Genomic DNA, 72,089 nt, shown 5'->3' with positions numbered 1-72,089 from the left:
AAAAATCTATACATGATTAATATATAGTTTAAATATCGTCGTTTTATATTTTTAAATATTTTTAAAAGATTTATTAGAGTAAATAATATAATTTATTTATTAATAAATAAAATTTTATATTATATCTATATAATAAAATATACTTTTATATATATTAAGTAATAAAATTTATAGGGTTCATTTAATATTATAAAGATAATATGATAGGTATTATTAAAGTAAGTTATTACACGTAGTAAAATATGTTTGTATCAAATATTTATTTGATAAAATAATATCTATAATGATAGTAAGTAAAAGTTGTAGTATTTTGTAATAATAATTATTATTATAAAAATATCAATATTTATAATTACTAAGATGACATTATGATAAAACGATAATTCTAATCATGATAACATTAATATTTACGATAATTTTTAATATTATCTTTAAAATAATAATTCTATTTAAAATAATAATAATAATGATATTTTATAGTAACAATGACATTTCTATTAAAATGATAATTTTTATTAAAATGATAGTTTTAATACTAACGTTAATTTTAATAATAATAGTAATGATAAAAATAATAAGAACGATAATTTTATCTAAATCAATATCTTATAATATTTTAATTTCATCATGATACTCTTACCCATTATTTCTTAATCATTTCGTTTAATAGCTTTTAATAGTCTTTTATATCGTGTTCGTAATAATGATAATAATAGTAATCAAAATAATTAGGTGTTACAAATATTTGTTTTAATTACACTAATATTAATAATGATAGTTACTATAACATTATTAATGATAATACTAATAATTATCTTAATGATAATATAGTAATAATAATAATAACAATAACAATAACCATTTTTAAATAATGATATATATATTAATAATGATAATAATAATAATAATACCAATAATAATAATAATTGGATAATAATAATAATACTAATTATGACTTTAATGATAATAACGATAGTAATAATAAAAAAAATAACAATTTTTAATGATAAATCCTTTTATTGATAAAGATAATAATAATAATAATAATAATAATAATAATAATAATAATAATAATAATAATAATAATAATAATAATAATAAGATAAAACTAGAACGACGATAATAACGACGATAATAATAATCATTTTTAATAATAATACAAAAATTCGATGGACTATAACTTCAAATCCGTGTATCGAAATCATTCGATATCTAAATGAAAAGTTCTTAATTTTTCACTAGCTTTCCAACGACATGCATATCTTATACCTTATCTCAGTCGCATATATAACTAATTCAGAATTCAACATAACCTAACTAAAGGCAATATCAAAAGTACAAACATGCATAATCCTATATACTCGAGCACTAGTCAGGGATACACTATTAGTATGTAAAAGTTAAATTATGAGTACTCACGTATCAATATTGAGATTTAATATTGCAGGAAAGGTACGTAGACGCAACGGAGATGATAAACACTATATTAACCTCACGAGCATACCCATGAACCATACCCAATCACCTCCATAGCTATAACCCATAATTTCCTTAATCCTATCCCACTCGAAAAACAATTTCGAAATTACTCGGACAGCACTCCGTCGTAATATTTTATGTATACTAATAATATCTTGAAATAATACGGAGTAAATATATATTTAAATCGATTGAGAGAGTTTAGAGAAAAATATTTTCAAGTTTCTATGAAATAATGAAACCTATTGAATTCTATTTATAATAGATTTTTGAATTATTAAAGTGAATTATTAAAGTATGAATTATTAAAGTGAATTATTAAAGTATGAATTATTAAAGTGAATTATTAAAGTATGAATTATAAAAGTGAATTATTAAAGTATGAATTATTAAAGTGAATTATTAAAGTATGAATTATTAAAGTTAAAGTAAAGTAAAAATAAAGTAAAGGTAAAGTTTAAGTATAGTAAAAGTATAAAACTATGTACGTATAATACGCGTATAAATATAGATAATATTAATTTGAATCGTTATATATATTTAATAAAATAAAATATAAATATCGTTATCTTTATCATACTAGTTAAGTAATGAGTTGTCAAAAGTGGTTCTAGATATTTTTAAAAGTTATATACGTTTTAATAATAAAGTTCTTTTTAAACTGAAAACGTTTTTGTACGTTTGAAACTAAATAGATCAATCGAGTCTTTATGAGATTCAATCTTCCACTATCCTTTGTCTAGTTCTCAATGATTGACAATTTGTTCTTATTTATAAATCACTTTACTATTTTTCAAATATTGTTAAAACGGAAAGATTTCTCAAATCAACGTGGGCCTTTCAACAGAGACTTGTAATCATAATTCAATATATCTGATAATTCAATCATTTGATCTTATCTTCTAATTCCATTGATAAATATTTTGAAACAGATACAATCATATAAAGTATTTAATCTAATATTTTGTTTACGTTCAAGTTATAATATATATATACATATACATATATAATCATATTCGTTTAATGGTTCGTGAATCGTTGGAACATGGTCGAGGTTGAATGAATGTATGAACATAGTTTAAAATTCTTGCAATTTAACTTAACAAATATTGCTTATCGTGTCGAAAACATATAAAGATTAAAGTTTAAATTTGGTTGGAAATTTCCGGGTTGTCACATGTAGAACAAAGATAATCGGTGTAGAACGATACATAGAACGAACATTATGCTCGAGGTACAGAATGAGATGTTGAGGCTTGTGTTGTTGATGGTACAACTGTTGATACTGGTGGTACTGTTGGTGCTGGTGATGCTGCTGAAGCTGGTAAGTTTTGCATCATATTCTCCAAAGCTACTACTTGGGCACGAAGTTCGTTGACTTCTTCTACTAACCCTGGTTGGTTATTAGTATGAGGTGGAGGTTGGATATCTCCTCTAGTTCCATTAATGGTAGTCTTAAGACGAAAAATTCTCGCAAAAAGGGTATAAACGGTGTTGCGGACAGGTTCGCCGGTTAGCGGGTCGAGTACTCCAAGATTAGGTGGTAGATTCGGTTCATGATATGGAGTACCTTCTTCCCTTCTCCATAGGGTGAGTATGTCGCGAACCCACCCACATTTTCTCCAGTAATAATGGTATTTGATTGGTTGGTGTGCTCCTGTCACGCTGTCTTCGGAGTCAGAGGAACTTGGTCGATTCGTAGAGGCCATCTTACGCGATCTCAGAAAAGATTTTTGGTATGAAGAGTTTAGTGACAGCAATTGATAGTTGAATGGTATTCTCAATGCATCATATGCATATATATATATATATATATATATATATATATATATATATATATATATATATATATATATATATATATATATTAGTACCAGATTCCCCTAAATTACGGAGAAATTTACGGAAGATATCAGGCAAAGTCTATCGTAATAGATACGCTAAGATATGATTTAGCAGATACGCTAAGATATGAGTTTTTTCTATACACTAATCATGCAGTCAATGCAATAAGATGTGTCTAGACTAAGAATAATGAGCAGGTAATTTCCTAAAGTTGATAAGCAGATGATTTCCGACAAAAATGATAAGCAAAACTTTTGACATACAGACACGGTCGAAGTCCAGATCCACTAATGCATCTAAACAACTATCAGTTAGACACACTAATGCAAGACTTGGTAGGCTAAGACCACCACTCTGATACCACCTGTGACAACCCGTCCTAATCCTCCTGGACGAAGTCATCAACATCTGGTCCCATTGCGATGATCGATTCTAAGTAATGTCCTTAAAATGAGCAAATGCACAGTGGAAGACTTAATTCGTACCTGAGAATAAACATGCTTAAAAGTGTCAACCAAAAGGTTGGTGAGTTCATAGGTTTATCATAACAATCATTTCAATATATTAATAGACCACAAGATTTCATAATCATAAACATAATACACTCGCAAGTGTATGTAAAACATTCTAAGTGGTTGAGCACTTGGTAACCATACTTAACTATTAATCAACGTCGCATATTCCTTTTATTATGAAATCTCACTACACTGCACCAAGTGTAGTCACGAAACGAAGTACTGTGCAACCGTTGAATACTGGTCGTCCAGTCAGGTTGGGGTTGTCAGGCCCGATAGATCTATCAACAGGATTCGCGTTTACAATACCGCATGTAAATGGTAGTTACCAAGCTATTAGGGAAAAATATGCAAAGTGGTACAACTCAACGTAGAATACATTTTTAAGTACTTGTGTCTATCTCGTAAACATTTATAAAAGCAGCGCATGTATTCTCAGCCCAAAAATATATATTGCAAAAGCAATTAAAAAGGGAGCAAATGAAACTCACCATACTGTATTTTGTAGTAAAAATACATATGACGACATTGAACAAGTGTAAGGTTGACCTTGGATTCACGAACCTATATCATTTATATATTTATTAACACATATAATTGTAATCAAATAAATTAATATATTATATCTTAAATTATATATCTTATATATTTAATTTGCATATATTTAAAATAATTAATATTTATATAGTTTAATATTATGTTTAAAATCAATAATATATTATATGTAATTATTTATATAAATAATCTTAATATATATAATTATATGTAATATTATGGTAGTTGTAATATATATACTCTTATATAGAAAATATTTATTTGTTATAATAATATTGTTAATATAAAAGTAGTAGTAGTAGTAATAATAATAATAATAATAATAATAATAATAATAATAATAATAATAATAATAATAATAATAATAATAATAATAATAATAATAATAATAATAATAATAATAATAAGTATACTACCTTAAAAAATAGCTTCCTAAAAAGATGTCGCAGCCCGGGCTCGAACCCGAGACCTCTCAGTTAAACACCAACATCCCTAACCATTCCACTATTTCGTATTTTCCGTAATAATAAGGATTTAAATCCTTTTAGCCCGTTTTAACCGTCTCATTTTCTAAATTACAACTTCATCATCATCTATAATCTATACTATCATCTTATATCTATTATCATCATTTATCTCATCAATATCATAATCATCATCTTCACAGAACATCATCATCATCATCACATAACTTCATCATCATAGTTTTTTTTTTAATTTATGTTAATCGCCTATATCACCTTACTCCTAATTTTTGGCTCATCTACACAACCACATGGCCCGTCATTTTAATTGAACCTCAGCCCAATAGAAGAATGAGGTCTCGGCCCAACCTAAAAAAAAAACTGAATTACACGATCCATTGCCTCACCAGCCCAGTTAGAACTACTGGCCCATTTTAGGTCCTGTAACAATTTTTTTTTTATTTTGTTCCTGTCTTCGGCTGTTTTCAAGGAGTTTAGTGACTCGATGTACATGTTTTCCTAACCCTACCATTAACTTAATATTCCACCAACTACATAATTTTCATATCATCATGCACAGCTCGATATCCTTTTTTTTAATACACATGTGGTGTTGAATGTTTACTTGTTGTCTGCCACAAGTTCCTATATCATCTTCATTTAAACAACTTCACTATTCCATCATCATCATCGTATTCACTGTAGCATCACAATCATTATCATCATTCGAACGAAAACAAAACAGTAACAGTGGCTTGATTATCTTCTGGGTCTTCGAAAAATAACAAGAACATAAGTAAAACCATGATGGTGGATCTGTGGTGGCGGTATTAGATGGTGTTGGGTTCGACTGGAAGTAAAGACAGAAAACAGAATGCTCATTAGCAGTAAGCTTACGATTATGATTTGGTTTTGGGGTGTTTGAATATAGAAAAAAAATGATGGTAGGGTGGTCTTGGTGATTGGATACGTTCGAAAGAAATTAAAGAGACAGAGAGATGGTTTCTGTGTGGGTTTCAAGGTGGTGATTCAAGGTTATGAGGGAGAGAGAGAGCTAGAGAGAAGGATCGAGATGATGTGGTTCGAATGAAATGGAAAACAGAAAAACGTAGCAGTAACAGTAGCTTACAATGGTGGTGTTAGCTTTCAGACGTACACCGAAAATAGAAACGAAAACATTAAATGGGTGTTGTTTGGCTCGAGTGGAACTAGAATCAATGAGCCTAGTAGCCATTTTTAATGATGGAAGTGGGTGTTGGTAACCGGTGGTTCAACGGAGATGGTGGATATGGTGGAGGTTGAAACGTATGGTGGTGGTGGTAGCACGATGTTTGAAGTGTCGTTGGTGATGGCCGTTTAATATGATGAAGGTGATGATGCTCACGGTTGTAGAATTAGGAGAGAAAGAGATATGGTGGTGCTCATAGTTGGCCGAAGGGTGTTTCAAGAATTGAGAGAAAAGATAGAAAAGATGTGATTGAAATACAATTCATCTAATACTATCACCTATATCTATATCTGTCTATATATGTAATATAATGCAGATGAAATAAATTTCAAAAGGTACACAGTAATATCAAATTAATAATAATATATTAATAATATAATATATCTCTTAAACGTGTATCTCCAACAGTTTGGCCGCCCGAGGTTTGTTCTTTTATGAATTCACGGAGTATTATATCGTGTCCATTGCTAAACAGTTAATATATAAAAGTTTTCCTAAAAATCCCAAACTTTTAGATTAAATATAACTAATTATTTCACTCATTAACTGTTTGAAACCTGATCAAAAAGGTTCGATAATTATTTATTTTCTGTTCCAATTTATATCTACGGAGTACTAATATTTAAACTTAAAAATGTAAAAATATTTTTAACAAATCTAAAATCTTCGTAATCAATTTACATTCCAACTTTTATCTTAATCTTTCATAAACTCGTATTAGATTTATATGAATATTAATGAAATGCCAACCGAGTATCCCAATTGTTTACTATTTAAGCTCGAAATCATTTACTTTTAATATAATCTCGTTCTATATATAAAAAGTTTTTAAATGGCAGTTTAACTACTAAAGTAAATATATTATATATTTTTAAACAATTAAATTTATTATAATTTTATATATTTACAAGAAATATTTATATACATATTTATATATATATATATATATATATATATATTAAATATATATGTAACCATTTACAAATAGTTGTTAGTGAATCGTCGGGAACAGTCGAAGGTCAAATGAATATATGAAACAGTTTAAAATTTTTGAGACTCAACCTAACAGATTTCTCTTTTCATGTCAAGAATATTAAATCGTATCGAGAGTTTGGTTTAAAATTAGTCGAAATTTTCCGGGTCGTGACAGTTACCCCTGTTTGATGTTGAGGCCTGGTAGATTTCCAGTCGATGTTAGCAATGACTTTTCAAGACTTTTCGTCACCCTATAACTGGTCTGGACTACAACTTCTGAAATAAATCAGCAAGTGTGTCGATTTGGAGACTTTACTCCTCGGGTTATATAAAGTGGTCGGGTGCAACATTGTCCTTGTTAGGAGAAACAATGAGGATCGCCCTATTCAAGTTTTTGATCTAGCGCATGGCCCGGTTTTGACCACACGATACAATCACCGTTCATACCGTTGACACCCGCCTTGGTGCAAGTGACCTACGATTGAATTCTTAAAGAATTCGTAGGATTTCACATTCAATGGTAATGAACGTGGTTGGAATTAATTCCAAGTTGCCTACTTCCCACATAACAAGCTTTTTTGCTTGTTTTAAGAAAGGTAGGTGTCACGACCCGAAAAATTTCGACAAATTTTAAATCAAATTCTCGATACGATTTAATATTTTGACACGATAAGCAAAATATGTTAAGTTAAGTCTCAAAATTTTTAACTGTTTTCTTATCTTCATTAAACTTCGACTACTCTCGACGATTCACGAACCACTATTTGTAAGTAGGTACATATACATTTAAATATATGTAAATATATAATGTTATATTACATTTATTTGTTTAGAAATATATAAGTAATATATTTAATTACTTAATAAAACTTGTTATTTAAAACCGGTTCTATATAGAAAGAAAATATATTAAAAATAAATATAAATAGTGAACGATTGTAATACTCGATTGGCATTTCACTAGTGTTCATATAGATCTAATACAAGTTTATGAAGATTTAAAATAAAAATTGAACTGTAAATCGATTACGAAGATTTTAGATTTGATAAAAATATTTTTACCTTTCTAGATTAAATTTTAGTACTCTATACATATCATTTGGTATAGAAAATAAATAATTACCGGACCTTTTTGATCAGGTTTTAAACAGTTAATGAGTGAAATAATTAAATATATTTAATCTAAAAATTTGGGAATTTTTAAGAACACCTTTATATGTTAACTGTTTAGCAATGGACACGATATAATATTCGGGGAAAACTGTCGGTAGAAAGAGGCTGATAATTATGCCTAGTTGATATTTTATTTTCAATACACACGTTTCCTTATTGATAAATGATTATTATATTATTAATTATTATAATTATTATTAATATTATATTTATATATAAGTTATATAAATATGTATGCAAAGAGATAGACTCACAACCACAAGAACATCACCCTTTCTCCTTCATTATCACCGGCGACTACACAACCTTCCACCGTGAGTACCATCGTGAACAACCATAGCAACCATCGCCACTTTCAACCGCTATCACCATTTCCCTTGTTCCTTTCTTTTTCTTTTACAACTACAACCACGACCACCCTACATCAATCACCAAGACCACTGTCAACGCCATCACCTTCACCTCCACTTTGTCACCATCATGAACTACTTCCAACCACGACCACTGCCATGTTTCTGTTAATTAATCCGCTGCTACTGCAGCTGCAAAATTCTGTTTTAATCGATATTCAAATCATCAAACTACCATTAAAATCATCCATGACTGCTCCTACTAATCACGGACTGTTACAGCTCAAACACTGCCTTAACATCACCATCGACACCCTATCACCACCCTAACACCTACGGCTAACCATCATTCGCCACCGGAGTACCACCACAACCCGGTCACCTTAAACCCGTCACCACCTTCAACCTTGAAACCTCCCTAATGTCCTATCTTCTGTTGATTATCAATCCCACCTTAAATAACAATCGATTCTGTTTTCTTTTTGCTCGACAACCCACTTCAAACCGTGAGCCACCTTTCAATCCATCATAATTTTTTTCCTGCTCACGTCGTGAAAACCACCACCGTTATATTTTTTTTCCTTCTACGGTTACAGCTCACCATCGCCACCTATAACAGCCTGATTTGCTGCCACTCTTTGTTATTGCTGATACAGGAAAACATAGTTTAAGAAGATGAAGATGCTACAGTATCTGTTTATTCCTGTTCGCGTTTAAAAATAATAAATAAATCCTGCGTTCTATTTTTTTTTCTGTCGCAAACACCCAACACCGAAACCCTTAAATTGCTGGATGGAACTTGGGCCAAATAACTTGATTATTGGGTTTTATATTTGATCTAGTTGTGTATGGACACCAAATAAATGGATTTTTCTAATTGGGCCGATAGATTTTATTGATTCGTTTGGGCCGAGATCTTATTTTGTAATTGGTCCGTGAAATATGATTAGCAAAATATGGGTAAGATTGATGATGATGATGATGACGACGGGTTAAAAGATTCTAAGTTGCTAGTTTAAACAGAAAGTAAAAACGGAGGAGTGGTTTGGAAGGAAATTGATTAATGAGAGGTCGTGGGTTTGAGCCCAAGCAGTGGCGTTATTTTTTTTAAAAGCCTATTCTTTTGAGGTAGCATTCTTATTATTATTATTATTATTATTATTATTATTATTATTATTATTATTATTATTATTATTATTATTATTATTATTATTATTATTATTATTATTATTATTATTATTATTATTATTATTATTATTATTGTTGTTGTTATTATTCTAGATTACATATATTTATTACAAGACTAATAACATGATTATTATTATTATTATTGTTATTATTATGAAGATAATAAAAATTTATTATTATTATTAATTTTAAAATTAGTATCATTTTATAAATATTAGTATAATTATTACTATTATTATTAATAACATAAGTATTATTATTAATATTATCATTACTATTATTAATATGATTGTTAGTATTGTATTATTAAACTTATTATCATTATTATCACTTTTACTAGAATTATCATTTATTATTAAAACTATCATTATTATTATTATTAGAATTATCATTATTTTTATCATTTTTATGTTATTATCACTACTATTATTATTTTTAACACTAATATTATTATTTTTACATTACTATTATTATTATTATTATTATTATTATTATTATTATTATTATTATTATTTTCAATATTACTAATAATATTATTATCATTAACACAATAAAAATTAGTCATATAAACATATATATGTAATTAAACTATATTAACATTTTTATTTATTTAAAGTATATAAAATAAATACATTTAATTAAGTTATTAATGAAACACATAATTTATTAAAATAACAAGTATATCACTAATGATATATATTTGTTCGATTACAATTATGTGTGTTAATATATACACAAATTATATAGGTTCGTGAATCCGAGGTCAACTCTATACTTGTTCAATGTCGTTCTATGTATTTTACTACAAAATACAGTATGGTGAGTTTCATTTGCTCCCTTTTTAATTGCTTTTGCGATATATATTTTTGGGCTGAGAATACATGCGCTGCTTTTATGAATGCTTTACGGAATAGACACAAGTACTTAAAATATATTCTACGTTGAGTTGTACCACTGGCATACTTCCCTGTAGCTTGGTAACTACCATTTACATGCGGTATTGTAAACGCGAATCCTGTTGATAGATCTATCGGGCCTGACAACCCCAACCGGGCTGGACGACCAGTATTCAACGGTTGCAGAGTACTTCATTTCGGTGACTACACTTGGTACAGTGTAGTGAGATTTCATAATAAAGGGAATATGCGACGTTGATTAAATGTTAAGTATGGTTACCAAGTGCTCAACCACTTAGAATATTTTTATTAAAACGTTTATGTAAACGGAAATCTTGTGGTCTATTAATAAAATGAAATGATTGTTATGATAAACCTATGAACTCACCAACCTTTTAGTTGACACTTTTAAGCATGTTTATTCTCAGGTATGAAAGAAATCTTCCGCTGTGCATTTGCTCATTTAAAAGATATTACTCAGAGTCATTCATGGCATATTTAGGACAGTACCTCGCAATGGGACCAAATGTTGATGACTTCGTCCAGGAGGATTAGGACGGGTCGTCACAGGTGGTATCAGAGCGTTGGTCCTAGCGAATCAGGTCTTGCATTAGTGTGTCTAACTGATAGTTGTTATGATGCATTAGCAAGTCTGGACTTCGACCTTAGCTGCATATTATAAGTATTGTTTATCATTCCTAGTGGAAAATTACCTGCTTATCATTCCTAAGTCTAGACACGACTTCCTGCACTTATTTGATAGATAGTGTACAGATAAATTCATATCTTAGCGTATCTGCTAATTCATATCTTAGCGTATCTGTTACTGTAGACTTTATCTGACACGTTTCCTTAAATCCCTTCGTAATCTACGGGATCTTCTATACTATGTATAGGTATTCTATATAATTAGAATATCATCTGATATCCGAAAATCATTTCATATCGAAAAATCCTTTATTCAATCGTACGCAATGGAACTCACAACTAGTTCAAGTCCCTCGGATTCCGATATGGAGTCCCACTCCAGCCCCAAAAGCAGCGTCACCAGAATGAATCAATCAATCATCCATCCCCAATTCATCTGATGGATTCGAAGTAAACTTAATCAATGGAGACGAGAAGAAGGTAATCCTTTCCATCAACCTTATTCACCCTCGGTGAAGAACCTGAAGCACATACCGACGAACCTATCCGAAACACCATTTTTCACCCTCATTTCTAGAATAGCTCGCAACGATTACATAATCTCTACAATTCTAAACCTTATTAATCCGCTCGTTCCAATTGACAATCATCCCAGAATAATAGAAGAAGTCAACGAACTTCGCGCTCGAGTAGTGGCTTTGGAAAATATGGTGCAAAACCTACCAGCTTCAGCAACATCACCGGCACCAACAACACCACCAACATCAACACCAGTACCACCAACAACCCAAGTTTCAACACCATGTGCCTCAACATCTCATTCTGTACCTCGAGCATAATCATCGATCTACGTATCATTATATCTACTTTATCTTCGTTATACATATCGTTCTACATCGATTATCTTCGCTCGACATGGTGATTATGTAATTTCAAAAGTTTTAGAGATTATATAATCTAGTACTAACGATAAATCAAATGAGTTTAATATCTTATTGACTCATTAAATCCATGATTACATCTGAAGAAAATATGTATGTATATATATTTTCATAAAGATTGTAATTAAAAGTTCTTTTGTACAAAATGTTAATGGTGAAAATATTTTAACGGGTAGGTAATACCCGAGGAATATTTAGATTTCACATTAATAAGTTACACTGTACATTCTTCGAATTTGATTCAACAGTCATTTACTATCCTATTTACATTCACTGATATAGGAATCTGTTCACCCCAAAATAACCATTTTTATTCAATTTCATATTTGGATTTTGACTCCTCAGAATCCAACAAGTGGCATAATGAAGAAAACATTGGACAAATAAAATTTGTTAGAAACAAACGAATTAACTAATTGAAATATTGTTAAGAATCCACGGTAACTGTTCCTAGCTAACTGGTTACATTTTATTTATCGCAATTTAATTATCGCAATTTATATTCTCGCAATTTTATTTATCGTCATTTAAATACTGTTATTTATTTTACGCACTTTACATATCGTCGGATAAATCGGGACACATGTACACAATACGTCGGATTAATTCTGAGATAATAAGTTGTACACGGGTCATGATACGTATTTATTAATTCGAATATTTGGTACATCCTAACACAATAAGTATACAATACGTTTTGATAAATCCTAAGACAATACGTACACAATACGTCTTAGTTAATTCTAAGACAATACGTCTACAACACGTCTCTGGGTTGATGCAAAGACGATACGTATACAATACATCGTGGGATAATTCTAAGATTATATATATATATAAATCGATTATTGGACTATCAACATTGGACAATTAAAAATAAATTTAAAATATTGATTATAACATATGAAACTAAACAATTCTTCAAGTTTGCCACTTGATTTCATCTTAAACCTCATTTGTATCTTGACGATTACAATCTGCGTTCAAACCTTTCATGATTTTTGAAAACACCTCAATCGAGAGGGTGAACCAACCGCACTTTATCTACGGAAGAAAAGATTGATACATATAGTTATACACCTGAAAACACTCGGAACCTGATTAAACGTTTAACACGTATCTGTGCTAGCTCCTTTGGTGTTGTTATTACCGGAAATAACTTTGCAACTCTTGTTCGAGATAGCCAATTTTGTCACAGCTCTAGCAAGTCAACCTCGACTTTTCGTTAGAAAAAAACCTTATTATAACCTTGATTTATAAGTTTGCCTTTCGTCATCGTTACTGGGGAACCGTTTACACCCCATCACATTATCAGAAAACTTAGCATCAACTTCATTACTCATTGACTTAAGTCTCTCCGAAAAATCATTATATTTGTTCATTAAAACCCTATCATATACACATCCGCATCTTCTAACGAGAATTGACATACCAGTTATCGAGAATCAGCAATCAGTATTTTGAATCTCGCAGCATTTCTACATCAATAGTTATATGTATACATATAACATTTATCTCTTAGAATTATGATCTCCTATTCTGAAATTCTGAACATTACTAGTCTACGAATCAGTTCTTCGAATTTTGAGAAAGCTGATAAAGCAGCGAAAACTATTGATGACATTAACAGTCAAAAGTATGAAGATAAAGAAGGGAGTGTTAGAAACGCTTAATAGAAAATTTAGTACCAAAAAGCGAATTATGTGAAACCATGAAGGAGACTCTGAACGAATTACAAGGACTAACCTTGTACATAAAGAATCCTGATGATTCTGTTCTGATGAAATTTTTAGCGAATACCTTGCTCCTTAATCGCTCTAAATCATCGTAAATGAATTTCTTCATCACAATTTAATTCTAAAATCCTAAGATACCATTGTATCTTTCATTATAAATATCCTCAATATTTCTGAAGATATCTTCATAAATATTCTTGTCAAATATTAATTATCTCTCCGCTCTATCTGTATTACATCATAAAAGAAACTATTTTAGTTTCTAAATTTTGAAACCTTCGAGTTTAAAGTATGAATGCTTTTGAAGTAGTCTTGGGAACTGAAGCATAAGTTAGTATAATATAATGGCACTTGATCAACGTGATTATATTACAGTAATTCATGCTGAGTTTCTAATGGAACGTGATGATTCACAGTACCATCATCATGTGCCATGTTACACGACTCTTGTATTCTATTTAACCTCTAAACATTTCAAGAAAATATTTTTTTCTTGATGATTCGGTCTTTTCCCGGATATTCTGGTAATTTGACAAGTCAAATTGTGCTATTACCATTTCTTTCTTAGAACATTAACAATGTTCATTCTGAAACTTATATCTACGAATTTTGGACCATTACAAGAGATGCCAATTGCAAGAAGAAGAAACGAAGGGACAAAGCTCCGAAATAGAAATTGGAGTATAAATCGCAGCAAATATGGGGGGAGTATTAACTGTGGATGACAATGATTATAGAAAACAGAAGCAAGGACTTTGAAGTATAAGAGAAGATATAAAGCCCGATAACGACACATAAATTACAAACCGTGTATATCAATGTTTATAGCAACATAAAGACACAGGAGGATTAAAAGCACTATAACCCCAAGGACAAAGTAGAAATAAGCAGACTCCTCTGGTGAAAGTTGGAAAAGGAGAATGATGGTTGTGATAGTAAGGATAAGGACAAGGATCAGAACTGGATTTAGCATTTTCATAAACTTTTGAAATTGGGAATTGGATATAGGAATGGTAAAAGTAACGGAATGGAAGAAGTTAATTTATAGTGAAATATCTGATAGAAAAATCGAGACAGATCACCGTATTTAATTATAAAGATCTTAATCACTTTATTCGCCGAAGAATCAAATCTCTTAGATTTCGAAGATTTTCTTTGAATCCCTGGAATTCCGGAAATACACCGTGACTACGTCAAAAAGTTAAAGTTCTATCTCAATCTTTTATGATAGCTTCACTCGTACTCTTCGAGTAATCGAATTGTTTTATCTATATTAATCAATAATGATAAAACTTTATTCATCAACTCATATTCTTCATGAAAACAGTTTTTATTGTTAGCCATGACGACCTTACTCAAATTTCGGGATGAAATTTCTTTAACGGGTAGGTACTGTCACGACCCGAAAAATTTTGACTAATTTTAAATCAAATTCTCGATACGATTTAATATTTTGACACGATAAGCAAAGTCTGTTAAGTTAAGTCTCAAAATTTTTAACTGTTTTTTTATCTTCATTAAACTTCGACTACTCTCGACGATTCACGAACCACTATTTGTAAGTAGGTACATAAACATTTAAATATATGTAAATATATAATGTTATATTACATTTATTTGTTTAGAAATATATAAGTAATATATTTAATTACTTAATAAAACTTGTTATTTAAAACCGGTTCTATATAGAAAGAAAATATATTAAAAATAAATATAAATAGTGAACGATTGTAATACTCGGTTGGCATTTCACTAGTGTTCATATAGATCTAATACAAGTTTATGAAGATTTAAAATAAAAATTGAACTGTAAATTGATTACGAAGATTTTAGATTTGATAAAAATATTTTTACCTTTCTAGATTAAATTTTAGTACTCCGTACATATCATTTGGTACAGAAAATAAATAATTACCGAACCTTTTTGATCAGGTTTCAAATAGTTAATGAGTGAAATAATTAAATATATTTAATCTAAAAATTTGGGAATTTTTAGGAACACCTTTATATGTTAACTGTTTAGCAATGAACACGATATAATATTCGGGGAAAACTGTCGGTAGAAAGAGGCTGATAATTATGCCTAGTTGATATTTTCTTTTCAATACACACGTTTCCTTATTGATAAATGATTATTATATTATTAATTATTATAATTATTATTAATATTATATTTATATATAAGTTATATAAATGTGTATGCAAAGAGATAGACTCATAACCACAAGAACATCACCCCTTCTCCTTCATTATCACCGGCGACTACACAACCTTCCACCGTGAGTACCATCGTGAACAACCATAGCAACCATCGACACTTTCAACCGCTATCACCATTTCCCTTGTTCCTTTCTTTTTCTTTTACAACTACAACCACGACCACCCTACATCAATCACCAAGACCACTGTCAACGCCATCACCTTCACCTCCACTTTGTCACCATCATGAACTACTTCCAACCACGACCACTGCCATGTTTCTGTTAATTAATCCGCTGCTACTGCAGCTGAAAAATTCTGTTTTAATCGATATTCAAATCATCAAACTACCATTAAAATCATCCATGACTGCTCCTACTAATCACGGACTGTTACAGCTCAAACACCGCCTTAACATCACCATCTGTAGTGACCCGAACTTTTCCATGTTTATATATATTAATTGAGATTGATATTTACATGATTAAATATTTCCAACATGTAAAGCAATCAAACTTGTTAAGACCTGATTAATTGAAATATGTTTCATATAGACAATTGACCACCCAAGTTGACCGGTGATTCACGAACGTTAAAACTTGTAAAAACTATATGATGACATATATATGGATATATATATATATATATATATATATATATATATATATATATATATATATATATATATATATATATATATATATATATATATATATAGTTAACATGATACTATGATAAGTAAACATATCATTAAGTATATTAACAATGAATTACATATGTAAAAACAAGACTACTAACTTAATGATTTTTAAACGAGACATATATGTAACGATTATCGTTGTAAAGACATTTAATGTATATATATCATATTAAGAAATATTCATACATGATAATATCATGATAATATAATAATTTAAAATCTCATTTGATATTATAAACATTGGGTTAACAACATTTAACAAGATCGTTAACCTAAAGGTTTCAAAACAACACTTACATGTAACGACTAACGATGACTTAACGACTCAGTTAAAATGTATATACATGTAGTGTTTTAATATGTATTTATACACTTTTGAAAGACTTCAATACACTTATCAAAATACTTCTACTTAACAAAAATGCTTACAATTACATCCTCGTTCAGTTTCATCAACAATTCTACTCGTATGCACCCGTATTCGTACTCGTACAATACACAGCTTTTAGATGTATGTACTATTGGTATATACACTCCAATGATCAGCTCTTAGCAGCCCATGTGAGTCACCTAACACATGTGGGAACCATCATTTGGCAACTAGCATGAAATATCTCATAAAATTACAAAAATATGAGTAATCATTCATGACTTATTTACATGAAAACAAAATTACATATCCTTTATATCTAATCCATACACCAACGACTAAAAACACCTACAAACACTTTCATTCTTCAATTTTCTTCATCTAATTGATCTCTCTCGAGTTCTATCTTCAAGTTCTAAGTGTTCTTCATATATTCTACAAGTTCTAGTTACATAAAATCAAGAATACTTTCAAGTTTGCTAGCTCACTTCCAATCTTGTAAGGTGATCATCCAACCTCAAGAAATCTTTGTTTCTTACAGTAGGTTATCATTCTAATACAAGGTAATAATCATATTCAAACTTTGGTTCAATTTCTATAACTATAACAATCTTATTTCAAGTGATGATCTTACTTGAACTTGTTTTCGTGTCATGATTCTGCTTCAAGAACTTCGAGCCATCCAAGGATCCGTTGAAGCTAAATCCATTTTTCTCTTTTCCAGTAGGTTTATCCAAGGAACTTAAGGTAGTAATGATATTCATAACATCAATCGATTCATACATATAAAGCTATCTTATTCGAAGGTTTAAACTTGTAATCACTAGAACATAGTTTAGTTAATTCTAAACTTGTTCGCAAACAAAAGTTAATCCTTCTAACTTGACTTTTAAAATCAACTAAACACATGTTCTATATCTATATGATATGCTAACTTAATGATTTAAAACCTGAAAACACGAAAAACACCGTAAAACCGGATTTACGCCGTCGTAGTAACACCGCGGGCTGTTTTGGGTTAGTTAATTAAAAACTATGATAAACTTTGATTTAAAAGTTGTTATTCTGAGAAAATGATTTTTATTATGAACATGAAACTATATCCAAAAATTATGGTTAAACTCAAAGTGGAAGTATGTTTTCTAAAATGGTCATCTAGACGTCGTTCTTTCGACTGAAATGACTACCTTTACAAAAACGACTTGTAACTTATTTTTCCGACTATAAACCTATACTTTTTCTGTTTAGATTCATAAAATAGAGTTCAATATGAAACCATAGCAATTTGATTCACTCAAAACGGATTTAAAATGAAGAAGTTATGGGTAAAACAAGATTGGATAATTTTTCTCATTTTAGCTACGTGAAAATTGGTAACAAATCTATTCCAACCATAACTTAATCAACTTGTATTGTATATTATATAATCTTGAGATACCATAGACACGTATACAATGTTTCGACCTATCATGTCGACACATCTATATATATTTCGGAACAACCATAGACACTCTATATGTGAATGTTGGAGTTAGCTATACAGGGTTGAGGTTGATTCCAAAATATATATAGTTTGAGTTGTGATCAATACTGAGATACGTATACACTGGGTCGTGGATTGATTCAAGATAATATTTATCGATTTATTTCTGTACATCTAACTGTGGACAACTAGTTGTAGGTTACTAACGATGACAGCTGACTTAATAAACTTAAAACATCAAAATATATTAAAAGTGTTGTAAATATATTTTGAACATACTTTGATATATATGTATATATTGTTATAGGTTCGTGAATCAACCAGTGGCCAAGTCTTACTTCCCGACGAAGTAAAAATCTGTGAAAGTGAGTTATAGTCCCACTTTTAAAATCTAATATTTTTGGGATGAGAATACATGCAGGTTTTATAAATGATTTACAAAATAGACACAAGTACGTGAAACTACATTCTATGGTTGAATTATCGAAATCGAATATGCTCCTTTTTATTAAGTCTGGTAATCTAAGAATTAGGGAACAGACACCCTAATTGACGCGAATCCTAAAGATAGATCTATTGGGTCTAACAAACTCCATCCAAAGTACCGGAAGCTTTAGTACTTCGAAATTTATATCATATCCGAAGGGTGTCCCGGAATGATGGGGATATTCTTATATATGCATCTTGTTAATGTCGGTTACCAGGTGTTCACCATATGAATGATTTTTATCTCTATGTATGGGATGTGTATTGAAATATGAAATCTTGTGGTCTATTATTTTGATTTGATATATATAGGTTAAACCTATAACTCACCAACATTTTTGTTGACGTTTTTAGCATGCTTATTCTCAGGTGATTATTAAGAGCTTCCGCTGTTGCATACTTAAATAAGGACGAGATTTGGAGTCCATGCTTGTATGATATTGTGTAAAAACTGCATTCAAGAAACTTATTTTGTTGTAACATATTTGTATTGTAAACCATTATGTAATGGTCGTGTGTAAACAGGATATTTTAGATTATCATTATTTGATAATCTACGTAAAGCTTTTTAAACCTTTATTGATGAAATAAAGGTTATGGTTTGTTTTAAAATGAATGCAGTCTTTGAAAAACGTCTCATATAGAGGTCAAAACCTCGCAACGAAATCAATTAATATGGAACGTTTTTAATCAATAAGAACGGGACATTTCAGTTGGTATCCGAGCGTTGGTCTTAGAGAACCAGAATTTTTGCATTAGTGTGTCTTATCGAGTTTGTTAGGATGCATTAGTGAGTCTGTACTTCGACCGTGTTTACTTGAAAAATGATTGCTTAACAAATTTTGTTGGAAACTATATATTTTTAACATGTGAATATTATGTGATATATTAATCTCTTAATGCGTTTGATATTATGTGATAGATGTCTACCTCTAGAACAAGTCCCATTGACTCACCTAATAATAATGAAGAGTCAAATGTAAATTGGAATGATTCGTGGACTGATTCACAAGTTCCCGAAGAGGAACCGGAAGAAGAGTCGGAACCGGAAGAAGAATCGGAACCGGAAGAAGAATCGGAACCGGATGAAGAAATAGAACCGGTAGGGGAAATAATAAAACGGTTAAGTAAAAGAAAATCCTTAACCAACCGACCAAGGTTAATTATGGTCAATGGTGTTTCCGCCAAGGAAGCAAAATATTGGGAGGATTACCAATTCTCCGATGAATCGGATTCCGACGAGAATTCCGATGATGTTATAGAAATTACCCCAACTGAATTTAAAAAGGCAAAAGAAACTAATAAGGGAAAGGGAATAAAAATAGAGAAATCTAATTCCAACCCCGATGAACTTTATATGTATCGTCAACTCCCGAAGTCCTTAAGTTGTAACAATGACCCGGGAACCTCTAAACCACCAGGTTTTTCTAAACCAATGTGGAAAACGACGGCTCGTATTAGGGGAACATCATATATCCCTAGAAACTTGGCAAAACGAACCAAAACCGAAGAAGAAGAAACAAGCGAGTCGGAATAAGATAGTTGTATTCGTGTGGTGTAATATATGTAATATAGTGTGCTTATGCTTTATGATATATGTAAAAATTGCTTGTATTAAATAAGTATTTTTTTTTATGAATCTAACTCTTGTCTATTTTACAGTATAAAAACACAAAATGGATAGACAACCCAATATTTTAAGAGACCTACCCGGAGACATGATTGATGAAATCTTGTCTAGAGTCGGTCAGAATTCTTCGGCACAACTATTTAAGGCTAGATCAGTTTGTAAGGCATTCGAAAAACGTTCCAAGAATGCCTTGGTTTATAAAAGGCTTTCGTTCGAAAGATGGGGGATATCACATTGGGAAATCCATAAGTTACGATGTGTTTACTTTGACGCATATATTGCGGGGAACCCAAATGCTATTTTACGCAATGGGTTAAGAAATTATTTTGACTCAATATATCCGAATATTGGACTTCGTGATTTAGAAAAAGCGGCTAACATGCAACATAAAGAAGCATGTTATGCTTACGGATTAGTAATGTTCGCTTCTCACCAAAGTGAGAACAAGAACATCGGGCTACAAATATTAAACAAAACGTTCCCACAAGTGACGGAGTCGGTAATTGGGGTAAGAAATGAGGTTTTTAGATTGTTACGGGACTGTTGGACATTACGTAACCCTCATCCCTTTGACGACGTTACAACACGCTGTCTTATCAACGGCCATAACGGTTATGTTTGAAATGTCCCGTTCTTATTGATTAAAAACGTTCCATATTAATTGATTTCGTTGCGAGGTTTTGACCTCTATATGAGACGTTTTTCAAAGACTACATTCATTTTAAAACAAACCATAACCTTTATTTCATCAATAAAGGTTTAAAAAGCTTTACGTAGATTATCAAATAATGATAACCTAAAATATCCTGTTTACACACGACCATTACATAATGGTTTACAATACAAATATGTTACAACAAAATAAGTTTCTTGAATGCAGTTTTTACACAATATCATACAAGCATGGACTCCAAATCTCGTCCTTATTTAAGTATGCAACAGCGGAAGCTCTTAATAATCACCTGAGAATAAACATGCTTAAAACGTCAAAAAAATGTTGGTGAGTTATAGGTTTAACCTATATATATCAAATCATAATAATAGACCACAAGATTTCATATTTCAATACACATCCCATACATAGAGATAAAAATCATTCATATGGTGAACACCTGGTAACCGACATTAACAAGATGCATATATAAGAATATCCCCATCATTCCGGGACACCCTTCGGATATGATATAAATTTCGAAGTACTAAAGCATCCGGTACTTTGGATGGGGTTTGTTAGGCCCAATAGATCTATCTTTAGGATTCGCGTCAATTAGGGTGTCTGTTCCCTAATTCTTAGATTACCAGACTTAATAAAAAGGGGCATATTCGATTTCGATAATCCAACCATAGAATGTAGTTTCACGTACTTGTGTCTATTTTGTAAATCATTTATAAAACCTGCATGTATTCTCATCCCAAAAATATTAGATTTTAAAAGTGGGACTATAACTCACTTTCACAGATTTTTACTTCGTCGGGAAGTAAGACTTGGCCACTGGTTGATTCACGAACCTATAACAATATATACATATATATCAAAGTATGTTCAAAATATATTTACAATACTTTTAATATATTTTGATGTTTTAAGTTTATTAAGTCAGCTGTCCTCGTTAGTAACCTACAACTAGTTGTCCACAGTTAGATGTACAGAAATAAATCGATAAATATTATATTGAATCAATCCACGACCCAGTGTATACGTATCTCAGTATTGATCACAACTCAAACTATATATATTTTGGAATCAACCTCAACCCTGTATAGCTAACTCCAACATTCACATATAGAGTGTCTATGGTTGTTCCGAAATATATATAGATGTGTCGACATGATAGGTCGAAACATTGTATACGTGTCTATGGTATCTCAAGATTACATAATATACAATACAAGTTGATTAAGTTATGGTTGGAATAGATTTGTTACCAATTTTCACGTAGCTAAAATGAGAAAAATTATCCAAACTTGTTTTACCCATAACTTCTTTATTTTAAATCCGTTTTGAGTGAATCAAATTGCTATGGTTTCATATTGAACTCTATTTTATGAATCTAAACAGAAAAAGTATAGGTTTATAGTCGGAAAAATAAGTTACAAGTCGTTTTTGTAAAGGTAGTCATTTCAGTCGAAAGAACGACGTCTAGATGACCATTTTAGAAAACATACTTCCACTTTGAGTTTAACCATAATTTTTGGATATAGTTTCATGTTCATAATAAAAATCATTTTCTCAGAATAACAACTTTTAAATCAAAGTTTATCATAGTTTTTAATTAACTAACCCAAAACAGCCAGCGGTGTTACTACGACGGCGTAAATCCGGTTTTACGGTGTTTTTCGTGTTTCCAGGTTTTAAATCATTAAGTTAGCATATCATATAGATATAGAACATGTGTTTAGTTGATTTTAAAAGTCAAGTTAGAAGGATTAAATTTTTTTTGCGAACAAGTTTAGAATTAACTAAACTATGTTCTAGTGATTACAAGTTTAAACCTTCGAATAAGATAGCTTTATATGTATGAATCGAATGATGTTATGAACATCATTACTACCTTAAGTTCCTTGGATAAACCTACTGGAAAAGAGAAAAATGGATCTAGCTTCAACGGATCCTTGGATGGCTCGAAGTTCTTGAAGCAGAATCATGACACGAAAACAAGTTCAAGTAAGATCATCACTTGAAATAAGATTGTTATAGTTATAGAAATTGAACAAAAGTTTGAATATGATTATTACCTTGTATTAGAATGATAACCTACTGTAAGAAACAAAGATTTCTTGAGGTTGGATGATCACCTTACAAGATTGGAAGTGAACTAGCAAACTTGAAAGTATTCTTGATTTTATGTAACTAGAACTTGTAGAATATATGAAGAACACTTAGAACTTGAAGATAGACCTTGAGAGAGATCAATTAGATGAAGAAAATTGAAGAATGAAAGTGTTTGTAGGTGTTTTTGGTCGTTGGTGTATGGATTAGATATAAAGGATATGTAATTTTGTTTTCATGTAAATAAGTCATGAATGATTACTCATATTTTTGTAATTTTATGAGATATTTCATGCTAGTTGCCAAATGATGGTTCCCACATGTGTTAGGTGACTCACATGGGCTGCTAAGAGCTGATCATTGGAGTGTATATACCAATAGTACATACATCTAAAAGCTGTGTATTGTACGAGTACGAATACGGGTGCATACGAGTAGAATTGTTGATGAAACTGAACGAGGATGTAATTGTAAGCATTTTTGTTAAGTAGAAGTATTTTGATAAGTGTATTGAAGTCTTTCAAAAGTGTATAAATACATATTAAAACACTACATGTATATACATTTTAACTGAGTCGTTAAGTCATCGTTAGTCGTTACATGTAAGTGTTGTTTTGAAACCTTTAGGTTAACGATCTTGTTAAATGTTGTTAACCCAATGTTTCTAATATCAAATGAGATTTTAAATTATTATATTATCATGATATCATCATGTATGAATATCTCCTAATATGATATATATACATTAAATGTCTTTACAACGATAATCGTTACATATATGTCTCGTTTAAAAATCATTAAGTTAGTAGTCTTATTTTTACATATGTAGTTCATTGTTAATATAATTAATGATATGTTTACTTATCATAGTATCATGTTAACTATATATATATCCATATATATGTCATCATATAGTTTTTACAAGTTTTAACGTTCGTGAATCACCGGTCAACTTGGGTGGTCAATTGTCTATATGAAACATATTTCAATTAATCAAGTCTTAACAAGTTTGATTGCTTAACATGTTGGAAACATTTAATCATGTAAATATCAATCTCAATTAATATATATAAACATGGAAAAGTTCGGGTCACTACAGTACCTACCCGTTAAATAAATTTCATCCCGAAATTTTAAGCTGTTGAAGGTGTTGACGAATCTTCTGGAAATAGATGCGGGTATTTCTTCTTCATCTGATCTTCACGCTCCCAGGTGAACTCGGGTCCTCTACGAGCATTCCATCGAACCTTAACAATTGGTATCTTGTTTTGCTTAAGTCTTTTAACCTCACGATCCATTATTTCTACGAGTTCTTCGATGAATTGAAGTTTTTCGTTGATTTGGATTTCATCTAACGGAATAGTGAGATCTTCTTTAGCAAAACATTTCTTCAAATTCGAGACGTGGAAAGTGTTATGTACAGCCGCGAGTTGTTGAGGTAACTCAAGTCGGTAAGCTACTGGTCCGACACGATCAATAATCTTGAATGGTCCAATATACCTTGGATTTAATTTCCCTCGTTTACCAAATCGAACAACGCCTTTCCAAGGTGCAACTTTAAGCATGACCATCTCTCCAATATCAAATTCTATATCTCTTCTTTTAATGTCAGCGTAGCTCTTTTGTCGACTTTGGGCGGTTTTCAACCGTTGTTGAATTTGGATGATCTTCTCGGTAGTTTCTTGTATAATCTCCGGACCCGTAATCTGTCTATCCCCCACTTCACTCCAACAAATCAGAGACCTGCACTTTCTACCATAAAGTGCTTCAAACGGCGCCATCTCAATTCTTGAATGGTAGCTGTTGTTGTAGGAAAATTCTGCTAATGGTAGATGTCGATCCCAACTGTTTCCGAAATCAATAACACATGCTCGTAGCATGTCTTCAAGTGTTTGTATCGTCCTTTCGCTCTGCCCATCAGTTTGTGGATGATAGGAAGTACTCATGTCTAGACGAGTTCCTAATACTTGCTATAATGTCTGCCAGAATCTTGAAATAAATCTGCCATCCCTATCAGAGATAATAGAGATTGGTATTCCATGTCTGGAGACGACTTCCTTCAAATACAGTCGTGCTAAATTCTCCATCTTGTCATCTTCTCTTATTGGCAGGAAGTGTGCTGATTTGGTGAGACGATCAACTATTACCCAAATAGTATCAAAATCACTTGCAGTCCTTGGCAATTTAGTGATGAAATCCATGGTAATGTTTTTCCATTTCCATTCTGGGATTTCGGGTTGTTGAAGTAGACCTGATGGTTTCTGATGCTCAGCTTTGACCTTAGAACACGTCAAACATTCTCCTACGTATTTAGCAACATCAGCTTTCATACCCGGCCACCAAAAATGTTTCTTGAGATCCTTGTACATCTTCCCCGTTCCAGGATGTATTGAGTATCTGGTTTTATGAGCTTCTCTAAGTACCATTTCTCTCATATCTCCAAATTTTGGTACCCAAATCCTTTCAGCCCTATACCGGGTTCCGTCTTCCCGAATATTAAGATGTTTCTCCGATCCTTTGGGTATTTCTTCCTTTAAATTTCCCTCTTTTAAAACTCCTTGTTGCGCCTCCTTTATTTGAGTAGTAAGGTTATTATGAATCATTATATTCATAGATTTTACTCGAATGGGTTCTCTGTCCTTCCTGCTCAAGGCATCGGCTACCACATTTGCCTTCCCCGGGTGGTAACGAATCTCAAAGTCGTAATCATTCAATAATTCAATCCACCTACGCTGCCTCATATTCAGTTGTTTCTGATTAAATATGTGTTGAAGACTTTTGTGGTCGGTATATATAATACTTTTGACCCCATATAAGTAGTGCCTCCAAGTCTTTAATGCAAAAACAACCGCGCCTAATTCCAAATCATGCGTCGTATAATTTTGTTCGTGAATCTTCAATTGTCTAGACGCATAAGCAATCACCTTCGTTCGTTGCATTAATACACAACCGAGACCTTGCTTTGATGCATCACAATAAATCACAAAATCATCATTCCCTTCAGGCAATGACAATATAGGTGCCGTAGTTAGCTTTTTCTTCAATAACTGAAACGCTTTCTCTTGTTCATCATTCCATTCAAATTTCTTCCCTTTATGCGTTAATGCAGTCAAGGGTTTTGCTATTCTGGAAAAGTCTTGGATGAACCTTCTATAGTAACCAGCTAGTCCTAAAAACTGGCGTATGTGTTTCGGAGTTTTCGGGGTTTCCCACTTTTCAACAGTTTCTATCTTTGCCGGATCCACCTTAATACCTTCTTTGTTCCCTATGTGACCGAGGAATTGAACTTCTTCCAACCAAAATGCACACTTTGAAAACTTAGCGTACAATTCTTCCTTCCTCAATACTTCTAACACCTTTCTCAAATGTTCACCGTGTTCTTGGTCATTCTTTGAGTAAATAAGTATGTCATCAATGAAAACAATGACAAACTTGTCAAGGTATGGTCCACACACTCGGTTCATAAGGTCCATGAACACAGCTGGTGCATTAGTTAAACCAAACGGCATGACCATAAACTCGTAATGACCGTAACGTGTTCTGAAAGCAGTCTTTGGAATATCATCTTCTTTCACCCGCATTTGATGATACCCGGAACGTAAGTCAATCTTTGAATAAACAGACGAGCCTTGTAGTTGATCAAATAAGTCATCGATTCTCGGTAGTGGGTAGCGGTTCTTGATGGTAAGTTTGTTCAACTCTCGGTAGTCGATACACAACCTGAATGTACCATCTTTCTTCTTGACAAACAAAACAGGAGCTCCCCACGGTGATGTGCTTGGTCGAATGAAACCACGCTCTAAAAGTTCTTGTACTTGGCTTTGCAGTTCTTTCATCTCGCTGGGTGCGAGTCTGTAAGGAGCACGAGCTATTGGTGCAGCTCCTGGTACAAGATCTATTTGAAATTCAACGGATCGATGTGGGGGTAATCCCGGTAATTCTTTCGGAAATACATCGGGAAATTCTTTTGCAATGGGAACATCATTGATGCTCTTTTCTTCAGTTTGTACTTTCTCGACGTGTGCTAGAACAGCATAGCAACCTTTTCTTATTAGTTTTTGTGCCTTCAAATTACTAATAAGATGTAGCTTCGTGTTGCCCTTTTCTCCGTACACCATTAAGGGTTTTCCTTTTTCTCGTATAATGCGAATTGCATTTTTGTAACAAACGATCTCTGCTTTCACTTGTTTCAACCAGTCCATACCGATTATCACATCAAAACTCCCTAACTCTACTGGTATCAAATCAATCTTAAATGTTTCGCTAACCAGTTTAATTTCTCGATTCCGACATATATTATCTGCTGAAATTAATTTACCATTTGTTAATTCGAGTAAAAATTTACTATCCAAAGGCGTCAATGGACAACTTAATTTAGCACAAAAATCTCTACTCATATAGCTTCTATCCGCACCCGAATCAAATAAAACGTAAGCAGATTTATTGTCAATAAGAAACGTACCCGTAACAAGCTCCGGGTCTTCCTGTGCCTCTGCCGCATTAATATTGAAAAATCTTCCGCGGCCTTGTCCATTCGTGTTCTCCTGGTTCGGGCAATTTCTAATAATGTGGCCCGGTTTTCCACATTTATAACAAACTACATTTGCATAACTTGCTCCGACACTACTTGCTCCGCCATTACTCGTTCCGACACCATTTGTTCCTTTTGTTCTATTAACCCCTGGTCCGTAGACCTCACACTTCGCCGCGCTATGACCATTTCTTTTACACTTGTTGCAAAATTTGGTGCAGAACCCCGAGTGATACTTTTCACACCTTTAGCATAGCTGCTTCTGATTATTGTTGTTGTTGCGGTTATTATTGTTGTTGGGATGGTTGTTGTAGTTGCTGTTGTTGTTGTTGTTGTTGTTGTTGTTGTTGTTGTTGTTGGGCCGTTTGTTGTAGTTGTGATTGATGTTGCGATTGTTGGGATAATTGTTGCGATTATTGTTGTAATTGTTGTTGTTGTTGTATTAGTGATTCTTATCACCGTTTTCCTCCCACTTTCTTTTGACTTGCTTCACATTGGCCTCTTCAGCAGTCTGTTCTTTAATTCTTTCTTCAATCTGGTTCACTAGTTTGTGAGCCATTCTACATGCCTGTTGTATGGAGGCGGGCTCGTGTGAACTTATATCTTCTTGGATTCTTTCCAGTAATCCTTTCACAAACGCGTCGATCTTCTCTTCCTCATCTTCGAATGCTCCCGGACACAATAGGCACAATTCTGTGAATCGTCTTTCGTACGTGGTAATATCAAATCCTTGGGTTCGTAACCCTCTAAGTTCTGTCTTGAGCTTATTGACCTCGGTTCTGGGACGGTATTTCTCGTTCATCAAGTGCTTGAATGCTGACCACGGTAGTGCGTACGCATCGTCTTGTCCCACTTGCTCTAGATAGGTATTCCACCATGTTAACGCAGAACCTGTGAAGGTATGCGTAGCGTACTTCACTTTGTCCTCTTCAGTACACTTACTTATGGCAAACACCGATTCGACCTTCTCGGTCCACCGTTTCAATCCGATCGGTCCTTCGGTTCCATCAAATTCCAAAGGTTTGCAGGCAGTGAATTCTTTGTAGGTGCATCCTACACGATTTCCTGTACTACTAGATCCAAGGTTATTGTTGGTATGTAGCGCAGCCTGTACTGCGGCTATGTTTGAAGCTAGAAAAGTACGGAATTCCTCTTCATTCATATTCACGGTGTGTCGAGTAGTCGGTGCCATTTCCTTCAAAATAGTTAAATGGAACAAGTTAATCATACAGAATATTAAGAGTAGTTAATAGTATTTCGTAGTATAATATGAACTCATTTATAAAAGATTTTTCTTCATATTAGCGTTTTATAAGTTTAAATTCGGGTAGTACCTACCCGTTAAGTTCATACTTAGTAGCTAATATACAATTCAACTACTACAATTCTATATGAAAAACTGATTATAATAATATTTCGCGTTCAAACTTTTATACAATATTTTACAAACTTACAATACCGCTTATTTTACATAAAGCATGAAATATAGCACACAATAAATTTGATACAAGATGGTTGTGAAGATAATTCTAGCTAGTACACAAGTCGTTCAGCAAAGGCAATAAAGACACGTAATTCATACGTCCAGAAACAAGTCATGCATTCTGGTTTTACTAGGATTACTTCCCATCCTTGGTCTTGTGGAACATAATCGTTATGGCCGTTGATAAGACATCGTGTTGTAACATCGTCAAAGGGACGAGGGTTACGTAATGTCCAACAGTCCCGTAACAATCTAAAAACCTCATTTCTTACCCCAATTACCGACTCCGTCACTTGTGGGAACGTTTTGTTTAATAGTTGTAGCCCGATGTTCTTGTTCTCACTTTGGTGAGAAGCGAACATTACTAATCCGTAAGCATAACATGCTTCTTTATGTTGCATGTTAGCCGCTTTTTCTAAATCACGAAGTCCAATATTCGGATATATTGAGTCAAAATAATTTTTAACCCATTGCGTAAAATAGCATTTGGGTTCCCCGCAATATATGCGTCAAAGTAAACACATCGTAACTTATGGATTTCCCAATGTGATATCCCCCATCTTTCGAACGAAAGCCTTTTATAAACCAAGGCATTCTTGGAACGTTCTTCGAATGTCTTACAAACTGATCTCGCCTTAAATAGTTGTGCCGAAGAATTCTGGCCGACTCTAGACAAGATTTCATCAATCATGTCTCCGGGTAGGTCTCTTAAAATATTGGGTTGTCTATCCATTTTGTGTTTTTATACTGTAAAATAGACAAGAGTTAGCTTCATAAAAAAAATACTTATTTAATACAAGCAATTTTTACATATATCATAAAGCATAAGCACACTATATTACATATATTACACCACACGAATACAACTATCTTATTCCGACTCGCTTGTTTCTTCTTCTTTGGTTTTGGTTCGTTTTGCCAAGTTTCTAGGGATATATGATGTTCCCCTAATACGAGCCGTAATTTTCCACATTAGTTTAGAAAAACCTGGTGGTTTAGAGGTTCCCGGGTCATTGTTACAACTTAAGGACTTCGGGGGTTGACGATACATATAAAGTTCATCGGGGTTGGAATTCGATTTCTTTATTTTTATGCCCTTTCCCTTATTATTTTCTTTTGCCTTTTTAAATTCAGTTGGGGTAATTTCTATAACATCATCGGAATTCTCGTCGGAATCCGATTCATCGGAGAATTGGTAATCCTCCCAATATTTTGCTTCCTTGGCGGAAACACCATTGACCATAATTAACCTTGGTCGGTTGGTTGAGGATTTTCTTTTACTTAACCGTTTTATTATTTCCCCCACCGGTTCTATTTCTTCATCCGGTTCCGATTCTTCTTTCGGTTCCGATTCTTCTTCCGGTTCCGACTCTTCTTCCGGTTCCTCTTCGGGAACTTGTGAATCAGTCCACGAATCATTCCAATTTACATTTGACTCTTCATTATTATTAGGTGAGTCAATGGGACTTGTTCTAGAGGTAGACATCTATCACATAATATCAAACGCGTTAAGAGATTAATATATCACATAATATTCACATGTTAAAAATATATAGTTTCCAACAAAATTTGTTAAGCAATCATTTTTCAAGTAAACACGGTCGAAGTCCAGACTCCCTAATGCATCCTAACAAACTCGATAAGACACACTAATGCAAAATTCTGGTTCTCTAAGACCAACGCTCGGATACCAACTGAAATGTCCCGTTCTTATTGATTAAAAACGTTCCATATTAATTGATTTCGTTGCGAGGTTTTGACCTCTATATGAGACGTTTTTCAAAGACTACATTCATTTTAAAACAAACCATAACCTTTATTTCATCAATAAAGGTTTAAAAAGCTTTACGTAGATTATCAAATAATGATAACCTAAAATATCCTGTTTACACACGACCATTACATAATGGTTTACAATACAAATATGTTACAACAAAATAAGTTTCTTGAATGCAGTTTTTACACAATATCATACCAGCATGGACTCCAAATCTCGTCCTTATTTAAGTATGCAACTGCGGAAGCTCTTAATAATCACCTGAGAATAAACATGTTTAAAACGTCAACAAAAATGTTGGTGAGTTATAGGTTTAACCTATATATATCAAATCATAATAATAGACCACAAGATTTCATATTTCAATACACATCCCATACATAGAGATAAAAATCATTCATATGGTGAACACCTGGTAACCGACATTAACAAGATGCATATATAAGAATATCCCCATCATTCCGGGACACCCTTCGGATATGATATAAATTTCGAAGTACTAAAGCATCCGGTACTTTGGATGGGGTTTGTTAGGCCCAATAGATCTATCTTTAGGATTCGCGTCAATTAGGGTGTCTGTTCCCTAATTCTTAGATTACCAGACTTAATAAAAAGGGGCATATTCGATTTCGATAATTCAACCATAGAATGTAGTTTCACGTACTTGTGTCTATTTTGTAAATCATTTATAAAACCTGCATGTATTCTCATCCCAAAAATATTAGATTTTAAAAGTGGGACTATAACTCACTTTCACAGATTTTTACTTCGTCGGGAAGTAAGACTTGGCCACTTGTTGATTCACGAACCTATAACAATATATACATATATATCAAAGTATGTTCAAAATATATTTACAATACTTTTAATATATTTTGATGTTTTAAGTTTATTAAGTCAGATGTCCTCGTTAGTAACCTACAACTAGTTGTCCACAGTTAGATGTACAGGAATAAATCGATAAATATTATCTTGAATCAATCCACGACCCAGTGTATACGTATCTCAGTATTGATCACAACTCAAACTATATATATTTTGGAATCAACCTCAACCCTGTATAGCTAACTCCAACATTCACATATAGAGTGTCTATGGTTGTTCCGAAATGTATATAGATGTGTCGACATGATAGGTCGAAACATTGTATACGTGTCTATGGTATCTCAAGATTACATAATATACAATACAAGTTGATTAAGTTATGGTTGGAATAGATTTGTTACCAATTTTCACGTAGCTAAAATGAGAAAAATTATCCAAACTTGTTTTACCCATAACTTCTTCATTTTAAATCCGTTTTGAGTGAATCAAATTGCTATGGTTTCATATTGAACTCTATTTTATGAATCTAAACAGAAAAAGTATAGGTTTATAGTCGGAAAAATAAGTTACAAGTCGTTTTTGTAAAGGTAGTCATTTCAGTCGAAAGAACGACGTCTAGATGACCATTTTAGAAAACATACTTCCACTTTGAGTTTAACCATAATTTTTGGATATAGTTTCATGTTCATAATAAAAATCATTTTCTCAGAATAACAACTTTTAAATCAAAGTTTATCATAGTTTTTAATTAACTAACCCAAAACAGCCAGCGGTGTTACTACGACGGCGTAAATCCGGTTTTACGGTGTTTTTCTTGTTTCCAGGTTTTAAATCATTAAGTTAGCATATCATATAGATATAGAACATGTGTTTAGTTGATTTTAAAAGTCAAGTTAGAAGGATTAAATTTTGTTTGCGAACAAGTTTAGAATTAACTAAACTATGTTCTAGTGATTACAAATTTAAACCTTCGAATAAGATAGCTTTATATGTATGAATCGAATGATGTTATGAACATCATTACTACCTTAAGTTCCTTGGATAAACCTACTGGAAAAGAGAAAAATGGATCTAGCTTCAACGGATCCTTGGATGGCTCGAAGTTCTTGAAGCAGAATCATGACACGAAAACAAGTTCAAGTAAGATCATCACTTGAAATAAGATTATTATAGTTATAGAAATTGAACCAAAGTTTGAATATGATTATTACCTTGTATTAGAATGATAACCTACTGTAAGAAACAAAGATTTCTTGAGGTTGGATGATCACCTTACAAGATTGGAAGTGAGCTAGCAAACTTGAAAGTATTCTTGATTTTATGTAACTAGAACTTGTAGAATATATGAAGAGCACTTAGAACTTGAAGATAGAACTTGAGAGAGATCAATTAGATGAAGAAAATTGAAGAATGAAAGTGTTTGTAGGTGTTTTTGGTCGTTGGTGTATGGATTAGATATAAAGGATATGTAATTTTGTTTTCATGTAAATAAGTCATGAATGATTACTCATATTTTTGTAATTTTATGAGATATTTCATGCTAGTTGTCAAATGATGGTTCCCACATGTGTTAGGTGACTCACATGGGCTGCTAAGAGCTGATTATTGGAGTGTATATACCAATAGTACATACATCTAAAAGCTGTGTATTGTACGAGTACGAATACGGGTGCATACGAGTAGAATTGTTGATGAAACTGAACGAGGATGTAATTGTAAGCATTTTTGTTAAGTAGAAGTATTTTGATAAGTGTATTGAAGTCTTTCAAAAGTGTATAAATACATATTAAAACACTACATGTATATACATTTTAACTGAGTCGTTAAGTCATCGTTAGTCGTTACATGTAAGTGTTGTTTTGAAACCTTTAGGTTAACGATCTTGTTAAATGTTGTTAACCCAATGTTTATAATATCAAATGAGATTTTAAATTATTATATTATCATGATATCATCATGTATGAATATCTCCTAATATGATATATATACATTAAATGTCTTTACAACGATAATCGTTACATATATGTCTCGTTTAAAAATCATTAAGTTAGTAGTCTTATTTTTACATATGTAGTTCATTGTTAATATACTTAATGATATGTTTACTTATCATAGTATCATGTTAACTATATATATATCCATATATATGTCATCATATAGTTTTTACAAGTTTTAACGTTCGTGAATCACCAGTCAACTTGGGTGGTCAATTGCCTATATGAAACATATTTCAATTAATCAAGTCTTAACAAGTTTGATTGCTTAACATGTTGGAAACATTTAATCATGTAAATATCAATCTCAATTAATATATATAAACATGGAAAAGTTCGGGTCACTACAATGTTCCACAAGACCAAGGATGGGAAGTAGTCCTAGTAAAACCAGAATGCATGACTTGTTTCTGGACGTATGAATTACGTGTCTTTATTGCCTTTGCTGAACGACTTGTGTACTAGCTAGAATTATCTTCACAACCATCTTGTATCAAATTTATTGTGTGCTATATTTCATGCTTTATGTAAAATAAGCGGTGTTGTAAGTTTGTAAAATATTGTATAAAAGTTTGAACGCGAAATATTATTATAATCAGTTTTTCATATAGAATTGTAGTAGTTGAATTGTATATTAGCTACTAAGTATGAACTTAACGGGTAGGTACTACCCGAATTTAAACTTATAAAACGCTAATATGAAGAAAAAGCTTTTATAAATGAGTTCATATTATGCTACGAGATACTATTGACTACTCTTAATATTCTGTATGATTAACTTGTTTCATTTGACTATTTTGAAGGAAATGGCACCGATTACTCGACACATCTTGAATATGAGCGAAGAGGAATTTCGTGCCTTTCTTGCTTCAAACATAGCCGCAGTACAGGCTGCGCTACATACCAACAATAACCTTGGATCTAGCAGTACAGGAAATCGTGTAGGATGCACCTACAAAGAATTCACTGCCTGCAAACCTTTGGAATTTGATGGAACCGAAGGACCGATCGGATTGAAACGGTGGACCGAGAAGGTCGAATCGGTGTTTGCCATAAGTAAGTGTACTGAAGAGGACAAAGTGAAGTACGCTACGCATACCTTCACAGGTTCTGCGTTAACATGGTGGAATACCTATCTAGAGCAAGTGGGACAAGACGATGCGTACGCACTACCGTGGTCAGCATTCAAGCACTTGATGAACGAGAAGTACCGTCCCAGAACCGAGGTCAATAAGCTCAAGACAGAACTTAGAGGGTTACGAACCCAAGGATTTGATATTACCACGTACGAAAGACGATTCACAGAATTGTGCCTATTGTGTCCGGGAGCATTCGAAGATGAGGAAGAGAAGATCGACGCGTTTGTGAAAGGATTACCGGAAAGAATCCAAGAAGATATAAGTTCACACGAGCCCGCCTCCATACAACAGGCATGTAGAATGGCTCACAAACTAGTGAACCAGATTGAAGAAAGAATTAAAGAACAGACTGCTGAAGAGGCCAATGTGAAGCAAGTCAAAAGAAAGTGGGAGGAAAACGGTGATAAGAATCACCAATACAACAACAACAGCAATTACAACAATAATCGCAACAATTATCCCAACAATCGCAACATCAATCGCAACTACAACAAACGGCCCAACAACAACAACAACAACAACAACAACAACAACAACAACAACAACAACAGCAACTACAACAATCATCCCAACAACAATAACAACCGCAACAAAAACAACAACAACAACAACAACAACAACAACAACAACAACAACAACAATCAGAAGCAGCTATGCCAAAGGTGTGAAAAGTATCACTCGGGGTTCTGCACCAAATTTTGCAACAAGTGTAAAAGAAATGGTCATAGCGCGGCGAAGTGTGAGGTCTACGGACCAGGGGTTAACAGAACGAAAGGAACAAATGGTGTCGGAACGAGTAATGGCGGAGCAAGTAGTGTCGGAGCAAGTTATGCCAATGTAGTTTGTTATAAATGTGGAAAACCGGGCCACATTATTAGAAATTGCCCGAACCAGGAGAACACGAATGGACAAGGCCGCGGAAGAGTTTTCAATATTAATGCGACAGAGGCACAGGAAGACCCGGAGCTTGTTATGGGTACGTTTCTTATTGACAATAAATCTGCTTACGTTTTATTTGATTCGGGTGCGGATAGAAGCTATATGAGTAGAGATTTTTGTGCTAAATTAAGTTGTCCATTGACGCCTTTGGATAGTAAATTTTTACTCGAATTAGCAAATGGTAAATTAATTTCAGCAGATAATATATGTCGGAATCGAGAAATTAAACTGGTTAGCGAAACATTTAAGATTGATTTGATACCAGTAGAGTTAGGGAGTTTTGATGTGATAATCGGTATGGACTGGTTCAAAGAAGTGAAAGCAGAGATCGTTTGTTACAAAAATGCAATTCGCATTATACGAGAAAAAGGAAAACCCTTAATGGTGTACGGAGAAAAGGGCAACACGAAGCTACATCTTATTAGTAATTTGAAGGCACAAAAACTAATAAGAAAAGGTTGCTATGCTGTTCTAGCACACGTCGAGAAAGTACAAACTGAAGAAAAGAGCATCAATGATGTTCCCATTGCAAAAGAATTTCCCGATGTATTTCCGAAAGAATTACCGGGATTACCCCCACATCGATCCGTTAAATTTCAACTAGATCTTGTACCAGGAGCTGCACCAATAGCTCGTGCTCCTTACAGACTCGCACCCAGCGAGATGAAAGAACTGCAAAGCCAATTACAAGAACTTTTGGAGCGTGGTTTCATTCGACCAAGCACATCACCGTGGGGAGCTCCTGTTTTGTTTGTCAAGAAGAAAGATGGTACATTCAGGTTGTGTATCGACTACCGAGATTTGAACAAACTTACCATCAAGAACCGCTACCAACTACCGAGAATCGATGACTTATTTGATCAACTACAAGGCTCGTCTGTTTATTCAAAGATTGACTTACGTTCCGGGTATCATCAAATGCGGGTGAAAGAAGATGATATTCCAAAGACTGCTTTCAGAACACGTTACGGTCATTACGAGTTTATGGTCATGCCGTTTGGTTTAACTAATGCACCAGCTGTGTTCATGGACCTTATGAACCGAGTGTGTGGACCATACCTTGACAAGTTTGTCATTGTTTTCATTGATGACATACTTATTTACTCAAAGAATGACCAAGAACACGGTGAACATTTGAGAAAGGTGTTAGAAGTATTGAGGAAGGAAGAATTGTACGCTAAGTTTTCAAAGTGTGCATTTTGGTTGGAAGAAGTTCAATTCCTCGGTCACATAGTGAACAAAGAAGGTATTAAGGTGGATCCGACAAAGATAGAAACTTTTGAAAAGTGGGAAACCCCGAAAACTCCGAAATACATACGCCAGTTTTTAGGACTAGCTGGTTACTACAGAAGGTTCATCCAAGACTTTTCCAGAATAGCAAAACCCTTGACTGCATTAACGCATAAAGGGAAGAAATTTGAATGGAAGGATGAACAAGAGAAAGCGTTTCAGTTATTGAAGAAAAAGCTAACTACGGAACCTATATTGTCATTGCCTGAAGGGAATGATGATTTTGTGATTTATTGTGACGCATCAAAGCAAGGTCTCGGTTGTGTATTAATGCAACGAACGAAGGTGATTGCTTATGCGTCTAGACAATTGAAGATTCGCGAACAAAATTATACGACGCATGATTTGGAATTAGGCGCGGTTGTTTTTGCATTAAAGACTTGGAGGCACTACTTATATGGGGTCAAAAGTATTATATATACCGACCACAAAAGTCTTCAACACATATTTAATCAGAAACAACTGAATATGAGGCAGCGTAGGTGGATTGAATTATTGAATGATTACGACTTTGAGATTCGTTACCACCCGGGAAAGGCAAATGTGGTAGCCGATGCCTTGAGCAGGAAGGACAGAGAACCCATTCGAGTAAAATCTATGAATATAATGATTCATAATAACCTTACTACTCAAATAAAGGAGGCGCAACAAGGAGTTTTAAAAGAGGGAAATTTAAAGGATGAAATACCCAAAGGATCGGAGAAGCATCTTAATATTCGGGAAGACGGAACCCGGTATAGGGCTGAAAAGATTTGGGTACCAAAATTTAGAGATATGAGAGAAATGGTACTTAGAGAAGCTCATAAAACCAGATACTCAATACATCCTGGAACGGGAAAGATGTACAAGGATCTCAAGAAACATTTTTGGTGGCCTGGTATGAAAGCCGATGTTGCTAAATACGTAGGAGAATGTTTGACGTGTTCTAAGGTCAAAGCTGAGCATCAGAAACCATCAGGTCTACTTCAACAACCCAAAATCCTGGAATGGAAATGGGAAAACATTACCATGGATTTCATCACTAAATTGCCAAGGACTGCAAGTGGTTTTGATACTATTTGGGTAATAGTTGATCGTCTCACCAAATCAGCACACTTCCTGCCAATAAGAGAAGATGACAAGATGAAGAAGTTAGCACGACTGTATTTGAAGGAAGTCTCCAGACATGGAATACCAATCTCTATTATCTCTGATAGGGATGGCAGATTTATTTCAAGATTCTGGCAGACATTACAGCAAGCATTAGGAACTCGTCTAGACATGAGTACTGCCTATCATCCACAAACTGATGGGCAGAGCGAAAGGACGATACAAACGCTTGAAGACATGCTACGAGCATGTGTTATTGATTTCGGAAAAAGTTGGGATCGACATCTACCGTTAGCAGAATTTTCCTACAACAACAGCTACCATTCAAGCATTGAGATGGCGCCGTTTGAAGCACTTTATGGTAGAAAGTGCAGGTGTCCGATTTGTTGGAGTGAAGTGGGGGATAGACAAATTACGGGTCCGCAGATTATACAAGAAACTACCGAGAAGATCATCCAAATTCAACAACGGTTGAAAACCGCCCAAAGTCGACAAAAGAGCTACGCTGACATTAAAAGAAAAGATATAGAATTTGAAATTGGAGAGATGGTCATGCTTAAAGTTGCACCTTGGAAAGGCGTTGTTCGATTTGGTAAACGAGGGAAATTAAATCCAAGGTATATTGGACCATTCAAGATTATTGATCGTGTCGGACCAGTAGCTTATCGACTTGAGTTACCTAAACAACTCGCGGCTGTACATAACACTTTCCACGTCTCGAATTAGAAGAAATGTTTTGCTAAAGAAGATCTCACTATTCCGTTAGATGAAATCCAAATCAACGAAAAACTCCAATTCATCGAAGAACCCGTCGAAATAATGGATCGAGAGGTTAAAAGACTTAAGCAAAACAAGATACCAATTGTTAAGGTTCGATGGAATGCTCGTAGAGGACCCGAGTTCACCTGGGAGCGTGAAGATCAGATGAAGAAGAAATACCCGCATCTATTTCCAGAAGATTCGTCAACACCTTCAACAGCTTAAAATTTCGGGACGAAATTTATTTAACGGGAAGGTACTGTAGTGACCCGAACTTTTCCATTTTATATATATTAATTGAGATTGATATTTACATGATTAAATATTTCCAACATGTTAAGCAATCAAACTTGTTAAGACTTGATTAATTGAAATATGTTTCATATAGGCAATTGACCATCCAAGTTGACCGGTGATTCACGAACGTTAAAACTTGTAAAAACTATATGATGACATATATATGGATATATATATAGTTAACATGATACTATGATAAGTAAACATATCATTAAGTATATTAACAATGAACTACATATGTAAAAACAAGACTACTAACTTAATGATTTTTAAACGAGACATATATGTAACGATTATCGTTGTAAAGACATTTAATGTATATATATCATATTAAGAGATATTCATACATGATAATATCATGATAATATAATAATTTAAAATCTCATTTGATATTATAAACATTGGGTTAACAACATTTAACAAGATCGTTAACCTAAAGGTTTCAAAACAACACTTACATGTAACGACTAACGATGACTTAACGACTCAGTTAAAATGTATATACATGTAGTGTTTTAATATGTATTTATACACTTTTGAAAGACTTCAATACACTTATCAAAATACTTCTACTTAACAAAAATGCTTACAATTACATCCTCGTTCAGTTCATCAACAATTCTACTCGTATGCACCCGTATTCGTACTCGTACAATACACAGCTTTTAGATGTATGTACTATTGGTATATACACTCCAATGATCAGCTCTTAGCAGCCCATGTGAGTCACCTAACACATGTAGGAACCATCATTTGGCAACTAGCATGAAATATCTCATAAAATTACAAAAATATGAGTAATCATTCATGACTTATTTACATGAAAACAAAATTACATATCCTTTATATCTAATCCATACACCAACGACCAAAAACACCTACAAACACTTTCATTCTTCAATTTTCTTCATCTAATTTATCTCTCTCAAGTTCTATCTTCAAGTTCTAAGTGTTCTTCATATATTCTACAAGTTCTAGTTACATAAAATCAAGAATACTTTCAAGTTTGCTAGCTCACTTCCAATATTGTAAGGTGATCATCCAACCTCAAGAAATAATCTTTGTTTCTTACAGTAGGTTATCATTCTAATACAAGGTAATAATCATATTCAAACTTTGGTTCAATTTCTATAACTATAACAATCTTATTTCAAGTGATGATCTTACTTGAACTTGTTTTCGTGTCATGATTCTGCTTCAAGAACTTCGAGCCATCCAAGGATCCGTTGAAGCTAGATCCATTTTTCTCTTTTCCAGTAGGTTTATCCAAGGAACTTAAGGTAGTAATGATGTTCATAACATCATTCGATTCATACATATAAAGCTATCTTATTCGAAGGTTTAAACTTGTAATCACTAGAACATAGTTTAGTTAATTCTAAACTTGTTCGCAAACAAAAGTTAATCCTTCTAACTTGACTTTTAAAATCAACTAAACACATGTTCTATATCTATATGATATGCTAACTTAATGATTTAAAACCTGGAAACACGAAAAACACCGTAAAACCGAATTTACGCCGTCGTAGTAACACCGCGGGCTGTTTTGGGTTAGTTAATTAAAAACTATGATAAACTTTGATTTAAAAGTTGTTATTCGGAGAAAATGATTTTTATTATGAACATGAAACTATATCCAAAAATTATGGTTAAACTCAAAGTGGAAGTATGTTTTCTAAAATGGTCATCTAGACGTTGTTCTTTCGACTGAAATGACTACCTTTACAAAAACGACTTGTAACTTATTTTTCCGACTATAAACCTATACTTTTTCTGTTTAGATTCATAAAATAGAGTTCAATATGAAACCATAGCAATTTGATTCACTCAAAACGGATTTAAAATGAAGAAGTTATGGGTAAAACAAGATTGGATAATTTTTCTCATTTTAGCTACGTGAAAATTGGTAACAAATCTATTCCAACCATAACTTAATCAACTTGTATTGTATATTATGTAATCTTGAGATACCATAGACACGTATACAATGTTTCGACCTATCATGTCGACACATCTATATATATTTCGGAACAACCATAGACACTCTATATGTGAATGTTGGAGTTAGCTATACAGGGTTGAGGTTGATTCCAAAATATATATAGTTTGAGTTGTGATCAATATTGAGATACGTATACACTGGGTCGTGGATTGATTCAAGATAATATTTATCGATTTATTTCTGTACATCTAACTGTGGACAACTAGTTGTAGGTTACTAACGAGGACAGCTGACTTAATAAACTTAAAACATCAAAATATATTAAAAGTGTTGTAAATATATTTTGAACATACTTTGATATATATGTATATATTGTTATAGGTTCGTGAATCAACCAGTGGCCAAGTCTTACTTCCCGACGAAGTAAAAATCTGTGAAAGTGAGTTATAGTCCCACTTTTAAAATCTAATATTTTTGGGATGAGAATACATGCAGGTTTTATAAATGATTTACAAAATAGACACAAGTACGTGAAACTACATTCTATGGTTGAATTATCGAAATCGAATATGCCCCTTTTTATTAAGTCTGGTAATCTAAGAATTAGGGAACAGACACCCTAATTGACGCGAATCCTAAAGATAGATCTATTGGGCCTAACAAACCCCATCCAAAGTACCGGATGCTTTAGTACTTCGAAATTTATATCATATCCGAAGGGTGTCCCGGAATGATGGGGATATTCTAATATATGCATCTTGTTAATGTCGGTTACCAGGTGTTCACCATATGAATGATTTTTATCTCTATGTATGGGATGTGTATTGAAATATGAAATCTTGTGGTCTATTATTATGATTTGATATATATAGGTTAAACCTATAACTCACCAACATTTTTGTTGACGTTTTTAGCATGTTTATTCTCAGGTGATTATTAAGAGCTTCCGCTGTCGCATACTTAAGTAAGGACGAGATTTGGAGTCCATGCTTGTATGATATTGTGTAAAAACTGCATTCAAGAAACTTATTTTGTTGTAACATATTTGTATTGTAAACCATTATGTAATGATCGTGTGTAAACAGGATATTTTAGATTATCATTATTTGATAATCTACGTAAAGCTTTTTAAACCTTTATTGATGAAATAAAGGTTATGGTTTGTTTTAAAATGAATGCAGTCTTTGAAAAACGTCTCATATAGAGGTCAAAACCTCGCAACGAAATCAATTAATATGGAAAGTTTTTAATCAATAAGAACGGGACATTTCACCATCGACACCCTATCACCACCCTAACACCTACGGCTAACCATCATTCGCCACCGGAGTACCACCACAACCCGGTCATAAACCCGTCACCACCTTCAACCTTGAAACCTCCCTAATGTCCTATCTTCTGTTGATTATCAATCCCACCTTAAATAACAATCGATTCTGTTTTCTTTTTGCTCGACAACCCACTTCAAACCGTGAGCCACCTTTCAACCCATCATATTTTTTTTCCTACTCACGTCATGAAAACCACCACCGTTATATTTTTTTTCCTTCTACGGTTACAGCTCACCATCGCCACCCATAACAGCCTGCTTTGCTGCCACTCTTTGTTATTGCTGATACAGGAAAACATAGTTTAAGAAGATGAAGATGCTACAGTATCTGTTTATTCCTGTTCGCGTTTAAAAATAATAAATAAATAAATAAATCCTGCGTTCTATTTTTTTTCTGTCGCAAACACCCAACACCGAAACCCTTAAATTGCTGGATGGAACTTGGGCCAAATAACTTGATTATTGGGTTTTATATTTGATCTAGTTGTGTATGGACACCAAATAAATGGATTTTGCTAATTGGGCCGATAGATTTTATTGATTCGTTTGGGCCGAGATCTTATTTTGTAATTGGGCCGTGAAATATGATTAGCAAAATATGGGTAAGATTGATGATGATGATGATGACGACGGGTTAAAAGATTCTAAGTTGCTAGTTTAAACAGAAAGTAAAAACGGAGGAGTGGTTTGGAAGGAAATTGATTAATGAGAGGTCGTGGGTTCGAGCCCAAGCAGTAGCGTTATTTTTTTTAAAAGCCAATTCTTTTGAGGTAGCATTCTTATTATTATTATTATTATTATTATTATTATTATTATTATTATTATTATTATTATTATTATTATTCTAGATTACTTATATTTATTACAAGACTAATAACATGATTATTATTATTATTATTGTTATTATTATTATTATGAAGATAATAAAAATTTATTATTATTATTATTAATTTTAAAATTAGTATCATTTTATAAATATTAGTATAATTATTACTATTATTATTAATAACATAAGTATTATTATTAATATTATCATTACTATTATTAATATGATTGTTAGTATTGTATTATTAAACTTATTATCATTATTATCACTTTTACTAGAATTATCATTTATTATTAAAACTATCATTATTATTATTATTATTAGAATTATCATTATTTTTATCATTTTTATGTTATTATCACTACTATTATTATTTTTAACATTAATATTATTATTTTTACATTATTATTATTATTATTATTATTATTTTCAATATTACTACTAATATTATTATCATTAACACAATAAAAATTAGTCATATAAAAATATATGTAATTAAACTATATTAACATTTTTATTTATTTAAAGTATATAAAATAAATACATTTAATTAAGTTATTAATGAAACACATAATTTATTAAAATAACAAGTATATCACTAATGATATATATTTGTTCGATTACAATTATGTGTTAATATATATACAAATGATATAGGTTCGTGAATCCGAGGTCAACCCTATACTTGTTCAATGTCGTTCTATGTATTTTACTACAAAATACAGTATGGTGAGTTTCATTTGCGCCCTTTTTAATTGCTTTTGCGATATATATTTTTGGTCTGAGAATACATGCGCTGCTTTTATGAATGCTCTACGGAATAGACACAAGTACTTAAAATATATTCTACGTTGAGTTGTACCACTGGCATACTTCCCTGTAGCTTGGTAACTACCATTCTTTTGATAGATCTATCGGGCCTGACAACCCCAACCGGGCTGGACGACCAGTATTCAACGGTTGCACAGTACTTCGTTTCAGTGACTACACTTGGTACAGTGTAGTGAGATTTCATAATAAAGGGAATATGCGACGTTGATTAAATGTTAAGTATGGTTACCAAGTGCTCAACCACTTAGAATATTTTTATTAAAACGTTTATGTAAACGGAAATCTTGTGGTCTATTAATATAATGAAATGATTGTTATGATAAACCTATGAACTCACCAACCTTTTAGTTGACACTTTTAAGCATGTTTATTCTCAGGTATGAAAGAAATCTTCCGCTGTGCATTTGCTCATTTAAAAGATATTACTCGGAGTCATTCATGGCATATTTAGGACAGTACCTCGCAATGGGACCAAATGTTGATGACTTTGTCCAGGAGGATTAGGACGGGTCATCACAGTAGGAAGTAGATACTACCCTTCCGATAAATCTCAAAAACCTTTGGGTGCCATAGCTTTTGGCTATGGGTTGTGTTGTCTAAGCAAACACAAGCACGTAGCTATTGTTCCTAAAAAGACAACACTGGTGAAGCTCAAGGCTCCTCTTCCCACAGTATCACACCATTAGATGATGTAATAATAAAATGGTATAGTTTCGGAAGTCTGCTATACCAAGTAACCAAAAGTTTTTGATATGGCACATGATTCGGTCACAATCACGCTATGCAATCACTGCTCTCTCACGGTTTATACCCGTTTTGGTACAGGTGACCTACTATTGAGTTCCCCGAACTCGTAGGATTTCATGTCCAAGAAAATGAACATGTGGAACAATTTTGGCTTCTTTGAAATCACGAAATACGCCATAAAATACCAAGCCAAATCAAAACCAATTTTCATAACAAAGGTTTTGGCCGAATATTCAATTGTTTTTCTATTTCTTTATATATTTTTAAACTAACTTTTCTATTTTTTTTTTATTTTTCCCCTAATTTTTCAATTTTTTTTACGACCTTTTTAGATTAAAACTACTATGATGATGATTCCATTAACAACCAACCCGAGAGATTTTACATCCCCACCCCATACTTGAGATCAAGTAATGTCCCCATCACTTGAGATCAAAAATAGATAAAAATCAAAAGGGTTATGTGAGAAAGATAATATAAAAACTTATCGAGCTTAACCACTAATCGCGGAATGCCAGTGACAGATGGCGCTGAACTGACTGCCAGCATAAGAACATCGTCCATTCCCGATCATCACACCAATAGCATCAATCATGTAGTTTTGCTGAACTTAATGCCAGACTTGAAAAATCGTTTCACCAACAAACCTAATAAAAGAAAAACAAATGAACTACATAACAGGACAAGGTGGCACCACCCGATGCCTAAACACCTTGCCCCCAAAATAAGTTTCAAATTACATAAGCAGATTACATAATTATCCAAATACAGACCAACGGAAAAGAAATAGTTTTAAACAAATTACAACAATAACATGCACAACGACCCATCATTCCCTCGGCCACAAGTCTCTGAAGGGGTCCCAATCCACACTGGCAAGCCTGGTACGGGTCATACGATGGATCCGGCCTCGGGGGAGTAACGGCTGTATAATCAGGAATGGTAGTCCGCGTCGGAATGTAAGCTTCCGGAATCTGACGCATCTATCTCTGAATTTGCCTCTGATGCATCTCCCACTTATTGTGAGCCCGAATCACCCTCACATCATACTCGACCCTATCAACTCGCTCACCCAAACGACCAACCTCCGTTCCGAACTGCCCCAACGCTGTATTAATCGCACCATAACTATTCTGGTGCCAAACCCTCATATCCTCATTATGCCTGTGTTGCTCCTCCAGCATCCTCTGATTATGCTCAACCTGGGCATTATACGCTGACCGACTATCCTGGTACTCCAAATGCATCCCATCTACACTGTTAACCAGAGAATCCCAACTTTCTTCACTCAGTGCCCACGTACCCGGTACGTTTGCACTCGAATTGCATGCTTCATAAGTGGATCGACTACCACCACGCCAGCGACCACGTCCAGCACCGTCACCTAGTTGTTGTTGTTCATCCTCCCATAAAACCCAACCTGCTGGACCTCTTCTGATAAATTCGGCTTTTGAGAAAAATAGAATATTAGTGGGCATCGCCTCAACCCCCAACATATTACACCTATTAGTCGGGACTGAAAATGCCCGAGCAAACCTAGTCACCAAATGCCCACCTAACAACGGGCGTTCTGTGCGTTTATCCGTTCCAATCTCTTGTAACCACACTCCTATCATACAAGGGACATCAATTCGCTCTCTCAATTTAATCTCCTGTAGAATCCAAAGATCCCTTCGCTGAACCTTATTCGCATTTCCTCTAGCCATGAACATATGAGCAATCATCTTGAAAATCATTCGGTCCTCCGGAAGTCGAAACATTGACTGAACACTTCTACTTGAACTAAAAGCACCCACGTTATCTTTCGCCACAGTCGGCCAATACTCACTCTCACTACAGGCTTCTTGCCCAAACACCTTACACTGTATCAAGAACCACTTTAAATCATTGTCATTCAACTCGGGATACAAATCCAACGCCCGAGCTAACCCGATCTTACTCATGGTACGCTCTAACCCGCCTAACCAAAATGTCAAGAAATTCTCCTCGGTCGGAGAGGCTCGCGGTCGACAATTAACCGTCGAAAAGAACTCTATAGTCAACTGCTCAAAAATATCTTCACGAATTTCAAATAACCTTTCGTATGGCCTCAACTCTTGACCCGCATATGTTACCCACAAATACTCACCCAACGTTCTAACAATATTATTACCCAACGCTGTAAGTTGCGTCCAATCCAAATAATATGTTCGTTCGATCAGACGGGCGCTAACTATCGTAAATCGTTCCTCTAATTCCTCATCATTAGCGATTTGGGACAACCAAAGTTCCGGGTTATTTGGTGGTTGTCGTGGTTGTTCCGGGTTTCCTCTCGATCTCTATATACATGAAACAAATAAAGAAAACAAAACACCAAACTCAAAAGTTAGTGTTAGTCAAAATAATAAGCACCAAAATCCCATCACAACTAAAACATGTTGCATGTTAATTCACCACAAAGACAATCACCAAATTAACCAAGTAACACATGTAAACATGCTAAGAGCTCAAATCTACGCATATCTCATTATCCCTTAAAATAAAGCACATAACAACCATACCAAAACATGACAAACATGACTACACATAACTCTTTTAACTTCCACAAATCTAAATAAGTTCATCATGTTTGCTAGCTTTTACCAATTCAAATAACTACTAACAAAATACTCATCACATCTCAAAAATACATGTTATGTTCCCTCTTGCATGACATCATAAATAAATAAACCAAATATAGCACAAGTCATTCAAACCAATATGACCCGCCCATATGAACACAACCCCACACTAGCTCAAAAACATATCAACAATTCAAGAACAAGAACAATTTCAAGCAAGTAACTCATCTATCACATACAAATCCGGATTCTCAAACACACAAACCCTAGGTTCAAGTGTAACTTCTAACAACACCAAATTAATCATGAAATCAAAGCATACAATCATAATCTAACAAAACCCATCACTAATTAGAACACAAAACCCCAATTAAACAAACCCCACACTAATTCATCATGTAAATCAAAGAATAAGCAAGTAATTACACATAATTAGATGAAATTAGCATGATAGAAAACAAATTCGGACCTTAAGGGAGCCATTCTTGCAAGACTTGAAAGTAATTAGACAAGAAATTGAAGTTTAGGAAAATAGGGTTTTTAGATATAAGGATTTGTAGGTGTAAGAAAGTTAGATAGAATGGAAATAATAAAAGGGTTAGGAGTAAAATACAGCTGGTCCCCGTCGCCTATTTGTGTAGTTGAAAGAATTGGTTTTTTTTTATATTAAAAACAATTCATCTTCCCCGGCAGCGGCGCCAAAAACTTGATTTGTGAAATCTAATATATAATTTATCTTGGAAAATGTCGGTTTAAAGATTACTACACACTAACGGGCAATGTACCCGATCGTGCAATAGTATAAAGTTGGTAATTCCGATATCGTTCCAAGGACAGTTAAAACGTGAGAATTAAGATTGCAACCAATGAAAATAACCTAAGTTAATCTATTAAATTTGAAAGTACGAGATAATTTGTTTTGCGGCTATTTAACGATTAGCCAAATCAAGGATAGATTAAAAGTAAAAGACAATATTTTTGTGTTTTTAAGTTTATAAATGCAGACTCAACGAATAGTAAAGATATTTGAATTCAATAGATAAAAGAATGTTTTCCTAGATCTCTTATTCGCAGTGTCGGATGATTTGTTATTAAGCACTAGTTCAATTTATCAATACATGCAACTACAGAGTCGGTTTACCCAGAGTTCTCTTTTAGCAAACACGTCAAACTAGGATTTATTGGCTTAGGGTTCCCTTTCACCAAAGACCTCTTTCGTTTGTGACTTAGTAATTAGCTAATTATAAGATTAAGATTCAATTGGTTACGCGTTCGCTCCACACAATTCACCCCTATTTTGTTCAATCTATGTTACCCGGTTTACCCCCTTGGTCCAGTAAGCCCCCAATTAGTTAAGACAAATCAATTGAAAATTAGTTCACTAAATTGAAATAGGGTTCCCTTTGTTCAAACAAGATCACTAATCAAGCCTAGTAACAATAATCAAATTCCATAAAAATGGTTCTTAATCAAAACTCATAATTATCATGCATTAATCAAATTAAACGTTAAAGTATCATCCAAACACATACGAATATTCAATCTAGACAAATATTAAAGAACTTAGCCAATAACCATGGCTAAAACCAAAATAACAAATAAACAATTAAGAGTATTCATTATGATGATAAGAATTAAACCTAATAAAAATTGTGTTCTTGAATGATAAACGGATCGAGACGCGTTTCCAGAATGATTGAGGTGTTAGAATGATCTTGGGTTTCTCCAAAAATCACCCTTTTTCGTCAAAAAGCTGCTGGAATTCGTCTGGATGCAAGAATGATTATTTAGGGTAAAAATTCGGGCTTTAAATAGTAAAATTCTGAAGCCGACAGGAAGTGGAGCGGCGCTCCATATGTGGAGCGGCGCTCAGTATAGCAAAACTCTAATCTGTTAACTTCCAAAACCCCTTGAACTGTTTTTCCTGCCTACTGGAGCGGCGCTCCACCTTTCTGAGTGGCGCTCCAGGCCCTTTTTGCTGAATCCGGACTGAAAACTCAATAAATTCATCCAAACTCGAATCGAACCAATCTCTTTCACTCGTTTCCATAGAAAATCACTAAAACCATCAAATAACTTGAAATTTCATCTTCTTGGTCTTAGAACTCAAACTTTCATAACACTTATCGAAATAACACCAAATCGTATCCAAAAGGACCAAAATGTGATCGATATCGCTAAGGAAAATGTGTATTAAATATGCGATATCAAGATCATTTCTTGTTATTTCCAGTAGGTTTACCTACTATATTTGAGGTAGTGATGATGTTCATAACATCGTTCGATTCATACTTATATAACCATTTTATTCGATGAAAATAACTCGTAATCACTAGAACATAGTTTAGTTAATTCTAAACTTGTTCACAAACAAAATTAATCCTTCTAACTTAACTTTTAAAAACAACTAAACACATGTTTTATATCTATATGATATGCTGACTTAATGATTTAAAACTTGGAAACACGAAAAACACCGTAAAACCGGACATACGCCGTCGCAGTAAAACCGAGGGCTGTTTTGGGTTGGATAATTAAACACTATGATAATCTTTGATTTAAAAGTTGTTCTTCTGGGAAAATGATATTTCATATTAACATGAAATTATATCTAAAAATCATGGTTAAACTCAAAGTAGAAGTATGTTTTTCAAAATGGTCATCAAGATGTCGTGTTTGCGACGGAAATGACTACCTCTTTAAAAATAGGCACGTAACCTGTAACTCCGACTATAAACCACCACTTTTTCAGTTTAATTTTACAAATTTTAGTTACTTATGAAACCATAGCAATTTGATTCACTCAAAGCGGATTTATAATGAAGAAGTTATGAGCAAAACAATATTGGTTAAAAATGACTAAAATGAATACGGGATTTGTTTCATAAAATCTATACTATCCATATCTTAGCTAACTTTTCATGTATTATACATGTATTCTAACATGTCATGGTTACACAATACGTTGGATAAATCAAAAGACACCACATGCACAATACGTCGAGATAACTTCAAAGATAATAGCGGTATTGTGGGTCATGATTGAGTCTTATACAACACGTGTATACTATGTACTACTAATTGTGGACTACTAATTGTGGACTACTAATTATGGACTACTAGTTGTGGACTACTAACGTTGGACTGCTAACTTAACAACTTAAATCGTCAACACGTAAATAAAAATATGATGTGAATATATTTCTATCATACTTTGATATATATGTATATATTTGTTATAGGTTCGTGAATCAATCCGTGGCCAAGTCTGATTTTCAACGAATTGAAAATCTGTGAAAGTGAGTTATAGTCCCATTTTTACTATCTAATATTTTTGGGATGAGAATACATGCAGTTTTTAAATGTTTTACAAAATAGGCACAAGTAATGAAACTACATTCTATGATGAATTTGTTATACCGAATATCCCTGTTTTTGCTTGGTAACTTAATAATTAGTGTACGCACAAATTAGCGCGAATCCTAAAGATAGATCTATGGGCACCAACGCCCCCATTCTGGAAAATGGAATGCTTTAGTACTTCGACTATTATACAGATGATACTTGTATATACAGATGGTTATTCATGTACGTTTGGGGATATTCTTTATGCATTTTTGTTAATGTCGGTTACCAGGCAACTTATCATATGAATGATTTTTACAGATGGTTATTCTTGTTCGCTTATGAAAGAAATCTTATGGCCTATTAATAATATGATTTATGGTATAGATTAAACTTATAACTCACCAAAATTTTTGTTGACGTTTTAAGCATGTTTATTCTCAGGTGATTATTAAAAGCTTCCGCTGTTGCATGCTAAATTAAGGACAAGATTTGGAGTCAGCATGTTGTATGATATTGTTTAAAAACTGCATTCGGGAACTTATATTGTTGTATAATATTATTGTAAACCATTATGTAATGGTCGTGTGTAAACGTTATATTTTAGATTATCAATACTTAATAATCTATGTTATGCCTTTTAAACCTTTGTCGATAAAATAAAGGTTATGGTTTGTTTTAAAATCGAATGCAGTCTTTGAAAAACGTCTCATATAGAGGTCAAAACCACGTAATGAAACCAATTAATATGAAACGTTTATAATCGATATGAACGGGGCATTTCATTGCTTACCCTCTCGTTGTTTACCTTTTTAGGCTCCGGCGTGGACAAGGGCAAGGGTATTCGATTGGATTAGAGATCTCTCACTTTTGTTATGATAGTGGACGCTTTTGGATTTTGACCTAAGTGCGGGGTAGTTTAGTCCCAAACACCATGCTCGTTAAATGTTTGGAAATTAACTATTTGGGTCAAAAATGCTACATTGGTGTATGTAACGGGTCGTTGGAGTCCCAAGGGTCGTGGTGCCCATTTTGTTGTATAAACACTTTTATTTTATGAATCGAATGTACTTGGGGTCCTTAGCACATGTTGTTGCGTATGTGGTTCGGGTCAACACTTAATAAAAATGGAAACAGCCCTTCCCAAGTACAGGTGCGCCACTTTTGTTCTAAAAGCGCCGCTCCTGGTCAGTCTTTGGTGGAGTTTTTCATCAGGCGTCAGGAGCGCCGCTTCTGGAGACAAGAGCGCCGCTTCTGGGTCCTCAACAGCGCCACTCCTATACTGTTTAAATGAAAAAATTTGGCCGGTTTTTAATTAAATGGTTTGAGTCGTTTCAATATTGAACCGAAACGTACCGATACCAAAAACCATTGAAACCGAATTTGCTCAAAACTAAGAACCGAAAACAGGACCGAACTAACAAAAATGATACCGGTGTCGGTACCAGTTTATATGGTACCGAAAAATAAGTACAATATACATTTCCTGGGTCGATCAATGAATGCAAATTGAGATATTCCTTTGATCAGATAAAGTAATCGACATCAAGTTCCAAAAGATATCAGAAAATCACGATTTTGAACAGAACAATAGTATTTGTAAAATAACATTTGTAATAGACTATGTAAACTAACATTTGCATACTCGGATAATGTTCACCGATAAGTAGTCAATATAATAACTTGTAAGATTTTTTATTTTCCATTCAAATTGAATATCGTGTTTATTTTGTGCCTATTAACTCGTCTGATATATTAATCTTTATAACTTATTGTGTCAATAATACAATTATCAACTAACATTGATAAATACATACAACTACTAACTACCTATAATTTTATAGCCATAAAATTTACATATATACGTCTCTCTTTAAACAATTTCATATTCGGTCTCATAATCCGGTTTCCTCGCACCGAAATACCGAAATTGGATTGATATCGGCCAAAAAATCACGTTTTTACCCCCGATATTGAGCTCTAAAATCATAAAGTTCCAAACTTTATTGCCAAAATAATCACTTTGTTGGTTAATTTGGCAGATTTAGTCATTACAAAGGCTATGTTTCAAGAATCACTAAAAACGGATGAAAAACGAGAAAAAACGAGCAAAACCGGCTAAGACGATTAACTCGCGTTTAAATAACTTATTTTATAACTTTTGAAAAAGTTTATTTACTTAATTTTTCGTTGTAGGATATTCAATTACGAACGCGTGGGCAAAAGAATCGTCAAAAACGGAGCTAAAACGATGATTCTAGAGCGAAAACGGTGAAAGACAAGATACGATCCAACAAACCCCTTGCCAAACGGCTTGCCATAACGGAAAACGGCCTGCCAGTAAACGAGCACCAAAAACGGCTTGCCTTGGCAAACGGGCATCAAAAACGGCCTTGGCAAACGGCTTGCCAAACGGCCTGCCAAGGGTTTTTCAGCAATTTAATTACAATTTTGCCATTAGCTTTGCTTATAAAAGGAGGGCTTTATTTATCATTTCAACACACACTATTTTTTACTTCTCTCTCTAAATATCTCTCTGTAGTCGCTCTCTAGTGATCTATAGAAGATTAGTTCTCTCTCTAATTTCTCTCTCTAGATTCTAGAGAGAGAAAAGTACAGAGATTAGAAAAATAATTATCTCTCTATTGTCGTTCTCTAGTGATCAATAGGAGATTAGTATGTAGTTAGTAGTAGAAGCTATCAAGCATTGTAACACTATGAATATTATGAAGAAATACAAGTGTTATTCTGCCGACATTATTCAATAACATCTATCCTTTCTTTTATTAATTTATTATAATATTCTTACCCGATGTTTGTGATCTATTAATATTAGAAATGCTTGCTGCCATGATGTGTGAGTAATTGCTTGATTGTTTGTCATGATTTAATAATGTTAGTTAGGGATGATTATCGTTTCGTACTCGCTTTCTGTCTATGATATTAAACCTCGTTATTATCGTCCTTCCACCAATAAACGTGATTAAAACCTTTTATAAAGTCGACAATTATAAGGTAATTAATTATCTGTGTTTTTACATTGGTCAAGGTATGAACTCATTGAAAATACTATAAAGTACATGGGGAATTACTGTAGGACCAGATCAAGACATTGATCAAGAGTATAAGACTCGAGGAAATACTGTTGCAATAGTAGAATGCAGTGTTGATGTCAAGGTTAGAAGCTATAGGACCACTTGAGCATGGTCAAGGTTAGAAGCTATGGAACCACTATAAGTCTAGTACATGGTGAATAACTAAGGAATTTATTGAGTAGATTTAAGTAAAGGCTGGTTTAAATCATAAATGAGAATTAAATGCATTACAATACAAACTAAGCTTATAAATCTTTAAGGATGACTGAGAACTATCAGAGGTTCTAATTTGTCTACAAACCCTTATATTTTACCAAACCATTGACAGAAAGGGATTCGAAACACAATCATAACCACTCACTTGGGTGATACACTAAGGTGTTAAGAAAGGTTGGATATTATCTATATAAGGCTATGCTACTTTATTCGTGCGCCCAAGGTATGCATTGCATCCAAGATGGGCCGCTTATATCCTTAAACCAGATAAAGTGTCGGGAGTCGAGCATAGTCCATCCGATCAGAATCTTCAAAGCCTAGTTCCTCGTGACATGCTAATCGAGAAACCAATTAGTAGGGATTCTAGTGTTCACACCAAGGTATATCTATCCAAGTAGCGTCTCGCAATCATCCCAACACTACGTTATCTTAAATCATGGTGAACCACGTCTTCTCTGTCCTTAGTTGTTGCATGCTAGCTAGCTTATTTTAATTATATTGCTTTAATATCTTAATTACAATTATATAAACTATTCAACACAACTATTGCCTTTACACAATTTGATATTCCGGATAAAGTGGTTTCTAGAATAAACCGGTTAGACTTGGTTGTTGGATTTTCCGAACAGTCGCCAATTTATTGGGACCTAAAAGATCCTGCCTCTCCACACAAGGTGTACCTGGCCACTAGTCTTGGATACTGAATTGTGTACAAACCCATCTTAATAACTAAATTATGTAGATAAGCTCCGTTTCAAATTCGACCGCTCAAGGAACGACCCTATGTCATATTTGCCCTTGCTAACCCATAGGAAGGAATAATAGATTTAGGCCCAGCATATATAAATTAAACAATCAAGTTCTTCTAATGATATCCTGAATTGACGTTTTGGGACCTAACGACACCGCATAAATATACCGTCCGATTCCGGCATATCATGGATCCCTTTCAGTACGGCTTTCAATACTGGTACCGATTCGATTCGATTTCGGGATTTTAGGACTTTTGCTCATCCCTGCTAGAGATCATAATTTCATTACAAAGCCACACTGATTGCAAGTCTAGTTATAAAGTCATTCGACTCAGGCGACTTCAAATTATCACATCTATATATAGAGAAAACTTACCAGTGATCAACTTCCATGGCTTCCGTTTTGATCTCTTACACAAAGGTTTTACTCTTCTGTTTTATCCGAGGAAAATGAATTAGTAAAGTTTTAAAAATGACTAAAATATATAAACATCACTATTAAACAACAATAGCAACAGTAGATGATAAACATGTTAAACAACATATAACAGCAGTAGCAGTACATGATAAACATAAATATCAAATAGCAGTAGCATAAATATCAAATATGACTAAAATGTAAACAACGATGGTACGGTACATGAACATCAAATCAAATATCAACAATACATGATTAACATAAATAGAAAAAAGGCAATGGAAAAATAAAATAAACATATGTTACTTTAAACATCAAAAAGTAGCAATGTTAACCTTGAACTTAAAAATAAGTCACTGTATTATGTCATCAAATTAATGGGGTTTGGTTTAATTTATTCAGACCTCTACTCATATCCTTTCAGCAATCTGCATTTACATATAAACCGTCTCATTAGCATTAATATATTTTAAATATGGCAACAAACAACAAACTCAAAGATGTCACCTTTTACTTGTTTACTCATAAAATGGACCACCTTGTATGTTTTAACTAACAAATCAAATGGTTCAAAAGGAATAGCCAATGAGTCAACCTGTTGATCTGGTGTAAAAGTTACCCATCTTGACCCAAACTCATCTTAAATTTATCCAATCAGCCTGACCCACTCATATTTCCACTACTAAGATATGTACCTCTTTGAAAGAATGAACTTCACTGCCCCAGAGCCAAGCATCATAACCAGAAACCTAACAGCAAGGCACCACCCACCACCCTCTACTTGTTCAACCTCCAAAAGTTCTTTTGAATCACCCTCTACTTCTTCAACCTCCAATATAACATTTGGAAATGGTGAAAACACAACTCACCTATTTACAAACCGAAATTATTGAAACTAACAAAACAAATAAAAAAACCAACTTAATGTATCATCTCAATAATCTCGACCATTTATGTATGTTGTCGGAGATATTAGACTAAATTTCACATTCTTAATGGTGTAACAAATAAGTTTTAAGAAACACTATCTGATTGTTGGTTACAAAGGCATTGCCTACAAAAACTAAAAAAAAAAAAGGTATTTGATTGATATAAGAATAAAACAAACCAATGGATAATTACAATAAAAATAAATTATTCATATATTAAGTCAAACACATAACAAAAAGCAAATCGATTTAATGTGACAAATACCTTAGAATCAATTTTGCTAGCTTCCATTTATACTTGCATTTTTTTGTCCTAAAATGGTGCCGGTTGCGGCTGTAACTGACGTCGTTTCCTTCCCAAATCAACAAACAACAACAACAACAAAAAATTTGCCGTAAATAGTATGTTTGAACACAAATACTCCAATATCATTCATGTATATTTTTTAATTTTTAAACTTAATGAAAAATCCGCAGAAAAATACAATTTAGGTTCCGAAATTAAAACCTTAAAACAACAAATCCCTGATTGAAAAAGAAACAAAAAATCTTACTTTATCGATGCTACGAAAAAAGGACCCGATCAATAGAGTTAGGTGTAAAGGTGGGGGAGGAGATGGTAGCAACGCCATCGAAGGCAGGAGCAGAAGCGACGGTAGTGGTGGTTGTAACAACGACGATCGACGCCGTTGATAGTCTCCACGCAAACTATTTCCCTGAAGAGTAAATCTACTAATGGTGGTGATAGTGATCGAAACAGTGGTGGCGACGATGGTGGTGGTAAATATCGCCAGAAGCTTCTGAAGCACTCACTTTCGTTAGCAGTTTAGGGTTACAATGTTAGCTGGAAACTAAAATATCTAAGAAACTTAAAGATGAAAATACCCTTCGAAATAAAAAATTGGAGTGAACGGTAAAGTTCTATTCTCTCTCTCTCTCTCTATATCTATATATATATATATATATATATATATATATATATGTATATATATATATATATATATATATATATAGGATCAAGAGGGAAGTAACCATTCGAGGGAAGCGGAGGGAAGCAAAATTTTTTTTTTTCATTTTTTGAAAAAACTTTGTTCACGAACATTATAGATGAGATGAAAATATGAACATTTAGTTAAGACACTTTGTGATAAATGTTTTTATTTTGGCGAGAAAACGCTTGAAAAAGTAATATATAACAATTATCGTGTTTTTCGAGCGTATTTTGAGGTTTTAGCTATTGGGGTTTAGATATTAGGGTTTAGATATTAGGGTTTATAGGGTTTAGATATTAGGGTTTAGAAATTTAGGGTTAAGGATTTAGATTTAGGGTTTAGATTTAAGATTTAGATTGAGTTTTTAACACGAACGGTTTAGAGTTTAGGGTTTAGGGTTTAGGGTTTGGTGTTTTGGGTTTATGGAATAAACCCAAAACACTAAACCCTAAATCCTAAACCCTAAACCCTAAACTCTAAACTCTAAATTGGGCTAAATTTTACTTCACAAAACATGAAGAAAAAAAACGTTTATATTCTTCACGAACAATATTATCTTGAATATTATTTTTGTCGATCGTTTTTCCGTTTAAATAATAACATTCATCACGAAGTGTCTCTTCTAAATGTTCATATTTTCGTGTGATCTTGATGCCGGAAAAAAATTTAAAAAAAAAACGGAAAAAAAATTTTTTGCTTACCCCCGCTTCCCCCCGATTGGTTACTTCCCCATTGATCCTGCCTATATATATATATATATATATATATATATGTATATATATATATATATATATATATATATATATGTATATATATATATATATATATATATATATATATATATATATATATATATATATATATATATATATATATATATATATATATATATATATATAAATTAAATATATTCTTAAGTAATAAAATCAAAAGTGGTTTATAAGAAAGTAATTAAAATTAAATGGGTTTAAATGGGTCAAAAACTAAGATAACATTTTTCCTATACACGGCTTATTTAAAATTAAATTAAAAACAGTTTTAATCGCAGACAATATATATATATATATATATATATATATATATATATATATATATATATATATATATAGGCAGGATCAATGGGGAAGTAACCAATCGGGGGAAGCGGTGGGAAACAAAAAAATCATTTTTTGAAAAAACTTTGTTCACGAACATTATAGATTGGATGAAAATAAGAACATTTAGAAAAGATACTTCGTGATGAATGCTATTATTTTGGCGGGAAAACGATCGACAAAAATAACATTCAAGATAATATTGTTCGTGAAAAATGTTAACGTTTTTTTTTCATGTTTTGTGAAGTAAAATTTAGCCCGATTTAGAGTTTAGGGTTTAGGGTTTAGGGTTTGGTGTTTTGGGTTTATTCAATAAACCCAAAACACCAAACCCTAAACCCTAAACCCTAAACTCTAAACCGTTCGTGTTAAAAACTCAATCTAAATCCTAAATCTAAACCCTAAATCTAAACCCTAAACCCTAAATTTCTAATCCCTAATATCTAAACCCTATAAACCCTAATATATAAACCATAATATCTAAACCCTAATGTCCCTCAACATACGCTCGAAAAACACGACAATTGTTATATATTACTTCTTCGAGCGTTTTTCCGCCAAAATAATAACATTCATCACGAAGTGTCTTTTCTAAATGTTCTTATTTTCATCCAATCTATAATGTTCGTGAACAAAGTTTTTTCAAAAAACGAAGAAAAAAAATTTTGCTTCCCCCCGATTGGTTACTTCCCTCTTGTATATATATATATATATATATATATATATATATATATATATATATATATATATATAGTGGTAGGATCAAGGGGGAAGTAACCAATCGGGGGGAAGCAAATTTGTTTTTTTTGGTTTTTTTGAAAAAACTTTGTTCACGAACATTATAGATTAGATGAAAATATGAACATTTAATAAAGACACTTTGTGATAAATGTTTTTATTTTGCCAGGAAAATGCTCGAACAATTAATATATAACAATTATCGTGTTTTTAGAGCGTATGTTGAGATTTTAGATATTATGGTTTAGATATTAGGGTTTATAGGGTTTAGATATTAGGGTTTAGAAATTTAGGGTTTAGGGTTTAGATTTAGGATCTAGAGTTATCACAAAGTGTCTTTATTAAATGTTCGTGAACAAAGTTTTTTCAAAAAAAAAAAAAATTGCTTCCCCCGCTTCCCCCCCCGATTGGTTACTTCCCCCTTGATCCTACCACTATATATATATATATATATATATATATATATCAAGGGAGTGGGTCCTATGTGTCGGCCCCACCTTCTTTGTGACGACCCGGAAATATCCGACCAAATTTAAACTTGATCTTTATATAAATTCGACACAATAAGCAAACTCTGTTAGGTTGAGTCTCAAAATTTTTTCGAACTGTTTTCTTGCATTCATTTGACCTTCGACCATTTTCGACGATTCACGAACAATTAATTGTAAATAAGACATGTGTGTATATATGTAAATAATAATTTGAAATATAACTTGAAGTATTATATGATGTTGTTATTAAAATTAATAAAATAAAAATAGGATATTATAATAATTATTATTTAAAATATATTTATTTATATAAATAAAGTATATTAAAAAAAATATTAAACGATTGTAATATTCGTTGATGTTCCGATTGATATTAAGTAAGTTAAATTCAAACATATATAATTTTAAAATAAACGGTGATCCAAAAATGAGTTCTATAAATTTTTGTCTTACTAAAAATGTATTTAGGATCTAGTTATTAAATTTTAACACTTTTCATATTTTACCCAGAATCGAGAGGGACAGTTGATGTAATATTTATTTAATAAATTAATGATTGAATTTTATACCATAATGACCAAAATAATTAAATGAATCCAATTTAAAAATTTGGGATTTTTAGGAAGATTTTTATTTGAAAACTGTTTAGTAAATGAGCACGAAATCAAGTTCGAGAAAGAAAATCTAAACAATAATTGACGACGGCTTAACTATTGGTTTTGAATTCACACGTTTTTCTTTATTGTTATTATTATACTACTAGCATTATAATTATATTAATGTATGGTTATATGTATCTATCATTCCATCAACTTGTCTCCACTCCACTGAAATGTACGATTATATATCTATCACTCCATCCATTTGTCTCTAATCAACTTTCAACATTCATTGTATTACGATCCACACAACCCACCATCAATCAATTACCAATAGAACACCTTCGGGTTAATACTACTGCTATACTATTTTTTCTGTTTTTGTTCAACCAACCATCGAGTTATCACCACAAACCCACTCTCCATTTCTATTTTTGCTGTTTCTAATCGACCACCATCAAAAACCCATTCAACCACCTCTTTTGTTTCTACTTCTATTTATCTTCAATCATCAGTTATTATATAAACTTGCAAACTGGTACTTTCGTTTTTCTATTGTGATCGACCAACGTCACTACCATCAACCTAAACCACCGACCACCTCTCAACCGCCACCATCCTCCATCACTATCACCTTCTTGTTCGACTACTCTGGCCACCACCTTGCAAACCATTAAACCACCATCGAAAATTACGTGTGTATTACTGCTATTTTTACAGCCATAAATCATCATCATCAAGCACCACAAACCACCATCATAATCTGTTTATCGCTGCTATTTGAAACCCAACAACCCCCATATCACCACCATGAAGACTGGCCACCATAACCAACCTCAAAGACATCAACATCGACACCTTTTGAAAACCCATTTTTATTATTATTTTTTCTGTTTGTTGCAGTCTATTATGCTGCTGTACACACCCCGTCCACCGCCGCTATCTCCTACAACTTGGTTACACTACAGTTAAGTTTATCAGACCTGCAATAATCTTATTTCTGTTGCTACAGTGCTACTGCTATCTGGTGTCTGTTCAAGCCCTAAACACCCGCCGCCATCACCTTTTTCTTCTTGTTTTGTCGAGCATCAAACCTATCACTCAAACCTACTTTAATATTAACACTATTATAACTAACGTGAACCCACTCCTGTTGTTACTCGAATTGTATTCCCTATTCCTTTTAAATAATAACGATGATGTGGTTATGATAATGGGCAAGATTGGAGGATCACACTTGATAAAATGGCAATATTTTAATGATGATAATGCGTTACAGTTGAATTACACAAAACCACTTCCAGCTGTTTGTTTTATATTTTTTTTAAACTCCCGAATTATATCACAAACTCAATTTCAATCGGACCATGTTTCTTTTTCTAAAAGGGCCGAAGAATTTATAATTGTTGGGCCGAGATCACTGATATCATTTTGGTTGGGCTGAATGATATGATGTCGATGGGAATATAAATGATACATGAAATACGTACACGAAGGTGATGAATTAATGATATAGATTCGTACATATTAAAATTTAAACAGACGAATAGAGACAAGAAGTATGAATGGTTCAATGGTTTAGTAGTGTTGGTCTTGAATGAGAGGTCGCGGGTTCGAGCTCGGGCTCTAGCAATTCTTTTTAAAAGCTTATTTTGAAAGGTAGTCTTATTATTATTATTGTTATTATTATTGTTAGGTATTAAGTATTATTATCAAAACTATTATTTTCATTATCCTTATTATTAAACTTATCATTTTTATTAAAAACTACTATTATTATTATTAGTATCATTTTTATTAAAAAAATTAATTTTTATTATTATTATTATTATTATTATTATTATTATTATTATTATTTTTATTATTATTATTATTATTATCATCATTCTTATTATTAGTATTAAAATTAACATTTTTAATAAGATTACCTTTATTATTAAAACTATCATTTTTATTATAGTTAATAGGATCATTAATATTATTATCATTATTATTATTATTAATTTTTTTATCATTACTAATATTATTTTTAATACATATAACATAGCAAAAAAAAAATTAATATTTTTATTTATAAAAAGTTATATATTAAATGAATATATAAAACATATAAGTTATTAATATAAAAATGATATTACTAATAAATTTATATATATATATAAATTTGTTCGATTACCATTATATGTGTTAATATATATATATATATATATATATATATATATATATATATATATATATATATATATATATATATATATATATATATATATATATATATATATATATATATATATATATATATGTATATATATATATATAAATGATATAGGTTCGTGAATCCGAGGTCAACCTTGCATTGTTCAGTTCCGTCATATGCATATTTTTACTACAAAATATCGTATCGTGAGTTTCATTTGCTCCCTTTTTAAATGCTTTTGTAATATATATTTTTGGGACTGAGAATACATGCGCTGATTTTATAAATGTTTTAAGAAATAGACACAAGTAATCGAAACTACATTCTATGGTTGGATTATCGAAATTAAATATTACCCTTTTAGCTTGGTAGCCTAAGAATTAGGGAACAGACCCCCTAATTGACGCGAATCCTGAAGATAGATCTATGGGCCTAACAAACCCCATACAGGTTATGGATGCTTTAGTACTTCAATTTTTATATACAGATGAGTGTACATGTATATGTGGGGATATTCTATATGCATTTGTTAATGTCGGTTACCAGGTGTTCACCATATGAATGATTTTTATACAGATGAGTGTTCCTGTATTATATTTTTTGCAGATGAGTGTTCCTGCAGTTAACTATGAAAATTAAATCTCGTGGTCTATAAAAATGATGGAAATGAATATTGATGATAAACTAATGAACTCACCAACCTTTTGGTTGACACTTTTAAGCATGTTTATTCTCAGGTATGAAAGAAATCTTCCACTGTGCATTTGCTCATTTTAGAGATATTACTTAGAGTCATTCATGGCATATTTCAAAAGACGTTGCATTCGAGTCGTTGAGTTCATCAAGACTATTATTAAGTCAATTATAGTTGGATATATTATGAAATGGTATGCATGTCGTCAACTTTCGATGTAATGAAAGTTTGTCTTTAATGCAATGTTTGTAAAATGTATCATATAGAGGTCAAATACCTCACGATGTAACCAAATGTGATGTATTCGTCCAGATGGATTAGGACGGGTCGCTTCATTCTTCGTGTCCACGTATCATCCTATCTCTACCCCTTACAAACCGTGTGGGTTACTGCCACGTGGCACTCTGATAGCTACCCCACATCTATATATCCATGTGTAATTATTTCATAGGCTAATTAATCTGTGGCTAAAATACAAGAATATTACAAGTGTCAATTTTCTATTCGCTACAGCACACCTAAAAACCAACCGTATACTTCATAACCTTCCTTCAAGAACCACACCCAATCCTTCTACATCGGCGATTATTCACTCCGACTGCTACAAATCATCTCGCTGCACACACCATTCAACCCTTTACATTTTTTCAAACATTAAGGTATCAATTTTGTGAATTATCTCCGATTTCGAATCGCCGACCTGCTTCACAAAATTAGGGTTTGTATAATTGTCGATTAAATGAAAACCCTCATCGTTGTCCGGTGCTTAAGCCAGATTGAGGAAGACGAAGATAATCAAATACCCTAATACAGTCAATCTACAAACCCTTATTTTACAATCAAGTTTCGTGAAGCACCTAAGATATTTAATCGACGATTGGAGTAGAGTAACTCATCGATGGTTTCGTGTTGAATGTGCAGATTTATTGAACATTCTTCGCGGATCATCTCGATTTCACAGTTCCTGATCTGCTATCGAAGTCTCGAGGGTTTCAGATATAATCGACCGTTCACGATAAAAATGTCTACTTTCTGTCTTATTTTTTTTATTTGTTTGGTTTTTCCTTCTTTCTCTTATAAAAAAATCAAATTATTTTACTCGATCTTTCAATTAATTTGTGTTTCTTTGTTGACTTGGTATACTATATTTCATGCTTAAAGATGGTCTTCATTTTGTTGGTTCTTATGCTTTTTGCAGGTTTTTTGATTACTATATTGTATTTGGTTTCGTGTTGATGGTCAAAGTTTCAGTCCGGATAAGTTTGTATTTGGTCAATATGGTGCAGGGAATAATTGGGCGAAAGGGAATTATATTGAAGGGATGGAGTTGATTGATTCTGCTCTTGACATTGTTCTTAAAGAGGCTGACAATCGTGATCTGTTACAAGGTAATACAAAATTTTGTACAAAGTATTATTATTGTTTATAATTAGTTTTTATTCGATATTTCTAATTACTATGAATGAATGTTTATGGTTTAGGTTTTTTGTTAGTATGATTGCAGTTTAGTAATGTTAGTGACTTAGTGTATTATTTGCAATTGTGGCAATGTAATTTATGATCTTACTTAGGAGTGACTGTTAATTGTGGCAATGATCATAAGTTTGCATATTTGATTTTTTGGAAATATACTTTAAATAAATTGTATACAAGATAAGAAAGGATTACCCAGATAGAATGATGCTTACAATTTCTATTTCCCCTTCACCAAAAGTATCTGATACGATTGTTGAGCCTTATAACACCACACTTTCGGTCCACCAGCTGGTTGAATACGCTAACGAATGTATGGTCCTTGACAACGAGGCTCTTTATGACATCCGTTTCAGGACCATAAAGCTCACCACTCCAAGTTGCAAGTACCTTGCCTCATAGTAGCCTTATGTTTTACATAGGATGTTATTCTGACCCGTTTGTGTGTTATTGTTCATTAGGATAATCATTTGTATCAAGCGGTGAAATGTGTCACATACTCACATCCAATAATGTATCGCAAATAGAAATCGACCTCCTGTGTTGCATGGGTTTAAATAAGTTTAATGGCCAAAAACCTTTTGAACGGTAAGAAGTTCAATCAAGTACTATAATTTGTAGTAAATATAGACTGTTATCATAGTGATTTTTGGCAATCTTATCTAATACAAATACCTTTGTTTTTGTATTTGTATCTGCATATGTATTTGTAGTTACCCATACTTCATCCTTTGTGATATCTCATGTTTTTGAAAATACTGGATGTTCTGAAAAAATGGTCACTTGGCGCTTCAACTGTTAAGATCTGAAGGTACTTCTATATTTAGTTACATGTTAACTAAGTCATTTACATTCCAAATTAATATGTACACTAAACATATCGACTCTACACAACTTACGTTATATACACACTTGAATAAATGTTGATTTATAGATAAAACTTGATCTTTCTTATTGTTTTAGCACATGCAGGTGTCAGTTAATAATGACACGAGTCCTATGAAGCTAAAATTGGGTTTTTGTGCCTATCAAACAGAGGTTAGTAACATGTAATTTTGTTGTTGTAGAGTTGCATTGTATGTTTGACGGGTCAGACTAAGGTGTCGAACCATTTTCATTGTTACAATGACAAATTAAAATGGATACCATTTTGTAACAGTTTGAACCCTTGAGTTACTTTCATGTTGTTTGTAGTATATTTAAACAATAATTTATGTGACTAATATACGGGTATTAAAGGGGATAATTGAATCTGATATAATTGTTTTAGTGTAATAAAAGTTGTAATTTCGTGGGTCAAAATTCAATGATGTTTGATTTTATTTACTACACCTACACTATATACTTTGTATTTCACCATAATAAGAATTATGAGTACTAGATGGAAATGTCAATGGTTCATGCTTTTTTATTTAAAGATTGATCTACAAAGCATTTGCATGCCTAAAAATTTTAACAACTGATGAGTTGCCTGTTATCCTATGGAACCAGGTTTTTGTTATCCTTTTTTCCTGTAGCGAGTCAAGTGTTTTCCTTATGTGATTGATTTGAATTATGTTTGTAAATATGTCAGATACTAATTGGTTATTAAACACTACTACGGGTTGAGTGGTTGGGTGCTTGGGGGCTTGCCTATAAAAAAATAAAAAAATAAATAAAAATGTATTACATTGTCATTCAAAAATCATAGTCTGTAAAGTTTCATCATTGACTAAAAGTCAACTCCAGTCAAGATTGACATACATAACCTTTTTTTATTCAACCAATTTGTTTGTCATAATATCACACAAAACAAACCAAAGTTCCAAAACCAAGAAATGTTGACAATTTGGTAACCAATTTCTAATGTAACATTACTTGTGTCCTTAAGTAGTATGCTATTTATCTCTTTCAATCAAACTTCACAGTAATATCTACTTTAAAACTTTCACTTGCTTTAAAAATAAATTAACCTGTTACTTTGACCCATTAAAGTCCATCGGAATTCCAATAATTTTCACCTTATTATGATCATAAATAGTTTCTATATTATGATCACACATACTCTAAAAATTAAATTGTTTTCATTTCTGCTTAACATCCATAGTATCAAAATTTTCACGATTGACTAAAAGTAAACTCGAGTCAAAATTCATATTAATAACCAACTTATTACTTTGTACATAACAATCAGAGACTGAAATATCACCATATTTTTATGACTCATACTATATAATTTAGATTGTATTAACCTCAAACGTATGGTTGAGTGCTTGGTTATTCACCTACGACTATAAGCAACGTGCTTTCTATCTTTATTAATCTTTACAACAACCCTTTTAAGAACTTGAATGCAATGGTTGAATTAAAAACATTGTTTATTTTCATATGAAGTGTGATGTTTTGTATTGATGTTGTTTCGTTAATTTTTAATAAGTTTGTTAACATTTTATACGTAGTCTTATTAAGGCCCGTCGTGCAACGCACGGGCTCTTAAAGGCTAGTGTGTCATATTTTCATTGGTCAGTTACTTTGTTGTATGGCTAGACCACAATTTGAATTCAAAAATCAATCAATTTTGAAATCAAATAAAACTAAATCGCGATTTTAAATGGTGATTTAGGAAACTGCATCAGTTTCATTTTGTGATGGCCCCGTCAATACACTTAACGGCTCCGTCACTTGATCCCACAGCTTGATCGAACTTAAATGAATTTAATAAACAACGTTGCATTCTTTTATTTAAAAGTTTCCCAAAAAGGAAATTTAACAAAATATGTAGTTTAACAAACCCAACATATTAAATATCTAAAGTTGACATAAAACATTGTCAACAAAACACCCACAAGTTTAATAATTCAAAAGAGAATGCAAGGTTAATGTTTCATAATTGTTTAACAAAATAGGCCCAATGCATGCAGACACTTCTAACACAGCGGAAGCACCAAACAAACTCAAGTACCTGTGAAAATATGCGAGTAAACTGTCAATAAAAATGTTGAGTGATTTATAGGTTTAAATAAACTAATAAGCTTCAGATATAACAACCCGAAAATTTCCGACAAAATTTAAACACAATCTCATTTAACTTCGAACTAATTCTGACGATTCACGAACAATTATTCGTAAATAATTATGCATTAGTAATTATTCGTTATATTAATATTATTATTAATATCATTTCTAATAATATATCATTAATCATTATCATTTACAAGTATTATTATTATTATTATTATTATTATTATTATTATTATTATTATTATTATTATTATTATTATTATTATTATTATTATTATTATTATTATTATTATTATTATTATTATTATTATTATTATTATTATGCTAATACTAAACTTAATATTATAATTATCATTATCATTAATATGATTGTTATTATCATTACCATTATTATTACTATCATTATTACTAATAATATTGTTAGTATTATCATTAAAGTTATTAGTATCATCACTACTAATAAAATTATTAAAATTATTATAAGTATCATTATACAATTTATTATTATTAATAATAATATTGGTATTAACATTGTTAGTTATTATTATCAAAAATTATTATTATTGTGATCATTTTATTATTTTGATTATTATCTTCATATTTAGTATATTATCTTTATTATTATAAATACTATTATCAGTATTATTATTTATATAATTATTATTAGTATTATTATTAAAATACTTAATACTAAATAAATAAATAAATAAAAGGGGATCGACATGTACCTAATTTGAGATATCTGGTTCCATTATTTTTTTAAAAAGAAATTAGGTATATATCTGTTTTATATTTTTAATAATTGTGATCTGCTATTACTTTATATATTTAACAGAAAACAAATTAGGTATCTGTTTTATATATTATTATTTTTCATCGTGCAGCTTTAATTTTTTTATTTGATTACCTGCTCGATCAACACCCACGTTTATTGTTTAATCAATTAAAGTGTTAATCGAATCATTCCCCATTGCCAAATATCAATTATAAATTACTGTATTATTGAATTAAAACAGAAAAAAAAAACTCATACGACTTTGTTCTTGTTCCATTATTCAAAAATCTCGATTTCGTATTATTTTTCAAAATCCTTAAATGTAGAGTTATTAGGAAACCTCTAGACAAACTATCTGCAAAATCCCATCTCTCAATTCCTTAAAACGAATTCAAATTTAAGAGTCAAAGTTAAATTTCAAAAAGTCAAACTTGTGTTCATCAATCAAATTGAAGTTTTATAGATCGTTTCTGTTGAAATTAATAATTGAGAAAGTTTTTATGGATCATTTGAAACTTATTTTATCTTGTAACAATTTTGTAAAACGTTTTGAATTTCAAAAATTAATTTTTTTTAGAACAGCGGCAGCAGCAGCAAGTATTGTTTTAATTTTTTTTTTCATTTTAAATTAATTCATGATCTGGAATTGGGTGAATATATTTCGTATAAATGTATTAAAACCAAACTGGGTTGATAAGCTTTTTGGTTTCTGTCGATTTAAGTCTGAGGAAGAAGATGAGAAACAGATAGATATATCGAATAAATAAATTTAGGTTGAGAGTTTAATCAAAAAAATAGACAGTAGAGCTGTGGTTTGGGTATGTGACGGGTGAGCGAGAAGTCGCGGGTTCGAGCCTCGTCTTGGGCATTTTTTTTTAGAAAAGCTTTTCAAGGTAGTTTCCTTTATCAAAGTTTTTATTTTAATTATTATTGTTATTATTATTATTATTATTATTATTATTATTATTATTATTATTATTATTATTTTAACTATTATTATTACTAATATAAGTTACCAAGTATTATTAACATAATTAAAATTAAAATTATAATTACTATTATTATTACTACTAAAATTATAATTACTAGTATTATTAGTAAGTATTATTATTAATATTATCATTAGCATTATTAAAAGTATTACTAATTTTACCATTTTAAGTATTATTATTATCATTATGATTAAAATTATTATCATTATTATTATCATTTTAAATATTATTATCATTATTTTGATTAGAATTATTATTATTATTATTATTATTATTATTATTATTATTATTATTATTATTCTTATTATTATTATTATTATTATTATTATTATTATTATTATTATTATTATTATTATTATTATTATTATTATTATTTTGAAAACAATACAAATTATTATTATTATCATTATTATTACTAGTATCATTTTAAAAGTATTCTTATTAATGTCATCATTATTATTATTACTAATATGATTATTTTTATTAGTAGTATTATTATTATTAAAAAGTATATCATTATTATCATTTTTACAAAAATTATAATTTTTGCTATCATTAACACTATATTATTATTATTATTATTATTATAACTAGTATCACTATGAATATTACCATTGTCATTATGAATATTAATATTATTATTATTACAAAATAATGCAACTCTTTATTCATTATCATTATTAAAATCATTTTATCAAACAAATACTTATACATAGAATAAATATATATATATATATATTTATATAAATATATAACAAATGAAATAATATATATAAACTTATTCGATTACAAGTATATATGTTAATATATATACTTGATATAGGTTGGTGATTTCGTAGGCAACTCTACACTTGTTCAGTGCCATCATACACATATTTACTACAAACTATCGTATCGTATCGTGAGTTTCATTTGCTCCCTTTTTATCTATATTTTTGGGCTGAGAATACATGTACTATTTTTATAATTAATAGACACAAGTACAAACTATTATGCAACCAACATGAGTATTTTTATTGTGTTCATTTGAAACATGCAAATTCCTGCTTTGTAATATCATTAATTGCTAGATGAACTAAAGTGGCAAACGGAATTATTATAGATACCACTATTGGGAGTAACGTCATGCACTGTTGACCTCAGGTCAATTGGTGGTATAATAATGATCTCAACAATTACATATGTATTGTTACGGGGTATAATCATTTAGTTTTGATATTATACGCTCATGGCATACTTTTGATATACATGATATATCGTCTTTTATTAAATCTTGTGATCTATTATTGAAATCATTATTTATGACAAACCTATGAACTCACTCAATCTCGTGTTGACTTTTTAAGCATGTTTATTCTCAGGTACTTAAATAGTGCTTCCGCTGTATATCCGCTGCTTTGATGACGATTTCTTGCCATGCTTAGAGTCTTCATGCATTACTTACCAATTCATTTAAAAAAATTTAATGCTCTAAATACAATGTAATCTATTTATCTTCCGCTGCAAAACTCAATAAAACGTCTCATATAGAGTCGTTCTTGTTTATACAACTGTGATTTGATATAATTAGTCACAAATACCCCATGCCCTATTTGGGGGTGTGACAGTTTGGTATCAGAGCAGGGCTGTTATAGAGAATCATGATTGCATTTTATGTGTGCCTTATGTGTTAGCTAGGGTGCCTTAGCAATCTTTAGGACTATAGCCTTTCCTGCCTTAGTTTTAATTGCCTATCTCTTATTATCTTGCTATCTGTTATCCATACTTTTACCTCTTGCCTTACGTCTTCCTTAGAACGCTTGTAACCGTCGTTCTCTCATTCTTTTAGGATGACTAGCATGAACCTTATCATCATTACAGACACCGAGGGCTATCACTCATGATTATTGAAATTCTTGACATTCCCATGTCATCTATCATGGTTTTATGTATTACATATGTATTACATGAAATGTTATCCATGATTTTTGAAATCTATACTATTCATATTCATTACTTTCAAAATCTTTGCTTTCTCGTTATTTTGATCATTGAATTTTCTTGACGAGTGGCGTCTACGAAACTCTAGAATGGAAGGGTTTGGATTACCGATTTAAAGGATCCTATAGCTCAAGCCCCTAGACCTGAATATGGCATTACGAATTGAAAGTCTTTAATCAAAAGTTTATCTGATTACATACTTATCAATTCTTATCTCGACACGTCATACTGCAATTATTGCATAAATGGAATATACACAAATCATATCTTATCATATCT

Source organism: Rutidosis leptorrhynchoides, chromosome 4 (genome assembly GCF_046630445.1).
Source record: "Rutidosis leptorrhynchoides isolate AG116_Rl617_1_P2 chromosome 4, CSIRO_AGI_Rlap_v1, whole genome shotgun sequence".
NCBI lineage: Eukaryota > Viridiplantae > Streptophyta > Magnoliopsida > Asterales > Asteraceae > Rutidosis > Rutidosis leptorrhynchoides.
Note: the sequence above shows the minus strand (reverse complement) of the source record.